Raw genomic sequence first — 59,083 nt, 5'->3', positions numbered from 1 at the left:
ATATAGTTGTTGTGTTTTTATTTGATATTATAGTTTGTTAATAATAAGTCACATTATGCATTGATTTAACTAAAATCAGCATGGAAATAAACAGATTTGGTTAAAATACCAGCAAGTTTCAACAAAAGTGTCATCATTTAACCTAAGAGAAGATGGGTCGTCTTATATGAGTACCTTGAAAAAAAAAGTTTTATGACTTATGTTATAAGGTTTACCATGGCAATGTTTTTACGTTCTATGGTCCTGACAGATGCTTGCCATAGTAAGCTGCTCATTTGGCTGGGCAACACTTTCTCTGGTATATTTCACTGGTGTAGGCAACTGGTGTAAAATGCAAACTGTACGGCAGAACGATCCAGAACTGACATGTAGGTGAGAATCGCGTGGGTTTCAAAATAAGGCGGCTTTGGTTGGCTCCATTAAAGAGTAGCGTAATCTTTGTGAAGCTTGTTAATCGCCTTAGCAAACATTTAAACTTGATATATTTTTATATTGTATTTTTACATCGTAAGTTGGATAATAGTTATGTGAGAGATAATGAAAAAATATATAAACAGATTATATTGAATCGAAAAGAGCAATATTCTGTCAATTCTTTGGCGAATTTAGCTATATGTAATTTCAGATTTCTGCATTTTTTGTTTACCTAATTTTAAGCGCTTTTCTTTAGAATTACTGTCCATAAAATTTCTTACATTTCGTTAACAAAAATTTGTAAAATTTTGACATTTTAAACAGAGCTTAAATTTTTATCTGTAATTTTTTTTTTATTCCATACCGAAAATTATTTCTTTTTGTTAGCTTTATTTTAGGTTTTTAGTGATTTTTTTATTTTTTATATTAAAATTGACTTTATTTTATAAATAAAGCTTACTTCGCCTCACATGGCGATTAAAAGGTATGATTTTAAAATATTTTGATTGGTTTAAATCCTCATTAAATCAAGCTGATTGGTTTTTAAAACAATGTAGAAGAGGAATTAACCGTGATAAATTTCATAAACAATGCCATTATTTTCAATCTTTGATTTTGCATTTTTGTACAGAAAACGGCTTAAATGCTTCCAACATTCAGAAATGTGTTTTTATTTTTTAGCTGCAACGACAAAACTTGAGTACAGTGGTATCAGAGTAACGCAATTCTGCTTTATGTAACATTTAAGTTACAAAGAAAAATTGATGGTTGTAATTGTTGTTAAACAAAAAATACAATTCACGTGACTTGTAGTAAAAATGAGAAGTTAAGCGGTTTAACTGCGACTCGATCAGGGTTTTAAGTTGTTTTGACCATTGGAGGGCGTTAAAGAGTGGTGGCCTAGTTGGGCGGGGGTCAAAACGCCCTCTAATCCGCCAGTTTTTTTTTAATTGCCCTGACAAGTCGTCAAAAAAATCCTAAATCCGCGCCTGTGAAGGAGCGACCGTCACTTTGTTAGGGTTAAGGAGGATGGTATTGGCGACAGGCATTAAATAGAGTCTGGAGGATAAAAAGGTTTTAAAAATTCGGATAATATGTTTTGATCTATATTTTCATTATAAATTCATGACAAATAAATTCAAAACAAATCAGTGTCCTCACTTCTGTAATTTTACTATCTGAAACAAATAGAAAGCCTTGAAGATCAATCCTTGTCATTACTTCACTTTATATTGCTTGAATGAGAAAAACTCTAGAAAATGCCCTTTTTGACTGAAAACAAGAGGTTATAAGAGAAGAACGTTTGCAAAAGGGTGGTTTTTTAACTTTTCGGTATTTTATTGGCGGGGGCGTTTAATGGAGACAGACGTTCAATAGACTAGGTCGCTAGGTTAGTTGACACCACACGTATTTGAGGCTCATACAAAGGTGGTCGAATATGTTCTTCAGGTGTTTTGACCCTAGATACTTATCGTTGTGTCTGTGTATTTTAAAACTGTATTTGTTTAAAGAAATAAGCTATTTTATTTCAAACTTTGTGCCCGTGAGATGAAAGAGAATTTTTTAACCTTAATAAACTCTAAAAAACAAACTCATAGAAAGTATTCAGCTAACATTAATGAAAACAAAACCAGAGTATAATTTGGGGATTGGTTTACATATTTCTAAAGAGAAAATGAAATAGAACTATCATATAACAAGATGAGCATCATTGGAGAACAAAAGGAAATATTTGATATACTTGCAGGGAACACTATTTAAAAAAAAAAAATGGAGAGCATAACTCCAGTTATAGCACGATAGTAGTAATTGTATGTTCAGACTTGTCTTGTTCGTTTTGTTCTTGTCCAGTGTTGACCTGTAATAATAAAGCCTAAAAGCCCTTAAATATTTAGAATTTCTGCCTTGCTTTGAATGTGTTTTGCACGATTTTAAAATGCGCGACTTGAGTGGACGAATGAACTACGAAACCAATTTAATTTCATAAGGATATGTTTTTTATAAGAAAGTGAGAATTAGGCTGGGATATGCTTATGCGAAAGACAAAATTATGCAGAGTATGCTTACGTCATGCTTACGGAAGAAATAAATTACAACCTTAAACGTTACGTTATCGAATAAAATGAAATGGTTCCGTTTGTACTTTTTAAAGAACAACAAGAAAAATAAAGGTGTAATTACACAAGGCAAATTCAGACAGTATAGTAGTGTTAATGAATCTTATTATGTATAACGGAGAAAAGAACAGTGTTTAATAAAGTACTTATAACGCAATATAAGGATATAAGAAGGACTTACTAAGGCTGGGTAATATGATAAGCTTTAAAAATTTCATAACTGAGTATAAATATGCTTAAAGGCGCATGCTAAAATCATGTTAGAAAAAAAAAACAGCTTTAAAAATCATGCCGAAAGTGACACGGAAATTTGTGTTTTGTGATCACTAACTCTACATATAGTATAAATTTGACTTCGAAATAGAACGAAATATTCTATTTTCAATGAGCAAAAATGCAGTATTCGAGAAAAGTTACAAAAAAATAAATAAATAATTGCTAATAATAGTTAAAAAAAATTAAAAAAAACAGTTAAAATAGTAAAAATACTGATTTTTTCTTAAAAAAAGTTGATACATATATATCAATAAAATTCCAAATCCACCAACATCTGAAATTGGACCATATGATAATGAAACACCCAATTCTGATAATCTGAAGTAATACTTTTGATGACAGTTTCGAAGCTATAAATTTCCTAAAAAATGTTAGTTCCGCATGACTAAGATTTCAATAATCACCATGTCTTAAAAAAGAACTTTCAAGTAGAAAGATATTCACACAAAATATCACTTAATTCAGTTCACAACCATAGTGATTTTTAAAAGATTAGGTCGGCATTTTTTCTTTGTATTTTTAAATTCATATTATTTACACAATATGGAGCATTTAAGATATCCTGTCGCAAATGATCAATGGAATCCATTCTCCACATTTCCGTGTCGCTCAGGATATGATAGATTAAATAACAGTGGAGAAGTACATCATACGAATTATAGCAGTTCGAAGATAGATCCTGCAAATTATAAAAGAACAGAATCGGTCAACGGGAAGAACAACTATGAATTTATCGGAAAGCATGAAAACTTTTATGGAGATGGAAACATTTATTTTAAGGACAGAGCTCATTATCCATTGAACCAGGGATGGAGAGGATATCCAAATTTTTATGACACGGTGCCTTTGGCGATTCTTGGCACAAAACAATTCACGGAGAGCTTCAATGATGAAATGGATAAGCGACAGAAAATTCACGACTACCAACCACGAAAGTTAATCAAAAGTTTGTTTAGCAAAGGAGAGTTAAACTCAGAAAGCAAAGTGGATAAATTTTGCGAAACTAATTTTTGCGATAAACATCTAGTAATGCAGTATATAGATCACTTGAAAATTTTGGAACAAAAAAGAAAGAAACGCGACGAAAAACGCAAGAAAGAGCTATTTATTGAAAATCAAAAAGAATTTCAGGACTTTGATTGGATGGATTTATTTGTACGCGGGAAAATTAAGTGCCTGAGTGTTAATACTTTGAATAAATATTTGCAACACTTTGATTTGAAAACTGTTTTCAAGTACACAAAGGATAATAAAGTAAATTTTATCCGTGCACACTTAGCTAAAAACATGTCCAAGCACAAAAGCAATCGACAAAACAAAGTTGAACGTAACATGGAAGAGGGAAAAGAAGAAAGTAACACCAAAAGTGAAGTAGTGAATCAGAAAACAGCAAATTCACCATGAGACAAAAATAAGGAAGATTAAAAAACTTTATTAGAAATATTAGAAATTTATACAATAATTAGATTAGGATATTTTTTTAGCTAGCATGTTATTATTATCTGTAAAAGTAAAAAATAAATATATATAAATATATTTAGGTTTTCTTTTTACCCTTGCCCTCTTAACGTAGGCCAATCTTAAGTTAAATTTCATGAAGGTGACAAAAATTTTATCGACAGATAATTTTAGTCTGAAGAAATATGTACTAGAATACACACTACTTAAAGGCTGCAATCCAACTGTAAAAATTATTTTTTTACAGATTGTATAAAAAAGTGGAAGAAAAAAATTTCGCAAATTAGGAAAACTTACTAAAGTCTGTTTCAACATTTTTTGTTGTTCAAAAAAGTAGGTAATAATGCTTGGCTGATTAAAGAAACCTTTTTATAGAAAAGTTCTGAACTTTAACTTTGGTTAATTTCCCTGTGTCTATTTTAGAGGTTCAGTCCTGTCATGTTTTTTGCTATAGCAGAAAACAAATTAAGTACCGAGGGTATCTGCTCAATGAAGGTATTTCGTACATTAATACATATAAATAATAACTTCATAGTCTTAATATCATATAACTCAATGATCCAATTAATAAGCTTTTCAAAAACAGCTCCAACACGAATTAATAAGAACAACTTTAAATAATAAAGACGCAACACGTAGCAATAGCGACGCTTCCCACCATTTGCAGTGGGACATCCCCCTGGACATCTTGGAAGGAGACGCTTCCATAAGGTTAAATGTTTGATTTGCCAAGGGCCAGTTTTCATTCCAATTCCAGTCGGGATATTTAAGAAGGAACTCTCCTTTCTAGAAGATAAAGTCAGTACGAATCTGACTTATCCCAATAACTGACTTTGTGTTGTTTGTAAGGCATATGGTTGCCACTCCATGGGGTGTACCTTAGCAGACATTATACAGGTATCAGGAACTGCACAAGTAATTAAAGAAAAATAAAGGATCCGTATCTTGAGGTTTATTAGTTATAAATTTAAACTGCTTACGAGTTCAAACTTTTCACAATGATAGAACAGCTCAACAAAAACATATATGTGAAAAAATAATTTGGAAAATTAAGAGATCAATACAAGTAATGAGGTCATATGCAGAATAAAAAAATGTGATCCTTACATACAAGGGCCTACGACTAGTTAGCATATATAGAACAATCACAGAAACACAACATAGTTGTTTTATCCCTATGCACTTACCAAGACAAGGTTTTTGCGTCGTATCATCAGAGGCTATAATTTGCTGAAGTAAGAATTTTTTACAAAATACACCTGTTAAGTAAAAAATTGGTGGAAAGCTCTAGAAAATATAATCAAATGCTAGCCATAATGAAGTTATGCCTAGGTTAAAATACAGCTAACACTTCTTGGTAGAAGGGCTAACGGATTTAAATAATTTTTTTTTAATTTCCAACTTCGTCAACACAAATATTGCGTCATAATGTCGTTAAATTTCAACATCTTTTCCAAAGCATCCACTACTTCTTCAACAGTCCAATCTGGTGTGCTTAATAACCCTTCTACAATATCATTACGAAAGTATATATCCTTTAGTTGTGTTGGGGTGTCTTGTTTATCCAAATTGATATACACCGTTTCTGTAGAAGAGAGCAATTCGTTTCCGTCGGAAAATCGGTACGTGTTTCTCTCTGAGCGTCGTAAGTATGTGATAACGTAGTTAGTTGGTAAATTGGGCAGGAATAGTTTAGTATTTTCGTCAGTCATGTAGACATCCTCAAAGAATTCTTTCAAGACGTGTAAGTGTTCTTTTAAAAACTCATCAGTGCTTCTGCTTCTCTTGATAGTTGTAATGTTAACTCGTGTTGTTCGGTTTGTATTTGGATTCACAATATCATATCTACACACTTTTGTTTCAGGATTGCAGAAATAACCTGGCCCACATCTTATAGTTGAAAACATATTTAAAGAAGTACCTGCTTCTTCACAAGTTACAAATTTAAGACTTCCACTTCCTGGTGTTTCTGGACTAGCTTCTTTTAAAAACATTTGATACCGAATTCTTGCACGGCGGTTTAACATTTCGATTAACATATCGTATCGAATAAGTCGATCAACAATAGGCTGACATTCGATCTTTTCAAAGGACAATGAATGTGCAGGAATAGGTTCATAGGCAACATTAGAGTTTTCTATAAGATCTCGTATGGAATAGTAACCAGGATTTGCTGCATAATGCATTTCTCCCCAGTGCATCTTAACCTCACAAATAGCATTTTGATCGCCTTCGATACTCATTTTAGCAATACAGAGAGCATTTAGAAGACTTTCTCTCAGCTTTGGAACGTATTCATAACACTTTTCTAAAGGCAAGGAGTTCTTAAAACTACATATCTCTGTATGAGAGGGTTTATCACAATTCTCTGTGACATCTAAATTAACTCTATCTTCGCTTTCCATTCCAACAAAAAACACTTCCCTCAGTTGACTTATTTTTGTGTATTCTTTCGGCCTTGAGACGTAATTTCTTAAATGACTTTTCAATTTCGATTTGTTGTCCTCCTGTCCTTTCACTAGTAATTTATTAACGGTATTATCAATTCTCAAGGAAACTTGATACTTTCGTTCCAAACTTCTAATGTTAGCACCGCCTATTCCAATAATAGATCCAAAAAAAGTTTCACCAACAAAATCGATGACTTCTTCTTCCCCGCACACTTCTGAGATATTCAATCTTCTTGGTCCATCTCCTGATACATTTGTTCTTAGAAAGGGATCAGAAGTTCTTTCAGATTCTGCACCAGCAACAAAGTCACGAAAATACTGCATGGCTGTTTCTTTAGCTTCCTTTTTACCTCTCATAACGATCTTGTTTCTCAGCTCGTCTTTTCTCATCTCAACGTTGAACTTTCTTTGCAACTCTTTAATATGTTGACCCCCTTTTCCGATTATTTTACCAAAATACTTCGAATCCAGAAACTCTACAGCTTCCCACGAATTGTCATCCTGATTAAATTTCTTTCTAACGTCAGGTTTACCCTCCTCAAATTCTTTAGTCGCAACAAAATCTTGAAACCAAATAATTGCTTCATTCTTTGATTTTTCATCCCCTTTTACTACAATTTTATTTTTTCGTTCATCTTTTCTCATTTGTAAGCCAAACTTTCCCTCTAATTTTTTAATATGAACGCCATTTTTGCCAATCAGCTCCCCAAAATATTTTGAATCTAGAAAACTAACAACATCCCAGCAACCGTCGTCATTCCGTTCTCGTAAAGTCTTGTGTCTTGCTTTTTTATGACTTCCGTTTTCTACATCGACATTGCGCTCATAAACTTTTGCAAGAATCATATCTTTGGCTTTTTCTCTTTCCTCAGTGTTTCCCTCAACATAAAATCGCTTGTTTTGAATATGAATTTTCGCACCAGTTTCATCTTTAATGAATTTCGATATTTCTGTTGAAGTAAACAAGAAGTGTAAAGAAACATCCAACCAGTCGAGCTCTTCTTTTTTATTATCACACATATTCAACTTACACACATAAAACTTTAATATTTTTAACGACCTTACTTTAAAAGTTCTATTCAACACACACTAGAAAATGTTGTTTACTAAAAACTCCAACTTAGTTTCCAGACTTCACAACTTGTACATGGCATGTTTCATTGATATTTGCTTTAACCGAGTTTGGTTATCAATCATGTATACAGAATTCTAAGAAAAATCTGTTTTTAATTTAAATGTTTTTCTAGCTTAAATCAAGAGATAACTGTCTCACTAACAAACACTCCCCCACAGTGTTTCTTGATTGGTTAAATATTTATGTTTTGTAAGAATATCATATAAATTCATATAAGTGGAGGAGTTAATTATTTAATTTTTTAGAAATTGATGTTTATACACCATTTAGACATATCATTTTGCCTTTATAAATCTTAACGCGGTTTCGGGCCTGGTCTCTAATTAGTTTGGCCAGAAAAAGTTTGTAAACGCTTCGCCTGTTTTACACGTGCATTTAATGGATGTAATTACAGCAATGATAGGATTTATAAGTAGATGACTCAATCTTGTTATGCTCACGATGAAAAAGCTAAAAAAGAGTGTGGCTAGCTACAAATGATACTGTTTCTCTCCAGCCTCGTCCCCAGGGTCTTGTGGCCCCTCAACCGTTTTTACGACGTGGTCTTTTCGCCGTTATCAACTTCATCAACAAAGCAAAATGCCCTGGGAACGAGGTTGGTTTTGTTCTAGTGTGTTAGACATTAAGAGAAACTAAAGATGCAGATCCTTGTAAACAAAGATAAATCAGACTGCATACATGTGACAGTTACCAAGTTTGCTCTAGATATTTTGTTTATGGAGAACCAACTGTTACTTACACCCAGACCCATCACTTAAAACTGGTTATGAAGTCTCATCACAAATGTCTTAAGTCTGAATATTCTAAGACGAAAGATTTGCCAAGTTAAGCATACATATTGAACATGCTATAAATCGTATAAAAAAACAGTTATTTAAAACTACAAGTATAATAAAATACATCACTAAAGATAAAATTGTGTTTTACGCTAGGCCTATATATAACAACTCCTGCCAGGATTCGAACTTGCGATCCTTACAAATATTTCAGAAGGGATATACTGACTACAAGAGTGTGAGAAGGTAAGAAGTTCCATCAAACATTCTTACTATTAAATATTTAAATATAAATAAAACTTTTAATAGTACTCCACCAATTTAAGTTTGGTCAATAAACACTTTTCACTGTCAATTCGGTGAGTTTCAGCGTGGCGTATTGTTTTGATTTTGCATCGAGAACAATGGACATGCGCACACATGCAAAAGCAAAGATATAAACAACAATTATCAACAATAGCATTTATTAAATAAAAAGAAAAGACTGAAACTAAAGAATGGAAAGTCTGCTCTCCTAAACAAAGAAGATATATAAACATTTACAACTCATCTATACTTTCAATGTGACAATGTGACAACCAGAAACCTTCTTTCCTCTTTGGTTAAAACGCTCTCTGTTAAAAGTCCTTCATTGTAGCAAGAACAACTTCTTTGTGATAGGGAAGCCAGGCATTATAAACAACAGTACTAGTACAAGCTAGATTCGTTAGCTGTAACCTTGCTGCAGCTTCAACATTACAGGTTTTCCAGGCACGCATGTACAATGGCAATAACATCTCCACTTTTTTCTAAGACTAGCCATAACTTGTGGAAAATGGAACGAGAACTTTGAGATTTTCTGCATTCAGTTTTACATAGCACACAGCATTTTTTGTTTGCATAAATTTTGTTTTATAAACATAAAATCTTAAATTCCAAGCTCAAAATATCAAATAATTAAATTTGTATGGATACAAAAACATTGCCCACAACTTAACAAATCTTCCGCATTAATTTTAAATTGATCTTAACCTAATTTGCACAAGTTATCCATGCTGTAAACTTCGTTTATCTTTGGTACCACAACACTTGTTGACCTTTGTTTTCAACAGTAGAAACACAACACTTTTTCTTCCCTGTAATTTTCAATTCTCGCAGTGTACGGGCATTATAATATAGATATAGTTAAAATTTAATTTCAGTTCCTCTTGGATCTTATGATCCTAAAAATATTTACTTTTTATTAATAGCCATTTTACCCTGCTTTCTTACCTACACAAAAGTGCGCGCATGCTCATTGTTTTCAAAATGAAATCAAAACAACTACGTCACGCGAATAGTGGTCTATCATAGTATATGGCTTCAAAGTTTCAAATTTGGAAGGATGTTAAGAATATCTAAGGTTTTGTCAATACCACGAAGTTCTGAAATGCCCCTTTAATTAAGAAAACAATTCCAGAGCATTTTGAGGCTTAAAACTATGTATATCAAAACTAAACGACTAAGATCTTTTCCTGCAGTAAAGCAGTCAAGAGTAATCATCGTGACTTGATAAAGTTGGATTTACACTTACACAGTTTTTTTATGTATTTAAGCAAACTAGTCGGTGGTTTTTGAGTCATTTAAAGTTTATTTCCTTGGAAATTATAAATCAGTTTTTTCACTACAAAAAATCATCACATTTTGAGTTAAAGTCCTTAACTAAAAGGAGAAAATAAGGAAAAGGGAGTTACGTGCCTCGTAAGATTTTTATGGTGCGATTAGAAATCCTACTTTGCAGTAATAGCAACTCGACATTTTCGTTCAATGATTATTACCATAAAAGCGCCTGTTTTTTTGAAAGACAAAGCTTTTGTCCGATATTGTTTTAAGTTTACATTCATCTAAACAATGTTGAATCAGAAAAAATAAAAATGCTCATTTTGATTAAATCGTTGTCTAATTGACTCGTTTTAAGTCATCTAAATTCTCACTTGCTTCTGCTTAATTGAGAATTAACAAGAAAGCCGGGCGACTTTACAACTGGGGAACTCTTTTGTTGAAATGTTAATATAGTTTTGTTACTGCGTGACCAGCGACTAACCAACAGAAATATTTTATCATGAAACGCAAGCGTTTTCATTGACTGCCCTAAAGGAAGAAAGTTTCGCGACTTATAGACAAATTTAATTACCATGAAATATGCCGAGGTGGTTTGCAAACTATTGCGTTCTACACATAATGCAAAAAGGGCGTATTAAATACCGTTCACCATGCTACTTATCTGTAAAGTGACGCTTTTTGATGGTTATTAACTTCAGGTTGTTAATGATGAAAAAAACAGTCAACCACTGCAAGTCTCCACATGATATTTCCAACACTGTATATAGAGGAAAAAATCGATCCTGCTTTTTTTTCCAAGTTTTTATTATGCTACTAATACTCTTCTACCGCAAATATAATACGGCTTAATACAGCATAATACAGGACAATACAGTACAATACAGCATAATACAGCACAATACAGTACAATACAGCATAATACGGCACAATACAGTACAATACAGCAGAATATAGTACAATACAGCACAATACAGCATACAGTACAATCAGCATAATACAGTACAATGCAGCACAAATACAGCACAATACAGTACAATCCGCATAATACAGTACAATACAGCAAAATACAGCACAATACAGCATAATACAGCACAATGCAGCACAATACAACATATTAAAGTATAAATTTCATACGCGTGAGATAAAAGTATGCCGCTGTATATTTTGTCTATACATTTCTCTACAATTTTTTATGATTAATCCTTTTGTTTTCACATAATCATAAACTTCGTCTATACTGACAACATATTCGTCCTGTACATTAAACAGTAACAGTATATAACACTTTGGATATTCTAAAAAGTGATTACGTTATTTGGAAGTAAAGAAAATAAATGAAACAAAAAGAAAAATAAAGCGAAGGTAATACAACTTTAGAACAACTGTCTATTTTGCTTTTTGGTATGCTCCCTTTCGGTTTATTGGACTTCCTTGATTCAGTTTGAACAGTTTTATGACTCTTATCTTTCGATGCTTTTTTATTCTGCGTTTCCAAAACGAATGAATTCAATATGACGTCATCATGGTCCAATGCTTTTTTCGTTTTCTAAAACAAAAGTAAAATTATTGCCTTGTTTGTGTCATAGTGTAGTCTTAACCCTATACTGAATCTTTTTGGTTACCTGTTTGGCGGGATAGGGAGGGGCGGTGATTAAACCACTTCAAATAAATTTCGAATGGCTTAACCTATGTTGATGAAACTTAACATGGATTGACAAAAACAAATATAGCATAAACAAAAAATGATTTGTGTATTTAAAATTTGCTGACAAATGCAAATGTGCCGTAATTTTTCTGTGCCATATCTGTGTGACCAAAGTAACTCAGTAACTTAACAGTCAATGTTTCTAGATAAGCTAGCAATTCCACCATTTAGTGTGCACTGAACCTAATGGAAATGATTTTTACCGTGGTAGCGAAAAGTATATAAATTTGGCTTACCTCACATCCAACGTTATCAATGTTAAGTACCAATACATATTCAATAATAGAGATAAGTATAAACAGTATATTCACAATCAAGAAAAGTTGCATGGGTGTCACATATTTCACTTTCACTGTTTGCTCTGTCGCACTTTGTAGAATGACAACGTTTGTAAGAACTGTAGTCACAATCAGAGTAATACGGGCTGGTACTGCAGATGGTGGAAGCCAGTAAGAGCCGAAGTTGAACATCATTAGCACAACAGTTGGCGCGTAAGCTCGAAAAAGGTAGTAGGTAAGCGTTCTCTTCACAACAAATGTATAAACCAGATTGTCATAATATTCAGTACCATCTAAAACAATGAATTTTAAGACAGGTTTATCGGCATGCATTTTTGTAGGGAGAATGTTTCGCAGTTAAAGAAACCTGTGAATGTTTTTTACTTTGCGGGGATTTAATTTCGCGGACCAGCCCTATTTTGGATTTTTAGTGGGTATTTAGTTTTGCTGCTTGGCCAAAACTTGGATATTTATTTTACCTGCCATAGGGATTGTTCTGTTATCCCTTTTGGTTTATTAACGCGGGTATTTATCCAAAATGGCTGCACTATTGCTTCTTTGTGTTAAAATTGCACGAAATAGTCATGCTCAGAATATGTGCGACGGCTAGAAATGTGTCCCGGAATATATGCAACTAACAAACTTCCGAGACAGGGTAACAACTAATCTTTGTTGTTTCTTGCGCTAAGACTACAAATATCCAAAAAAAACTATAAAAGTGCAGTGGTTGAGATTTCTGCGGCTTTTGTAGCCCGAATCAAACTTGAAGTGGCAAATGCAGAAGAAAAAAATAACTTACTTCCTATAACTTGATATTGAGGTACCGTTCTCTCAGCTTTGGTCTCGATGAGCTCATAACCAGATAACTCAACATTTTCATTGTTGTATGTAAAAGGTGATTTATGCAGGAACAGTTGCAAGCTCTCGGTATTAAATGCGACTATAATAAAATTATTTATATCAGTTAGATTGACCCTCACTGAAGTAAAAGTAATATACCTATGCAATGTTGTTATTGTTGGTTGTTTTGGTCAAAGTTGTGGTTGTTGTTATTGTGTTCGATGTGGTTGTGGTTATTGCGGTTTTTTTTATCGGTCTTGTTGTGGTTATTGCGGCTGTAGTTGTTGTGGTTGTGGTGTTTGTGGTGTTGGGTGTTGTGTTTGTGGTTATGGTAAGTGTGGCTGTGGTTGTGGTTATTGTGGTGTTGGGTGTTGTGTTTGTGGTTACTGTAAGTGTGGCTGTGGTTGTGGTTATTGTGGTGTTGGGTGTTGTGTTTGTGGTTATGGTAAGTGTGGCTGTGGTTGTGGTTATTGTGGTGTTGGGTGTTGTGTTTGTGGTTATGGTAAGTGTGGCTGTGGTTGTGGTTATTGTGGTGTTGGTTGTTGTGTTTGTGGTTATGGTAAGTGTGGCTGTGGTTGTGGTTATTGTGGTGTTGGGTGTTGTGTTTGTGGTTATTGTAAGTATGACTGTGGTTGTGGTTATTGTAGTTTTGGTTGTTAAGGTGGTCGGTGACGTAATCGAGGTGCGTGAGTTGTAGTGACTACGATAATAATGACAAACTTACAGCTTTCAATAATAAAAGGACATTTTTGTGTATCCATTGGAAACATTCTAAGATCCATAATGCAAGAACAAATGGCTTTAATCCTATAAAATGTTGAGCAAAAATGATATTCAAATGCCATGGTAAATAGAAAATACAATCAAACAGAATAAACAATCGAACAGTTTTTGAAAGCCAATTATTTGTTGTCAATATATTTTTGAAAAATGTCATGGATTTTTTTGAAGTATCAACACCTTTCAGAGTTTTTAAGTCAATCAGCTGAGCTGGGGAAACAACTAGCTTTTTTTTGTCATTTCTTATTTTTTTCCTGATATTAATTTTTAGCACTAAGTCGTTTTTAAATAAAAGTATGAATTATCTTCTCCTGGAGTGCCCTGAATAAGAAATTCAAAATCTTATTTGCATTTTTACAATGTTTTGATTTTGAGCACATTTCTTAAACTAGGCTGCAAGCGAGTTTATGCTATCCGCTGTTGTTTTAAAGTCTTAATAAAATAATTTTACTGAAAACCAAAATAAACAAGTTTAATTAAACTCCTACAATCTTGGACATAAATTAGTGGAGAAGTATTAAATTTTAACACCCCTTTTTCCCTCCAAGGTCAGTGTTGCAGCCAAAACAGTGATTGGCCTTCAAAATTCAACTTTGAAGGTGGGGAAAGGGGAAATTAAAAACTCCATACATATTTTGTCAAAGAGTGTAGTTATTCGTTGTTAATGCTGTGAATTATTAAACTTCTCCTGTTAAGTATAGTACAGTTGTTCTTTAGCCACCCGAATTTCTTGTCCTTACGAAAACGCCTCATTTCAACTATGTTAAACTTGCATATTAAAAATAGAACAAATAACAAATATAAAGCTTACGTACTTTTGAGAAACGTAGACATTTCCTTGTGGTGATATCACCGTTCGGACAGACCTTTTAAAGCGTTTGAATTGTCTCACATTGACTACGGCGGGATCTGGGATCCATATTTGTTCGTCCGGAGGAAAATTGTGCGTAATGGACGAGCCGTTAAATTTTAATCTTGGGTCTCTCCACCATTGGCGATGGTAATAACCAATTTCGTATGTCTAATAAAACAAAAAGGGCTAGAAGCAAAGGATTTATGTGTCTTTCTATCCGCTGACAGATACTAGTTAAAGTAAGTTCAAGATATCGCACGCTGCTGAGTTCAATATGGTGTAAATTTTTCTTAAATTTTGCAGATAATTATTTTACGAGCTTTTAGGATCATAAAATGTCGGTAATAGTTAAAAAACAAGAAAAAATATAACATAAGGTAGATAAATTTTTACCTGTTTCTAAGGAAAATAATTATCTTCTACGTTAATTAAATAAGGTAAATAACATAGTAGGTCTACCATGGTTGACACAGAGAGATTGAAAGTTTTGCAAAATACTCTGTATATCATGTACAAACAGTGTTAAAGAAAATAAATGTTTTTTTTCATTCTCATCGCCAGAGCTCTTTAAGATAAACTCACTTTCGAGTTTATATCAAAGAGCTCTGGCGTCGAGAATGTGTTTTTTTTATATATATCTTTACCTTTAAATTATGGGGTTTTCAGCATAATGAAAACCTTTTTTAAGCTTTTTTTGTAGCGCCAATCGAGAATTGCGCTCTGTATCGGAAATGTGATGTTTATTTCCTTTAAGCCAGTTCCTTTTTTCTGTACTAATGATAACACTTATCTTCGGTGATATCATTAAGGATAGTAAAAAATACGGAAAATGATATTAAAAATGATCATTTACAAGCACTTACAAATGTTCTTTCATCTACTGGTCCCAGAGATACTATATGTATTTGTGTTGTGATATTCACCGGACCAACTTAAAGAAAAACAAAAAACATCAATAGGAAAATTGATTATGAAAATGTTCCACAGACCTAAATGACGAAACTACACGTTCTTTTAACATTTATGTAGGATTTCCAGTCTAAAACTTTCTAAATTTTTGAGCTTGAAGTTATGAATTTTGAAAATAGACTTACTTTCATGGTTCGGTCGCACTTTTTTATCGTAATCAATCGCTGCAACGACGTCATCAATTGAAATTATCTTTGCGCACGTGGTTGCGGTGAAAAGGTGAAAAAACAACATAAAGGTGAACATCTTGTGCTTGAAAAGTATTAAAAAATTGATTTAGTAAAAACTTTAGTTTTAACCAACTTCAGCATATAATATATAAACAATTGTAAGGAAGACCTTCCGTTATGAAATTGAATTTTTTTTAAAAAAGCCAATCGCATGTGATATAATTCGATTATCATAATCGCATTGTATTGAACAATGTTACTCTGCTTTGAAGGGTTGGTAATAATTCAACAACAACCATATACCTAACATAAATTATTTATATTTGCATTGTTTAGCAAAAAAATACTATTCACAATAAAATCTAAGGTAGAATAAATAGTTGTTACATGTGTGTTCCCTGCCTTCTTCTTTTTTGTGTGAAAATAAGTAATTAACAAGAATTAGGGACTGTTCGTATGAGCCGAGCTGGCCTGGACTGGCTAGCCTTAATATGAACAGCCTCTTAGGGCCTCTTTATATGAGACCGGGAAACTCGGTCCACCAAGATATCCCGCATGACCGAGATCTCGAATATTTAGGGAAGAACGCTAAAAATTCAAATTTATATTAAAATGCCCGTATACGTCTGTCCGTCACGCAAAATGGTAGCTTAGCTGCGCGTTTAGCGAAACGCACGCAATGCGGTATAAAAAGGACAGGCGAACCCGTGGATTTTTCCACGAGCTAACGACTAGTTGTCACTAATAATGCAAATCAATGGATATATTTGTTTTTGTATTATAGCGTATTTGTAATAAAACAAAACAAATGCATGAAATATGCTGAAAACACCAGGTTTCACTGAAATTATAATTGAGAATGATCTAAAATTAACTTTTTATCCTGTTTCTAGTGTGTGGGAGAGAAATGATAGCCTCAAAATATATTTAAATGAATAATATTTAAATTGGTCTGAAATGATGGTAATTTTCAAAAAAATTGAGAAATAATTAATAGTGGTAACAAAGTTGTTTCAAGCATAAACAATATCACAATCTTCGTTTTTCTATTGATGGAAACCATATTTGTTTACATATCCACGGGTTATATATCCACAGTAAATTACAGATTTACATATAAACCCGAGTTGATAACCTACCAGGAAACTCGATGGGCGAGTTTCCCGGTTCTTACATTAGAAGTCTCTTTGATATGAGAACTGGGAAAAATAGCGGAAATATTAGAAGTGGTGGGGTGGATATGTAAACAAATATGGCTTCCATCAACAGAAAAAAGATAGTGATACTGTAAATACTTGAAATAATTAATTATTTCTCAGATTTTTAAAAATTACCAGTATTTCATCATTTCTGACCAATTTAAATAACATTCCTTAAAATAATAAAAAAGAAGATATGTTATGAATCTATCATTTATCTCCCACACACTTGAAATAGGATTAAAAGTTAGTCTTAGATCATTCTCAATTATAATTTTAGTAAAACCTGGTCTTTTCAGCATGTTTCATGGTTTTGTTGTCTTTCATTACAAATACACTATGATACAAAAACAAAGATAACCATTGATTTGCATTAATAGTGATAATTATTTGCTCCTCTCAAGCTTACATAAACTTTTCCCATACTTAACCATCGGGTTTTTCTGTTTACATAGACAAATATCCATCCTGTTTAACCGGGATCCCGGCCCACTTGCCCGGGATCTCGGTTGACCGAGTTTCCCGTTGTAACCGGAGCGAGACGAATACGCACCATATATACACAATTTCATTATTCAGCGTTCTTCCGCAAATATCCGAGATCTAGGTCATGTGGGATATCTCGGTGGACCGTGTTTCCCGGTCTCATATAAAAACGCCCTTGACAATAATTTACCATAAAATTTGAAACATAGAATTTATGGTTTGCCGTGTAGCCACAAAGACGTAAAAACGTCCACTTTGCGCATTATAGACACACAGACTAAGTGTATTATTGTATTATTATGATAGACTAGTCGATAAGCCCGTGAAAAATCCATTAATCTTTAATGAAAAAAGTATATAAGATTATTTGTTTTTAATGAACGGTTATAAAGGGATTGGAAGTTAGATGTTTTAAAACTTCTAACTTCCAATACCAATAAAGATTCTACTACAGGAAAAAAATATTTTTTAAAAAAATAAGAAATTCTTGTGTATCAACAAACCATTGCTGAAGTCATTAAGATATAAATTATGGCTTTTTACTCTGCTACTTCTGGTTGTTCCCAAACAGATTAATTTTGTGAACTTTGTGTATTTTTCCCAATTTGGTCTCAGGTGGTCCCTTAGGCGCGCAGGTGTGAATGTCTGTTTCTACCCGTTTCAAAGTTATTTAATCCAAACTTATTGTATGCAATACAATGGTTCCACTAATCATAGTGATTGCCGTATTACATCAACTAATAGGCAATTTGTCGGCAAAAACATGAGAGGGCAGAAGGACAAAGGGACAGAGAGACAGGGCACAGAGGAGCAGAAGGACAGAGGGGCAGATGTTGCGTAGTATCGCACTTATCTATCCCAGATCTGAAAAATTGGCTTAGCTTTAAGGAATTTGGAATCATCGTCTTCTGGGCGTGATTACGTAATGTTAAAATGGTTGCTTGTCGTATCGCAAGTGGGACGTAAACACAAACTGCTTTGCAAAAGGAGCTGACAGATTTTTTTACTTTTTCTTTCATAAGTTAGAATTATATATGGCTAGTCGGTGGCCCTTGGTTAAATCCACGGGTCAACCGTTCTTTATTTAACGCATTTCGTGGCTTGCTACGGCAGTTATCATTTTGCGTGACTGACAGACGTAGACAGGTATTATAATATAGATTTCAGATTAGTCTATTACGTTAGTCCTAATGTGTTCTGGGAATTAATTTAAAAAATTTAAGAACTGTGGAAGATATGCCATTATAAATTTAAGAAAAAAAATTCTAGCAGCTGATGTCGGAATCATGTTAACCCTATCCTGTCTGGTGCCGGTTTCTTTTTATAACTATTTTTTGCTATGTTGCATGGTTATGACACTTACTGACTTTCCATATTTATCTATTAAGCACCTCAGTTTTTCTTAAAAGTTGAAACTCACAACACAACTTTGTTTCTAATTACACCGGAAAGAAAAAGAAATGGCGGTCAGAAGTGCAATCAAACACTGTGGTTGAGGAAAATGCCACTCTGACTCAAGATACTTAAAACGTAGAAAAGATTTAACCTTTTTCATCAGGTAACACAAAGGAAGGGTTAAAATATTGTGAGAAAAGAAAAGAAAGAGAATTCTATCATTTTAATAATAAGATAAGCAAGCTATATGGACCTTTTAAGTATTTTACAATCTTCTCATAAAGATGAACAATCAAAATGTGAGCATATAGCTAAGCGGATTATTACAGTCTCTGTAAAAGTAAGAACCCTGTAAAAGGTACTAAGAACCCTAATTAATATGGTCAAAAACATTGATTTAGTTGAAATGTCTTGCACAATGAGGTAAATATTAACCTCTTTACGGTCATACAATGCGAATTAATACTGGTTTGTATATATGGACTCTAAGTTTTATGCGCCAAATTTTCAATTCAAAGACTGACTTCAGCATTTTACGGACCAGATTTGAGAATTACTAAAGACCTTAAGGCCTTAATTCTAAAAACTGGAATTAAAACGAGGGTGAATTTTTCTTTTAAGAATATGACGACGGCTTACGTTTAAAATGTATTTTCTGGTAATATCAAAAAATAAAGTTGATTTATAAGTAGATGATATATGATAATAAATTCATCAATATAAAAGTCAATATGAAATAGATTTTGTGATAATGTAGATCATGCTTTCTTGACACTTTCATACCAGGATTCGTATAAGATGTGTTACATGCTTTCTTCTTCTTTTTTCGCTTTGTATTTAACATAAATGCTTTGACAATTTATATCAATCCAACATTATATAGTTTATATAATTATAATCATAATTAAACACTATTAATCAAGATCACTCCTGTAAGAATTCTGGTAACACAATTAAAATTCTCTAAAACTAACTTTTTGTCAAATCATTTAGCGAAGGTAAACTTTTACTTTCGTATAAGATGGGAGCAGCTATTTACGAAAAAAAGAAGCCGGAGAAGTAAACGATAACGATAACGGTATGGACTCATGTTCGACTCGAATCTTTTTTTCTGCAAACCTTTTCTTAACCGGCCTAAATTCAACAAAACAAGACAAACGGAATGCATTGAAGGAATAATGGTGTCCGGTGTCCGATTCAAAAAAATTTTTGCCAGATCTTCAAGGACTATCTTTTCTATCTGTGTATATATAAAATTGGTTTTCCTGCTAATGACGAAGTGGAATAATGAGACCGTGTCTGGAAAAAAACACAGTAGTAAGATCACTGATACTTCGCTAAACATGCTAAAATGGAGATAAAATATATTTTATGGGTATTTCGGTATTTTTTAAAAAAATGTTTACAACGGAAATATTTCTACAAACAGTTACAAGATACTAGTCTTTTGCAAAATCGAATAGTAATAAATGAAATTTTAAAATATCTTAGATATATATATAGTTTACAATATTTTATTAATAATGAACTAAAAAGGGCAATAAACCGTCTTTTCTTTGTAAACCTTTCTATGAGAAGCAAGAAATTCGACGTCAGCCAAAGGTATTCTTATTTTTTTCATGTTTAGCTCGAAATAGCTTCATTTTTTTGTTCTTACTTTTTACAAATATTTACGATATAAAAAAGTACAAGTATCAAAAAGTCACAGCAATTGATTCTACGAAAATGTTTACCTTGAGAGAGAGATAGTTCACCATGTTTTTTTTGTTTTATGCATGCAGAAAGAGAATATCATTGAAATTTCTTCCTTGCCATTATTTTTATATCGTTCTTAGTTTTAATCCAGTCTCTCGTTGTTATTATACAAATGTGTATCCTATGATCTTAATACATGCATTCGGATCAAAATAACTTGTTAAACTTAAAAGTTAAAATATACTTCGTCAAAAAGTTTTTAAAGTCGAAACTCAGTGACTCCAACCTCGTCCCAGGGTCTTGTGTCCCCTGGTCCGTTATTACAGAATGCACAACTGTAAACTTCATCGATAAGGCAAAATGCGAGATTATCAGTGACTCCTGTATTAATTGTTTGTTAGCGAAATGCACGTAGTTCGTACCATAATGTTTATTAATTATCGTCAGTGCCTTTTCACGCAGTTTCGTGTTACCAAAGCGAGCTTTTCCACTGTAGTAACTAGTAACGCAACTACAATTGTCATTGGTGGCAGTATTAAAACAACATCACGGATCCAAGCGAAAGTTATTTCAATCAATTCAAAACCTGGAAGGTTAGAAAGATCGTACAAGTAATCCAGCGCCCATATCAATTCAAAAATATTAAAAATCATCAAAACTGATAACGAGGCTGTTTCCATTTTGTTTAACAAGCCGCTATGAAATGGACGTTTATACCAGTGATGCAGTAGGTAAACTAGAAGTGTAGGAAAAGTGGTAAGCGTTCTAGATACCGGATTGATGATGCATATACACATGGCAGACAAGATTAGACGTCGAATCAAGACAACAACTTCCCAGTTTGTGATACTATTTTCAGACGTGCTTGTTCGATATGGTTTAGTAAACAACTCCAAGATGCTGTCCTTTTCCTTGTTCTCGTCAGGAAGTTTAGTGACATCAAAGTCAAAACCAGTCTTTCCTTTCAATATGTACTGATAAGTTGCATATGGAGGAAAGGAAAAGCAGATGTAAAATTGTGTAATAGAATAAATTCTCCAAGATCTTTACCGTCATATATGTTGTGAAAGGAAATGGCACAATCCAAATGCAGAAGAACACCATAATAAGATATTGCCACCATAAATAACAAACAACATGACCTTGTATGTACAAATGATGTGTTTCGTTTATATTAACGCAATTCATCATATTCAAGCAAATTACTGAAACACCAGTGTAACCTAACAACGCTAGTTGGATCATACCTAATTTTGCCTTTACTTGAAATGTTTTTGTATTTCTTGTCGTTTCCTCCTTGTTTTTACTTCTTTTTCTCCATATTAAACGAATATTTTTGGCAGCGAGCGCTGCAATGGCTGTGGGAATAATAGCACTCTGGACGACTTCTCTATTGATATTTGTGAGACTTTTGCTTGCACATATCTTCGACAGTTTCATAGAGAACAACTGAAAATTAAACGCTGATGATACCGCTGTTCTGATGTCGCTTAAAAATGCACGATTTCCAACTTCGCGTTGTTTGATTTTTAACAAAGCTTCAATTTGATAAAAGAAAAATACAATTGTTTTTACACTATTCATATTTCTTATCATGCGGAGATTGAAAAAATACCTCGCTATTTGAGTAGATGCTATTTTTGATTCATTTGTATTGCTTAGACTGTCGCTTATCGTACTATGAAAATTGCTTGAGCCAGTGGTAACATCAAAATATTCATCGTATAGGGTTATTCTGTCTTCCATATCAATCAATGCTTCAAATATTTCATCACGGTTATTCAGTTATTCTTTGATGATTTTTACCCACTTTAAAGCAAGGCAAATATCTCCTTGTAATACAGCAACATAACCGTGTAAAGCAACACGTAAAAGATGTAAAGGAGTCAAAAGAAGTACTTCCAACAACTCATATTCGCAACACATCTGCCATCAAAATAATTCACTCTGTATCCTGCCATGCATGCACCGCATAAAATCCCGTTTCTGTTACTACTACATGTATTATAGGAGATGCATTTTGTACCATGAGCCGAACAGCAGTACAGCGGAGGACAAGAAATAAATTTGATGCCATGTTTTGCCGTCAACACATAACCCCAAAAGTTTCCCCGACTAATTATTCGGTCATCACAATTTCCGCCCAATGGACATTTTTGACATTGTGTATCAACATGTGTAGTCAATGAATCGTTTTGTTTAAGAGAGATGCTAATAATTCCAATGCGTCTTGTATAGGTTGCTCCTTTGCATCTGATACAATTAATTTTGGAGATTACTGTTCGTTCACGATATTTTGTAAAGATTGGTTCAATGTCATGATTTTCTGGACACAAATATTTAAAGTGATAACTTTCATTTGACATACCTGAAATGCAGTGTTGATCACATGAAAATCCAGTTCCTGGACAATTCGGTAAGCTTGACTCAATAGTAACATTATGCAATATTGTAGGAATTGCAGAATCTAATAAAGTACCAGATTGTTTTCGCTGTTCTGATCTCCCTGTTAGGATAACATTGCGTAATTTACCGGGTGGAAACATGCTTTGTCTACTGTCGCTATATATTCCTCCTCCTGGTCCCATCCCTGCATTTAAGATAAACTGTGTATCCCTGATAAGAAGCAATTTCAAAGGATCAACCCAATAAATTGCTTTTCCTGGTTTTACTGTATTATTTGAAAAACTGCAGTTGGTGATAATACCTGAGCTTTTCTGACCATCTAGAGCTCCACCATTAGATCCATTGTTGTTTTCAAACTTTGAATTCATTATTCTAAAAGAATCGACATTAAATACCTTAATGGCCGTGTCGGTATAGACTTCAAATTTTCAATCCTGAATGAGAACTTTAACATGGTGTGCTATCGTACAGTCAATGTGAATTGCGTTTGGACTTTTTCTCTGGCCCATAAACTGCGTATTCGATAATATTGTTATGTTTTGTGTATCCTTAAATTCTGGGTAATTAGCTAAATTTTATTTATCTGGGTAATTAGCTAAATTTTATTAGTATCTTTAAAAACACAATTTGACATTATAAAATCAAGACCTTGACCTCCATGTATGTTTAAAAAAGGTTCGCTTTTTCTTCTCCCCTGTACGCTGCTATTAAAAATATTTATCTTCAGATGAGCTTTAACGGAAATTTCTAAATTAGAACTATTAAACTTGCAGTTTAATATTTTAATATTGGATAATAATTCTATCGGCGTTAGCATATATAGATAATAGCCTTGAATGAAAAAGCTGCATTGTCAATAAGGCAGTTGATTAATTTGACAGATACACCACACATGGTTTTAATTAATGAAATTTGTTAAAATCGAATACCATCCACTTCTAAAGTGAGTATTTTTGCACAAGATTCTTTAAACAGAATCTGAGGCTTCAAAATCCCTACTGCAGCAAGAATACTTGGGCGGGCATGGCCGGTTTTTCTTATTTTGATGTTCTTGTCAAGGAGAAGCGATTTATTTACGAAGTATGTATAAGGATTTGACATATCGTTGCCTCCTTCTATTTTAACCGTAAGTTCTGATATTTCATGTTTGTTTTGAAAGGCATATTCCAGCGACTTACAGGGGGCTGCCAGTAAGATCCACAATTTCTTTGATCTGCTCCGTTACTTTTTGAAACAAAAACATCTGTTGAATCTGTATAAGAACATCACTATTTTTTATTTGGCATGACAACATAAATTAGTTATTACAGTCATAAATATTGTTTAAGTTATATGAATCCTGATGCATGTGTTGAAATCATAGGATACACATTTTTATACAAAATAAGAACAATGGAAATAAGTATGTTTTACTGATATTCTTTCTTTTACCACAAAAAACACACACACAAAAAGCACGGGGAACTAATCTTTCAAGTTGAAAATTTTCGCAGAATCAATTGAATGTCCTTTCCTCGCTTCATATTTTTTCCATAGGCTTTCTCAAAACGTAGCACGTAATAAAACTCCATCAATGGCAAACGAGAACAAAGGCTGAAACTTATTTTCAGGTGGCCATTTCTTATAACCGACACATTGGTAGCAAAAAACATAAACTAGAAATTTTTTTTTACCCGTCATTTCAATAGCCGTTAACACAAGCACCAAAATCAAAAAGTGACTAGCCATGTCATGTATTGCTTCTAAATAGTTTTATTTAACATGTTATTGAGGTAAATATCGATTTGCGATGATGACTGATCTTATATATAGCTAAACTGGTTCTAAGTTTTTGAAAAGATTTTAAAGTTAAAAAATTAAGGATAAAGACAAGTATATTAGTAAAAGATGACAGGTTTGATTTTCATTATTTTATCATGGCTTCCGTGTTTCGACATGTTTGTTAATTGATGTTTTATTTTTTTTCGTATCTATTTTACTTTCAATCTCTTCGCAACTACTTATATTGTATTCTGGTATAGCGAAAGTCCAATACAAAGATCAAATGTTTTGAATGGTAAAAAAAAGGGGAAAAATGAACACATCTTGCTTTTTGTTGTTAATAGCCATGGTTTACAATCCGAAAATAGTGGCTCAGGAACACACAAAAAAAACATGGTGGTTTCTCTTCTTATACCAGACGGAACTTGGCGCTTGAGAAGAAGTAGCAATTAAAAGAAGAATATTACTTCGAGAACTAGCTGATTCGATATTCAGTGTGCATTTTATTGACAATATAAAAATGAGCAAATGTTTTTTAAAAACACACTTCTTAGGTTCTGCCTAGCTATTTCTTAGTTTTAAACATAACTTTTGGTTTTATGGGAACTGACCCCTACTTTGCGCCCTTAAAATGATTTTATAGCAATAGCCTTTTCAATGCGTTGAATTACTTTTTCATTTTTTTTTTGGCGTACTTTTATTTGTAGAGTTTCTATATGAGATTTTCACTTTGTTAAAATATTCGAAGTTCTACCAACAAAATAATATTGTTGGAGTCAAAGGATGAACGAAAACTTTGATTTGGGATGTTCACCCTGATCTGCACATGCGCATTGAAAAAATTCCGCTCGTGAGGTGAAGAAACGTACTACAATAACAAATTATAGAATGATCTGTTTTTTATTTTGGTATTTTTTGCCTTGCGTTTATTTATGCAAAAGTATTCTAAAAAGAAAATTTAAAAAATTTATTTTTATAGCCGTGGAAAACAATGAAATAAAATAACAAAGATCGAATATGCCTTTAACCATGCTTTAACCACAATATGAAAAATTACCTGAAGAGTATTAACATAAGAAACTTTAGACAAGAATTGTTTCATCCATATTGGGCTTGTCCGCTTTAGAGATCAGTTCTAGAGGAGAATTTAAATTAAGACCTTGAAATGGCTTCCGCTATAAAGAATGTCGCTGTAAAGTGAGTTTTTATTGAAAGCATCTACTGTGCAAGGTCTTCTCTACGAAAAAAAACTACTAGCTTAGAATATAGTCAAGAAGAATTTCTTACGGAAAAGAAATTGCTTTAAAACCTTTTAAGCTTTGAATCGCTTCTAAATCGTCTTAGATTTCCGAATACACCAATAGACGAAAAAATAGTAACAAATGCGATTTTTCTCGTAACAAAATGGATAAAAAATACATCTCATTTGAGAGAGAATTTCCATGGATTGTCCACGGGGTAACGACTTGTATATTAATAAGTTGTAGATTTCATTGGCGTTTTAATGTTGTATGGCAAAGCCAGACTGGCAAAGCGAGACTGGCGTCGCTCACCTTCATAGACACCAGTGTTTTAAACATAACTATACATAGTTAGTTCTTTCTGCCTTCGACCTACAACACATAATATTAACGACTTAGTTGAAGCGGGGGGTTGGGTATTGGGTTACAGCTTATAACACGAAAATATTTTTGTGTAAACCAAAGTCGGAAATCTAAACCTTATTTCTGGAGAGCGTTGTGACTTTACCACTTTTCATTGGTTTATTTCACTTTCGTTCTTGATAAGTTCTAATTTTTTTCATATTAGGAGGATATTTGGAAAGTTACTAAAACAAAAGTCAAATTTTGTGCACTTTTTGCCAGAGTTGGTTGGGAAAGGTTTTTTGTATTATCACTTTTAATATACAAAAGATATAACTGTTCTTAACTATTTACACTTTTGGACATTTTCAAGGCCAATTGAGGAAGTGTAAATATAAAAGGTGAAAGAATCTGAAAAAGATAAAAAAAGCTGTTCATAGCTAACATAGACAAAATATTACTGCCCTATATTTACTCACAATCAACTTGAGTCCTTCTTTAGGGTCCTTAGTTCTTCTGGTAGGGTCCTGGGTCGCCCTTTTAGATCCTGGGTCCTTTTTAGGGCCCTGTGCCCCAAATGGCATTCTGGGTCTGGAAAGTTGTTATGCAATTACAATCTGGTCGGATTATCTTCAACGACCCTGTCGTAATAACGGCATAGGGGCCAAGGGACGTTGGAACGAGGATTATGCAATTGGTATACGAAAAATCTGCTCCTATAGTCTTTAAATAGGGGCGTCAATGGGTGTTTGTAGGAAAGGGTGTTAAGTGTTCGAACTAATTATAACGTATGAACCTCTAATAAAGAACTTTAATGAAAATAAACAGAGAAATATAACAAAAAATATAACAAAAAATTGAAAAATATAAAATGAACATTTTGAAATTGGGCGTGGGCACCCACTTAAATCTTTTCCAGTCTTTTTTTGTTTTTTTTATATCAAAATGGATAAAATTTAGCTACAGAAGGATAAACACGAAAAATCCTCGTGTTTCAACTTCAACTATAAAAAAATAACATTTATTATTAAATATACAAAATATTACAATTACTTAAAATTATATATAGCTTTACAAAAAGATGAGAGTACAAAGATACAAAAATTGATATCAATCAAAATTCTGAAATAATATGCACGTGTGAGCGCGTGTAAACAATATTGCGTGTGTATATAGATAGGCAACCCAACCATTGAAAAGCAGACTACCTTATCGGGTAATACGTGCGGGCGTAAGAAGTGCTTTTTTCTTGTGCGGTGCTTCCTTCATGGTGTTTCTTCATCCACTCTTATCCTTGTGTGCTATTAAGTTTCTCAACGTAAAGCTTCAACAACTGCATTGCTGGATACTCCTCCTTCTTGTCGAGGTTTAATTTATATTTTTTTGAAATTGCATCAAGATCTAAACTTTGCTGTAACGTTTCTAGTTCTGAGGAATCATAAACTTTTCGAATTTCATCGAAGGCGTATGCCTCACCACGCGGTTTCGGTAAAGCGTAAATGTCGGGAAAAACTGTGTTAGTGTCATCATCTTCCTCTTCTTCCTCTCCGGAGGAGCATTTTTCTAATTGATCATCAAGCTCCTGATACAGACCGGCAACTTTTTCTCCATCGTCGTCGTTTTTTGACATCTTTCGTAACATGGAATGCGCTCGGATATTTTGTGCCAAAGGATTGGCATCATCTTGCGTGGCTGCTCTTGGCTTCACCTCTATTTTCTCCACCACATCGGTAAGACATGACTGAGATCTGGGTTTGACAACATCGTACATCTCAGAATTATTTTCTTCAGAAGAGGGAACTTCTTCTTTACTTTTGCCCTTCTTGTCTTCCTTTGGCTTGTTTTTCTGTGCAAATACATATTCTAAAAAAAATAAATGAAATTGCAGGTTAAACTGAGAAGCAGCAACGAAAGAAGAACCTCCCTACAGTTTAAAGAAACATTACTGCCCCCTCCTGTTCCCCCACATTTAAACTATCCGTCAAAAGTAGAAAAACATTCTTGGTAAAGTGAAACCATAAAGTGAAAAAGGTTTTGATGTCTTCTAGTACGAAAAATTATGCAGAAGTCCGCCTTTTCTGTTTACTATATTATTCTGCATCAGAAAAGAGAACTAAATTTAGCGTCATAGTGTTACTTAACCAAATTGTGCTAAACATGTTTTGTTAGGTTCACGAGGCTTCACTACTTGACATTGAGGTATTTCTGCTAAAGTCTGAAATATTCGGAATTGGTTATATGTGATAGATTTTTTTTCCTATACGGTAACTAGGGGAAATGCATCTACAATTCAACCAACATAAATTCCTGGACAGAAATTTTAAGACATGGACGGTTTTTTCGTCATTATCCAAATGGGGACAAGAACGTAAAATGATCACTATTTTGCAACTGGGCTGGCCGGAACGTCGCTACTTTTACACTCTTGTAAAACCTAGGTGGATAGCGCACAATTTGGTAGTAGAACTTTTTAGCATGTCCTTATAACGAAATAATTCACGTTCGGCACGATCCAAAATTCCAGAAAAAAAGTCCACTCTAAACGTAGACTGCACTCACAAACAAAGATTGCACTCACTAACAAAGACTGCACTCACTAACAAAGATTGCACTCACTAACAAAGACTGCACTCACTAACAAAGATTGCACTCACTAACAAAGACTGCACTCACTAACAAAGATTGCACTCACTAACGAAGACTGCACTCACTAACAAAGACTGCACTCACTAACAAAGACTGCACTCACTAACAAAGATTGCACTCACTAACGAAGGCTGCACTTACTAACGAAGACTGTACTCACTAACAAAGATTGCACTCACTAACGAAGACTGCACTCACCAACGAAGACTGCACTCACTAACAAAGATTGCACTCACTAACAAAGACTGCACTTACTAACGAAGACTGCACTCACTAACAAAGATTGCACTCACTAATGAAGACTGCACTCACTAACGAAGGCTGCACTTACTAACAAAGACTGCACTCACTAACAAAGATTGCACTCACTAACAAAGATTGCACTCACTAACAAAGATTGCACTCACTAACGAAGACTGCACTCACTAACAAAGACTGCACTCACTAACGAAGGCTGCACTTACTAACAAAGACTGCACTCACTAACAAAGATTGCACTTACTAACGAAGACTGCACTCACTAACAAAGATTGCACTCACTAACAAAGATTGCACTCACTAACGAAGACTGCACTCACTAACAAAGACTGCACTCACTAACGAAGGCTGCACTTACTAACAAAGACTGCACTCACTAACAAAGATTGCACTTACTAACGAAGACTGCACTCACTAACAAAGATTGCACTCACTAACGAAGGCTGCACTTACTAACGAAGACTGCACTCACTAACGAAGACTGCATTCACTAATGAAGACTGCACTTACTAACGAAGACTGCACTCACTAACAAAGACTGCACTCACTAACGAAGACTGCACTCACAAAGACTGCACTCACTAACAAAGACTGCACTCACTAACAAAGATTGCACTCACTAACGAAGGCTGCACTTACTAACGAAGACTGTACTCACTAACAAAGATTGCACTCACTAACGAAGACTGCACTCACCAACGAAGACTGCACTCACTAACAAAGATTGCACTCACTAACAAAGACTGCACTTACTAACGAAGACTGCACTCACTAACAAAGACTGCACTCACTAACGAAGGCTGCACTCACTAACGAAGACTGCACTTACTAACGAAGACTGCACTCACTAACAAAGACTGCACTCACTAACGAAGACTGCACTCACAAAGACTGCACTCACTAACAAAGATTGCACTCACTAACAAAGATTGCACTCACTAACAAAGATTGCACTCACTAACAAAGATTGCACTCACTAACAAAGATTGCACTCACTAACAAAGATTGCACTCACTAACGAAGACTGCACTTACTAACGAAGACTGCACTCACTAACGAAGACTGAATTCACTAATGAAGACTGCACTTACTAACGAAGACTGTACTCACTAACGAAGACTGCACTCACTAACGAAGACTGCACTCACAAAGACTGCACTCACTAACAAAGATTGCACTCACTAACAAAGATTGCACTCACTAACAAAGATTGCACTCACTAACAAAGATTGCACTCACTAACAACGGTTGCACTCGCTAACAAGACTCACTAACGAAGACTGCACTCACTAACGAAGACTGCATTCACTAATGAAGATTGCACTCACTAACAAAGATTGCACTCACTAATGAAGGATGTACTCACTAATGAAGATTGCACTCACTAACGAAGACTGCACTCACTAATGAAGACTGCACTTACTAACGAAGACTGCACTCACTAACAAAGACTGCACTCACTAACGAAGACTGCACTCACAAAGACTGCACTCACTAACAAAGATTGCACTCACTAACAAAGATTGCACTCACTAACAAAGATTGCACTCACTAACAAAGATTGCACTCACTAACAAAGGTTGCACTCGCTAACAAGACTCACTAACGAAGACTGCACTCACTAACAAAGATTGCACTCACTAACAAAGATTGCACTCACTAACGAAGACTGCACTTACTAACGAAGACTGCACTCACTAACGAAGACTGCACTCACTAACGAAGACTGCACTTACTAACAAAGATTGCACTCACTAACAAACATTGCACTCACTAACAAAGGTTGCACTCGCTAACAAAGGTTGCACTCGCTAACAAGACTCACTAACGAAGACTGCACTCACTAACGAAGACTGCATTCACTAATGAAGATTGCACTCACTAACAAAGATTGCACTCACTAATGAAGGATGTACTCACTAATTAAGATTGCACTCACTAACGAAGACTGCACTCACTAATGAAGACTGCACTTACTAACGAAGACTGCACTCACTAACAAAGACTGCACTCACTAACGAAGGCTGCACTTACTAACAAAGACTGCACTCACTAACAAAGATTGCACTTACTAACGAAGACTGCACTCACTAACAAAGATTGCACTCACTAACGAAGGCTGCACTTACTAACGAAGACTGCACTCACTAACGAAGACTGCATTCACTAATGAAGACTGCACTTACTAACGAAGACTGCACTCACTAACAAAGACTGCACTCACTAACGAAGACTGCACTCACTAATGAAGACTGCACTTACTAACGAAGACTGCACTCACTAACAAAGACTGCACTCACTAACGAAGACTGCACTCACAAAGACTGCACTCACTAACAAAGATTGCACTCACTAACAAAGATTGCACTCACTAACAAAGATTGCACTCACTAACAAAGATTGCACTCACTAACAAAGGTTGCACTCGCTAACAAGACTCACTAACGAAGACTGCACTCACTAACGAAGACTGCATTCACTAATGAAGATTGCACTCACTAACAAAGATTGCACTCACTAATGAAGGATGTACTCACTAATGAAGATTGCACTCACTAACGAAGACTGCACTCACTAACGAAGACTGCATTCACTAATGAAGACTGCATTCACTAACAAAGATTGCACTCACTAACAAAGATTGCACTCACTTACGAAAGCTGGACTCACTTACGAAAGATTGTACTTACTTACAAAAGCTGCACTCACTAACGAAGACTGCACTCACTAAAAATTCCAAAATGACTGACAAAAACTGCACTTACTATCATACAAGCCTAAACTCACTTTTTTATATTTTGATGTACATTTTTTACCTTTTTTTTTCTTCTTTTTAAATAATGGCATTTCCACAATATTACGAAACTAATAGTTTTTACAAACTTTTAAAAATAAACATCCACTTCAAGAACCGAAAATATGATAGCTGAAGATTATAAAAAGTAAATATGTAACTACTTGGATTACAGACGAAACAAAACATCTGACAGCAGTGACACTCACAGTGACACTGTGTATTAACGCAAATCTTTTGTCTTAGTTTCATATATCATACTATATAAATCAAACAGAGGAGTTTAAATCTGCAAGGTTTAAACTATAAAAATCCTGCCTTAATTTGATATGCAGGGTTTAAGCTTACTCTACATAAAAATCATGCCTTAATTTCATCTGCAAGTTTTAAGCTTACTCTACATAAAAATCATGCCTTAATTTGTCTAAACCCCTTTTACTATGAGCTCGAATTTTTAAATCATCCAAGTGGTCCGAATAATTGTAACATTTTTTATATGATTTTCTATTTGACGTTATATCTCGTTTTTGAGGCGACATTTAATGGGGTGCAAAATAATTAAAACAAAGGGGGCAGAGGTAAAAAAATATTTTCTTTATTAGGTAGATTCAAATAAGTAATTTCCCCATCGGTCATTTTTCGGCGACTATAATTCTGTTAGTCAAAAATTAAGTGATTGGAGGACATCCCTTGTAATTCAAATCAATTTTGCATGCTGCAAAATACTTGAAAAGTAACAACTAAATACTTGAATGTAAAAAAAACTGACCATATTACTCCATCCCTTATTCAGAAAAACGAAATTCATTTTTGTCCGATCTGTAGGACCATATTTGTGTCCTTCTTACATAAAGATTTTTTTTTTGAAGTAAGTCCACGAACATTGCTGTCATTTTCTCATGTCATGGTGTTACATTGTAATAATTTATTTCATCTTCTGATTTTTCTTTTCATTGCGTCAACGTAATTCTTTCTGTTTCTTTTTTATTTGATAATCCTTTATAATGTTCAAAAAAATAAGGAAGACGATAAACAGCAAAGCATAATAAGAATGCAATAATGAATAAAAGATTTTAAGAAATAGGATTATAAAACTTGCCAAAGCTTCGTACGTTACCATAAGTCAACACACTACGAATAAAAAAGATGTGTGCGCAGGAAAAAATTAGTCAACTTCTGGCTAAATAAACATACAAAAAAACAAAAAAAGCTCCCGCGCCAATGTAAACTCACACAAACGACAATACCGTATTCAGAAGATTCAGGTTGAATTTTCTTTGGACTTGGTAAGGTTGTGATTTCATCATAAACTCGACTCGCATCAAGTGAAGGTTGATTATCCAAACGGCTACAAATAAATTGAAACACAAAAAAATGCACATTGGCCCATTTTTATATAAAAAAACAAAACAAAAACAATGCTAACCCTTGTAGCAGTAGCAGTAAAGTGATGTCATTCCACATAAAAAAATGATTACTAACTACGCCTTCTTTTACTAACTACGCCTTCTTTACAAAAATACACGTTATTAGCATAAGACGACGAAAATTATTAAACAAGGCATAATAAAAGTATAACATAACGCTGGGAAATATGTAGCAGGCCCTGCGGAGCAATTTTGAAAGTGGAGGGGCTATATTATTCAGTATTACAGGAGGCTCGACCATGATTGGGGCCGACGGGCTAAGAAATTTTTTTAACTTTCGGCCCCCTAGATTGGCTAAAACATACTTCAAATTCCGAAATATTGCGCTCGAAAGCCTTCACAAAATGCAGGAGATTATATATAGAAATACAGAAACGCCATATTTAATGTAAGCTATATTTTCAAAATAAGCAATAGTAACATCGAAGCAAAATGAAGATAATGCAGAGAAAGGCTATAGTATATGACAACTACCAGTCCTCCTTTGTAAATTTTCCGAATAATAATTGATTAAAACACATGACAACCTTATTAAAAAAACAATTCTTGAAAAAAAAGTGTGGGAAGGGGGGGGGGGGGAGACTGTAGCCTGTGTAGATCTTGTTTCACTTTTCTTTGTGAGTGTTATTTGTTAGGGAGACAATTGGCATACATTAGAGTAACAAACTTCTTTCTAAACTTCAAATATAATTTAATCATGACAAACAAGTTGATTTTGTATTATGTTAATACAAAATCAAAAGTGCCAAATATTTAGGCTCTATGAAGCATTTGAATGATTAAGGATATGTGTTAGTAGCAATATATAAAAATATATTGAAGCAAGGCTAATTTTACAGCATGCTTATAAGAAAGGTGTATGTCAAAGCATAGAAAGGGAGATTTAAGTGTACTTAGATTGGTGTATACCTTATTCCTGACTATTGAAAAAACGCTGATGCACATTGCTTTAGGGGAAGAGGGATTTTATACACTGTGTCTGCTTTCAAAAGAATCCACAAACCGTTTGCTGCTTGACGCTTTTCTCAGAGCAAGAATCCAGTCATCTCTCTCGAGATCTGATTTCGCGGACTATAAAAGAGTTTCAAGATTAAAAAAATTACAGTTTGAATCCAGATTATTATTATTATTCAATGCAAACCATGCAGAATGGACCACAATGGAAATCTCGCCTTGGCTTGTTTTGTGTTATCCAGCCATCAAACATATCAACACTCAGGAAAATTGCATTTAATTTTATTTTATATTTTTTATGATACATTTTAATATTATATATAGTTTATTATTTTATTTATTTGTTTTCAATTTCTTTTTCTCTGTAAATATTTTTAACGATTTTATAATGATGGCAAATATAACTTACTTACTTACTTACTTAGAAACATTGAATTCATAGCTGTATCGTTTGACATATGTTTTGCCTTAAGAACGTGTCCTGCCCACAATCCACGTATATAACTAGACAAGAAAAAAAAATCTTCGCCAATTGGCTCTATAGTGTGGTTATAAATCTAATTGATATCATAAAGGAGGCCTAATAAAATAAGTGTACCACGATATGATATCTTTTTAATATAAGTTATCTTTTTTTCCCTCTTTTATTTTTTCGATGAAACTAGTCGTGTATAGAAATAACCAGGAAACTTTTGAAAGCCTAATAATAACCCAGGCAGTCTTCAATTTTGTAAGATAAATAACCAGTTTATTTATAAAGTGCGACAATACACCGATAGTTTGTTCGTGTAGTCCATCAACCAAAAACCATTTTTTACTGTACATACCACACTATACGTTCTGCTCCTTGTGATAATATCAAAACCATGTTTTTGGTTTTTGGATGGCACGATTGATTGAACCTACGAATACAAAAGTATACAATGAGTTAAAGTTACATTTTGTATAAACATATAGTAAACACGTGAAACTATGTGTTGACAGATGCAATATAGATGGTGGTTTAAGCTCTGATGGGGGTTTTTCATCTGATATTTTTCATTAATAAACAGCATATTTGACAAAATTTGGTGCAGTTTACAAAAAAAAAACATGTTAAATATGAACGTGGTAAGAAAAATTGACTTTTGTTTTAAACATTGACTTTGTTTAAAAAAATGTTTTAAACAGAAATTGGTACAGGCAAAAAGAATGCTTCAAGACTTGAACGTAAATATCAAATTTTCTTTCTTCAACACATTGGCAACTATATTGGTTCACAATTTCTTAAATAAAACTTTACTCTTGAAAACATCTTGTACAGTGCATAATTTTTTAAATCCAAATTTTGAATAGACAGGGTATTCATCCATCCATCGATATGTGTTAGGCTAACCATGTAAAATATGTACATCTCTAAGACGTTTTGGGTGAAATTAATAGTAGGTGCAAAGACGTTGTTTCAAGAAAGAAAAATATACATTCTCCTATAACCCTAAATTTTACACTTTTTAATTTTTTACTCTTATCTGTGGGGCAATTTAAATTTTTGTGAAAATTGATACGCATCAAAATTAATAGGGATAAGCTATTTTTTCCTTAAAACACCGAAATTTTTTATTGAAAGAAAAGTCTGTAAATATATATTGTTGTGCGCTTGGAAGACTTAGACTATGACTAAGTATAGTGTGTAAAACGCAGGGACAAATTTTAGTATACTCCATTACTAGCATTGTTTTAGTCCAGAAAAGCACATGATAAGCATGTAACACTGGAGCAAATATCTCACATATTCTGATTATGCATAATAAAACTGGTGCATAATACTGATGCATAATAAAAACCTCATTTAAATGTTTTGACTAATTTTTTTGTTTATATCAGTCTGTTCTATTTAACAGTTTTTCAATAAAAAGTAAAAAAACTCCTATATACTTTCTTAAAATGCTTTTATAGAAATAGGTTGTTAGGCCAACTACTCTATTCAACAATTAAAAAATGTCAATAAAATAAATCTTATAATCAAATACTCATACCTCAACCATTTGTAATACACCAAGCAAGTTTGTTTCCTAAACAAAAATTAAAACCAATTAAATTTAAAGTTTTAATAACAAAAATCTTGATGTGTATAAAAGTCCCTGGTAACAGTATGGTATGATTTTTGAACAAGTGCTTATAACCTTAGGATTATAAACTTTTGGAAGTCACAACAACTAGTATTATTGGAGATACTGTAATGCTGCATAAAAACCAAAGGGGGTCTGAGTGACGCAAATACTGCTATTTTGGCATTTTAAAACAGTGTAGCCAACCTCCTGAAAGTCCAATATTTTCACTTTAAATTTGTAAAAAAAATGTTGCTAGAAAACTTATATCTCCTTTTCTCTGAGTAGTAGATAAGAAAAATCAATTTAAAAAATCTAGACAATTTGTATTTATTAGCAGGCTAAAGTTTGGTGTGAAAATCGCCAAACATTACTTTGCTGAGCCACAAACCAATGCAAAAAGAAAAAAATGTGATATAAAATTTTTACAACTCTGCAAAGAAATCTCTTTTGTAGGCATGAATTTACAAATGACTAAAAATTATTTATATAACGTAGCACAGAAGGCAGGATCGACTAGAAAAATGCAATAACTGTTGTGATAAACGTACCAAAATAAATTAAAATAAATTAAAAACCAAACACAGTACAATAACAGACCTACATTGTAGTCAGATGCAGGATTGTAATATTTTAAACTGTCACCATTAAGGACAAACCATCGTTTACGCCATGCCTGAAACAATTGACATCAAAACTAAAGTCACACTTGTTGAAATCCAGTCCAATGGGACTGTTTATTATTATTGTATACATTGTAGATAAAAACATCCAGCTATTCATTGCAGTACAGTCATTTGCAAAGCCTTGTAATTTTGACCACAGAAAATAATAAAACCTAAATCCCACGATATTCCATGACATTTTCACCTTTTTTTAAGAGCAAAATGGTTTAAAATAAAAAGGCTAACAATGCTAAATATCTAGGAATTCCTGAACATAAGAAAAACATTATAAGGTTTATAAATACCTGAGTGGCTTAATATAAATACTTTTCAGGACAATCCAGAAATTTCAAGAGAAACAAACAAGAGAATATTTTTAGGATTGTTCAGGACTATGCTTACTATAATGTACAAATTGCTACCAGGTTTTTAGCTTGTTACTGAATATGAAGCAAAAATGAAGGCAAACACCTTGCCATATGTTACCATTTTTTTTCAAATAAAAAAGTAACTGTAGTTCTTCACTTTTTTTTTCTTTTTCATTTTTTAACAAATTCTCTACACAAATATTTATTTCGTAAGAAATAGATGTGTAAAACCCATCATCTCACAAATGTGCAATTTTTAAAAATATTCATGGTAATTTCATAAATGGTTTTAAATTAAAATACGACAATCATATTTAGAACAAAAAAAAGGTATTAAAATGAATTCTCCCGATTTGACCTACCCTACTATGCCACTTAGCATGAAACTCATATTCTGCAAGTAAATATTGCAGATAGTTTGGGCTGCTCATTCTTACAATGCTGAGGCAAAGTTGCATATTAGGGACAAAAATATTTTTTCTTAATTAGCACACTAATGTGAGTTCATTTAAATATTTTTTTTTGTTATGGCTGGGAGGTAAGCTTAATGGCATCATTTGGACGTTAGATAATCAATTCGGCTCAAACTACATGAAAATCCATTGGAATACATTTTTAATAAGTCATCACGTGAAGAGTGTGCCTATCTAAACCTAAAAACATTGCAAAAATCTCACCAGAAAACCTTTCCGAGCAGGATATTCCACGGAAAAGTAATTGTTTACTAAGGATAGCTTCTATCTATAAGGCTATCTTCCTGTGTTTTGAAAAATAAAGACAGACATTGTGAAGGCACCATAAAAAATAAGGACAGATATATATATATTGTGAAGGCACCATGAGTAAATACTGGATTTTGCATCTTATTAGCAGTTTAGGTTGACATTGGATGAAAAAATATTTAATATATTTAAACATACTTGGAAAGAACGTTTTCCAGCCTTCTGTAAGAAACCTTCCTTGCAACAAAAATCCATCTCTTACCTAAAAACACAATAACATTAAATTTAGAATAAAATAATATGTATAGCTAGCTAGCTATAAATATAGATAACTTGCCAATGTTTACAAAAGTTTACGTGGATTTTAAACATGTGCACACATAGGCAAAAAATCAGGACCAAATTGAGTTAAATTATTATTGAAGTTTACGCAACCTTTTTTAAAGATTTAAATACATGTACAACAACAACAAAAAAAACATTAATTGTTTTAGGTATGGCGACTTATAATTGCAAGAACTTTAGGCCACAATTTAACATTTTTGATGATTACACAACTGGAGGGAGTGTGTGTGCATATTGATTGTTTTCCTTAGCTTGGCAAGGAAAGCTGCCTATAACTGACCTAGTATTATGTTTATGAGTTGGTTTTACATATAAAATACTTGCATTCACAGTCAAGCATTCACAGTCAATTGGCAAAATTCTCATTAGCTGACAAATTTGGCCAGTCCAACCAAGACAAGGTCCTTTGCTTATCAACCAAAGCTCCGTTCAAATATCAATCTCATACCAAAGCAAAAAGCTAAACAAGATACTTTAACAATACATGTATTAATTAGAGCATTTAAATAAAAGATAACGAAAGCAAAAGGATTTTGAGTCGATTACAAGACAACTCATCCAAAGATCAAAAATTGTTTTGATTCTTGACTCGATAAGTTCAGTTATCGTCAACTCGATTGTTGCAAATTCTACCTCTAGGACGAAAACTTCTCGGCCAGGGGGGAGGCGGGGGATAACTCGGCAAATGGAAGAGACTTTTTCTTTTTCTTTAAAATGCATCAGGAAGCATTTATGGTTTTAATTTTGAGCAAAAACAATTTCCTGCTTCTATTAAATTTATTGGACAAATCTGTGTGCTACCAAATAATGCACCGTAGCCTGTTATAACTCACACACAGGGGCGGCGGGAGACCCGAGGTTTGATTCCTTTTTTTGCCACTAATAAATATGGACGAGTAAATGTTACCATAGTGCCGGCTAACCCAGACTATGTGAGAGAAATCGGGGAGATGGCACACTGGCCGTTGAATGTTGCAAAAAGTTGTCTGGTGGAGCGCGGACCTAAGTGTGATCTGCGTAGCTGAAAATGAGCATTAGGCTCCTAACTCTATCTAAGCCATGGCTCTTCCTGAGAATAATAGACATCCTTCGATATTTAAGAGGCTAGCCATGTAAGGTATGCATCTAAGTTTTAGTAGCAGGACAACCAGGCCATGTGAATTAACTTGTCACGGCACTATATTCATCTTCTAGATTGAAGATGTTTTGCTTTTACGCGCTCATTTTAATCTCGTGTTTATTTTGTCAATATTGGCTTTCCTGGAATTTTAGTTTCGCGGTTTCAAGTTAAAAAAGGGAAAATTAGAGAAAGTTTTTTTGCTTGTAGGTTCCAAGTTTAGAAATGTTCTGTTTAAGGAGATTAACAACATCAGTATGTAAATTAAGAGAACATCGTTCAAGAAAACTCTTTCCCTTGCAAAAATCAAATTATTCATCTGTGAAGTCAACAAAAATGCTCAAGGTTCACTCGGGCTCGCAAATATTATCATCTGTTGTCAATTCCTCACAGGGACCATACCAAAGGAGTTGACATCTTCTGGCATTTTAATTTCGCGGTTGATCCCAAAACCTCGTGCAATATTTCTTTCACGCTTTTGACAATCCGACACCGCGAAACCGGGAAGCAATAAAGTTAGATGATTTTGTGATGTCACAACAGCTTACAAAGGAATGAATGGAAGGGGACTTAAAACGGCGAATTAGAATTGTTTTTTGTAAAAACGTGGCAAAAATATGTTACTTTCTTGCAATCTTGGGTTCAGTTTTACGGCACCTGCTTATATATCGATAAATACCTCAATGAATTTATGTCTTTTGAGAGAGAATGACGGATATTCGAAGAATTCAGCAAGATTACAAAAAAATCAATAAAAGCAACAGAAAAATCCTGGCTCAGGACTTATGCCTAACTGGGTACACTTTCAAAAAAAAAAGATGATTTTAGTATGACTTGGAATGTATAAATAATAATTTACATTATTTACAATATAAAAATGGAATTTAATAAAAAACTCTAAAACGAATTTGTAAGTCAACTTCTCGAAAAATCTTGTTTTGAAATTTTCGTATACTCTTCTAATTCTTCTTGTAGTACGTCTGCACGCGATTGTAGAATAACAATCTGTTGCCTCATTGATTCAATAGTATCTTCCAGCTCCTACAAAATACATTGATTAAATAAACAAGTCACGAAAGAGCGAAGCCTAGATTATGTACGACAGGCGAAAGTCTGAGGACAGGCATATGTTTTACGGGCGAACTTATGGTTTTATCAACGCGCTAACGACTTGTTTAAGACAAAAAAGATAAAAATACTCAAAGCAGTGTATTAAATGAAGATTTTGTTTTTACCTTTTTAACAGTTACAGGGAGCATTCCATTAATTTTCTCTTCACATTCTAACATACATCCAGATATCTAAAATAGTAATCCTCTTTTTAAAACAAAGGGCAGGAACACTTGAGTGACTTTTCAGGGCGTTGCCGAGTGGTTATGGGGTTTGCTTCGAAATCACGAGGTCTCTGGTTCGGTCGCCGGCATGTTTTAAAGTCTCTTTACCATAACTCTGTTCAACCCGTGCAATGAGGGAAATTGTGTAGGTAATGCCGATATATACATACCGTATATATTCAAAACACCCAGTATTGATAAGACTAAAGTGGCTTTCCTGTATGAATATCCAAAAATAAAATCTAATTTCTTTCTGCCACGCCTTCCGTCCCCACTGAATATTTTTTTCGGAGCATACACTTCATCTATTCAAAGTTTTACACGTCATAACAACACGGCGTCATTACCTTTTCTTTGTACTGGACTTCCATATTTCTATATTTTCGTTCCAATTGCTTATATTTAATCTTTTGTGTTTCCAATTCATTATTTAAGTCCTAGAGTAAAAATATCAGGTTTGCAAGAAGCCTAAACAATGTCAGGTTAGCATCAAAATACCATGATTTGCTCCAAATAATTCCAGATACAGTTTTGCTGTACATGCGCACATGTTAACAGAATAGATATAAAACCCAAAACAATACAGAACACAATTTGCCAAATTTTTATTGACAGCAAAACTTTTTAAGAAATAGACATTAGTCCCCAACCACACTAGCAATTCAAATTCCTAACGTTAATTACCCTACCATTAAACCACTGAGGGAGGAGACTCGAAATTTATATTAGCTAATTAGATCGAGATCGAGATAAAAATGATTGGCTCAGTTGCTATGACTACAGTTAAATATGTAGAAAATTTTGAATTTGCGAGTTGTGCTAGTCAATAGGACTACTCGTTTGACAGACTCGATGCTAAATAATATCACGTGATCACCGGCGTTACTGGTTGTGCAGTGCCATCTGATATCGAGTTATGATGGGATTTCAAAGAGCCTTGGTTAAATATGGACCAGGACTATTCCTGATAAAGTAGAGGATATAATTGACTGCAACTGTTTGAGTTATCGAGACCACTACGCTGTAAATACAAACAGGGCACAACTGGAAACATCAAGTTATACTTTTTGGCTCTCTATAGAGAGTTACACTAAGCAATATGTCCATTGTATACCACTAACACATTACCAAAATTCCTATACTTGTCAAGTGAATTTGATAGCTACTGAGATTTTTATTATATTTTTATGAAATAGATTTATGTAAATACTACGGAGGGTTGTTTGGTAAAGACCCTACAGAGTATTGACTATTTGACCCTTTTTACCGTGTTAAAAAAATGACTAAAACTTCCTTTGTTTTATTACTTTTGTCAACGATCCGCACTAGAAAATGACAAATTGTATTTTCTAGGAATTGGATGACACATTATGAATTCTCAGATGGCCAACTTAGCACTTAGTTTTACCTTACGAATTTTGTTTAAGTTCTCCTTTGTAGCTTTTTTCTCCACTTCATTCTTCTTCTTCACTTCGTTCATATTTGTTTCAAATGAATTTGTTTTCCTAAAAATATTAAGAAAACAATCAATGTTTGACGTAAAAGACAATTAAACATGGAGCAACAAGAGGTTGTTTCTAATAATACAAGTTCAAAATGGTTGCACACAGCTTTTTTGCAGACCAGAATAATCCAAGTACTTCATGACGAACAAGGAAGTAAGAAATAACAAATGCGTGAAATTTGCGCAACCGGTGAATTCCTAAGTTAAACAATTAACAAAATGGTGCATAGCATTGAATTTGCGCCTTTAAAAATATTTCATTGAAAATACGCTGCGTTGTCTCTTTTAACATCGCCTAAAAGGAACAAGATCAATTAAAGTGTTAAAGCTTTAGAACCAACTCACTTTAACATGTCCGCGTTGACAGTGGCCAGCTGCAGCTGTAATGAGTTTATCATCTAAGATAAAACACAAACGGGTAAGAACGGATGAAGCTTATCGACGAATGAGAACGGACAAATTAAACAGGACATGGACGGATGAGAACAGAAGAGTCAAATCGGAAAAACATACCAATTTATCATTTTTTTCTTTTTTTGAATATTCTGCTGCAATATCTTTTAACTTGCCATCCATCTACAAAAGAGACAAAAGAGACTTTACTTAACACACGTTAAAAAGCTTAATAAAACATATCTTAAGGGAACTAAGTTTTGAAAGAGCTAATTTTTGCGACAACTTTTTAAAAATAAAACTTAATTTTTAAGAGAACTAAATTCGTGAAATTGGCAAGTACTGATACTTTACGAATTTTGCTGAACGTGAAATTCCCATAGTAACTTAGAAGAAAAAACTTAGTGTAAATCGATTTTTAAAAAAGAAAAATCTAAATTTCAGGGCGAATTTATCGTCGCAAATTTGGCGAATAGCGAGTTTTTTCCGGAAACCGATGTTGGCTAAATGGACAAAAAAAGTTCTAACAAAAAGTCATAATAGTGGACCCGCAGGTGGGCGGTAAACATTGAATACTCTTTCAGACCACCAGACCACGAAAATATAAAAAATGGGCAACTTGTATTTAAATAAAAACAAAACCTTTGTTGACCCTAAGTGTTAAAATTTAATGTGACAAAAATTGAGACGGACGAAAAATGAGGACCAAAGAATAATAAAGGATCGAATGAAAATTTGTATGACAATATAAGATTTACACTTATGTTACGTCTTAGCGATGTTTAAACTGTATAAAAACACCCGAGTAAGAGGCAGCTACTTTACTGTAGTTTAACAACATTTAGAATAGTATGAACACAAAAATACCTTTTCAGTGAAAGCCTCCATCTGCGTGCTGTGTTCTTTCTGAAGCTGTAAGCGTTCGTGCTCCAGCTGGGATTTATATTTTGATTTCTAAACAGCAACAGAACAAATAAATAAATAAATATTTGACTGAATAAACGAATAAGGGAATGGATGGATGAACGAATAAATAAATGGAAAAAACAATGAATGAATGAGTGAATGAACAAATGAAGAATGAACGAATGAATGAATGAATGAATGAATGAATGAATAAATAAATAAACTACTGAACAAAGAAAGAATAAATGAATGAATGAATGAAAAGATGAAAAAATGAATGAATGAATGAATGAATGAATGAATAAATGACTGACTGACTGACTGACTGAATGAATGAATGAATGAATGAATGAATGAATGAATGAATGAATGAATGAATGAATGAATGAATGAATGAATGAATGAATGAATGAATAAGTAACTGACTGAATAAAAGAACAAATAAACGAATAAACGAATGAACGAACGAAAGAATAAAAGAAATAATTTTTGAATAAAACTTTTTATCTACAAACAACTTCTTACTAGACTTTCTTCGGATTTTTTCGCAGCTTGCTTTTCCTCATCTCTTAATGAACTGACTTCTTGAAGTTGGTCCTTGCGAAGAGCATTAGCCTGGATGACCTTTGTAAACAAAAATAACTAAATTTGGTGAATAGCGGTACAACAGTCTAAATTTGGTGAATAGCGGTACAACAGTGAATTAACAAGTATTGAATTAAGCAGCTCGTAATTTCGCAAATTTGCAATTATTCTTATTCGCGAATGTGAAACGAAGACGAATTTACTTACTTCTGTTAAAATTAAATTTAAAATGTGTTAAACATTGCAACTTAACAAGTGCTTAATTTGCAAATTCTATAAAAAAAGCTATGAGCATTTTGTAACCATTACTGAGATGACATATTTGTCTGGTATTTTCAACATATTCCAGAGGAACTGAATAATCCTGGGAACGAGGTTGACAGATTTGTAACAACAACAAACATAATTATTAGAAACACAAGCGACATGTAAATCACCAACCTCTTCACGCAGGTCACGAACCTTTGCTTCCAATTCAGATATTTGCTAAAAAAATGGATTGGAACATGTCCATTAATACTAGGTTTTCTCTAGTGTTGTTCAATATTTCCCATTATTTTATCTGTACCTTAACTTGATTTATTTTTCCGAAACTTGTTATCGCGATGCGCAAAAATATGCATTTCGCGAAAATTAATTTTCGCGAATCAGTAAGGTCGACATATTTTGCGGATTTTTTTTTCGCGATTTGAACAAATTTTTGCGAATATAAATCAAACTCGCGAAAATTAATCACTTTAAGCATACATCAAAAAGGGACACCCCCAGCTGTCATCAAGGTAAATAAAAAAAACTGTGACAAATGATATGTAAAAAAGTATTGTTACATATTTAAAGGTATCAGTAAATAAATAGAAAGACAACGAGCTACCGCGAAACAATGTATTATAGGTAGACTGTTTGTAAGCAAATATTGAAACTCTTCAAGCTCAGCTAGTCTCATTTTAAAATTTTCAATGTCCTTAAGGTCCGGCGGACACTCTGTGTAGTACACACTATATATACAACCTGCGGTAAATATAATATGTAGGAGCTGAAAAGAAGTTTACTTTCACATGATGTGCAATCTTTTGTCGATATTTTTCACCACTTTCATTTTGTTTTTCTTTTTCTTTCTTTAAATAATCATCCTAAGAAAAATTAAACACCTCGTTTGATCTAGCGTAATCATCTTTGTTTTGAATTAAAACACAAGTACGTACTTTTGCATTTTTATAACTCTCATGCAGAATATCCTTCTCCTGCGTATGTTTTTTAATTAACTCCATCTTTTCTCTCTCACTTACGCCTTTGTAATGTTCTAACTAAAAACAAAAATAAAAGTTTTCATAGCGGCAAAATATTTGTCGCTAGAAAGCACGATGTATGTCGAAGACGCAAGTCCTCTTTTAGCCACTACTTGTATTCAGACTCACCCACCTTTTAATATACCCTAGCCCGCTTTCATGGCTTTACACTAATAGTTTTCTCCCTTTATTTACTGCATGAATTTCTCTGTCTGACCTATGATTTTTTTAAGAAAGAAATCTTGCCACTACAAGGTTTCACACAAAATGTTACATGTTACCCAAAGTTACGTAAAATATCTTATAATTCTATTCTGACCTGATCCTCATATTTCTTTTTCTGTTCTTCAAGTTGTCTCGCAAATTCGACTTTTTGTTGCTCGATTTTCTCCTTGGCGGACAACAAAGACTGCTGCAATTGTTGCAACTGGAGAAAAAAATAAAGATCAATAAAGATCAATAAAGATCAATAAAAACATTGGGGTATAAATAAATAACAAATATAATAACCACAAAATTTGTTCTGAAGGCCGTATTTTGCAAAAAAACAGTAACAAGGCTGTACTTTTGTGATAACGAAAAGTTACGCATATCTTGCACTCAGAATGTTCCTTTCAAATCAGTGAAAACCAATCCGCCAATAAAAAGGGGTGGCACTAAATAAGACTTACTTATTAATATGAATCAGGTAGCAGTACTTACTTGGGCGTTTAAGTCCTGATACGCCCTGTTCGCGTTGATATCGGCTTCTTTTTTGAACTTTTCAATCACTGTTTCAGTTTCCTTTGCATGTTCTGTTAACCTGTACTCGAGTTTGCGACTCTCTGCTTCTTTCTCCCTGAAAAACACCAAAAGAGCTTATCAAAAACATTTATCATAAACGTGCATAAGGGCCGAGATCCATTCAAGCGTAAATGGGCAAAGCGTAAATGGAGCATTATCCGAGCTTTCATTGGTTACTAAAAAAGTTGTTTGTTTGCAAACGCTTAAAAGTTAATATGTCCTGCCAAAAAACATTTCTAATGCGCATGTCCAGACACTAAACGCAGGAAGCTAAGGCCAAACACGAACTAAAAAACAACAAGGGGCTACAAAACACGTTATTGATTGTTGACTTTATTGACTTACACGAAAGTCGAGCTATGGCGGTGAAAAAAATAATGAGCAGTAAGGACAAAACAACATCTAAAATCATCATAAATATCACAAATGACATCCAAATACACTTAATAATTTTTTGAGCTAGCTAGCTAACTATATTCTTCAAAATTTCGCATAGAAACATACAAAATTATTACACATCAAGCCAGTCTAAGCAACAACAATGATGTTTTATGAGGTATTGTAATACCTCAAAGCGAGGAACATACCATTTTTACGAAAAATAGCGCTTTGTGTTGTTCATTCAAAATGTGTCAGGATGGAGGCGTTTAGTAACCCCTTTAAACGAGATCTTTTATTATGAAGTAGACAGAACCTCTCGTACGAAAAACATATAAATACGAATTTCTATGAAAGAAGGTATCTTGCTTGTGAGAGTCTCAATCGAATTCTAGTAGATAATTTCTGAATAGCACTTATTTAAAAAACTTTTTATAGATTTACGATTTTTTCATATTTTTCATATTAGTATGGCGAAAGTAGCATGCTTGTAAATTATTATTACAATTATTATTACTCTTATTATTGCGTTATTATAGAAATTGTTTATCCAGAAAAGCCTTTTTAGTTCCTATTGGCACTGCTATCAATGAAGGTCCTGCAAAGGAGGTGCTAGTGTATTTAAAGCTTTCATTTGAGCTACGAAAGTCGTGCAAGCGCATCAATCGTTTCAACTAGACAACCGCTAAGATATCAATCCTATTCTCATGCTGAACGCTAAGCAGAAAGGATAGACTCACACTTTTATAGTCTCTGGGACTACCCCAGGGCTTGAACCCAAGACCTTCCGCACTGGAAGTGAATGCTCTACCACGTCTACCTCATTGTACCTTTGATAAGGATTTTTGCTTTATATTCATTCTCTGTACCAATTTCACAAAAAAATTTACGGCATATCAAAAAAATGTATTCGGGAAATGTCCGTCAAGTATACACGTATTTTTTTATAAGAAACCCGTTTATAAGAAACTAGATGCTGAAGCTTCAAAACAATTAGAGACTTTTAGTGCTGAACTTTTTCGCTTTAAAAAATTAAAAACTTATCTATCATTACTTATGTTATTACAAACTTTTTAAAAACTTTTGCTGTCCTTTTAACGCGATCACTGTCATTTCAACCGAAATCAATTGGAATTAATTTAAAAGCAAATCGAACAGTAAAATTCGTTTAAGAATTCGTTTAAAATCAAAATACAAAAGAAAAAACAAAAACACAGACTAGAAACGAAGCTTACTCTTACTTATGTGTTTAAAAACCATGTGTCTTAACAATAAAATAGCGGAACCTTTTTTATGTAGATCGGAAAGTCAATAAAAAAATTTAGTAAGAAAAAAACACAAAAACACATCGAGTACTAGGGCCTTTCACTGGTTTCTTATAAAAGAAATACGATGGAGACCAAACACATGAAGCAAAATACAAATGCATAGCTATCTAAAACTTACTTTAATAACAGTTCATATTCTCGAATTTTCCTGTCGTATTCTGACTCTTTCTTTTCGAATTCTTTTCGAAGCGCGCTCATCTAAAATCAGCGTGAAAAGAAATTAAACAGATGCTTACAGCCATTTAATTGCCTCGATTTTAGATTTGTTAAAGTGATAAAAATCAATAATTAGACACCAACCTTCTTCTCTTCTTCTATTTCGAGTTGTATTTTTGCTTGTTGGTGTGCAACTTCTTGTTCCTAAATATTTTTTTTTTTAAGTTATATTGTCACCTTAATTTTCCTATCAAATCATATTTTTTTATCATATGGTTTGCTTTATATTAACTTTGTCATTTCCCATTTAACCAATTCTTGTTTCAAATGTATTGGGGAACGAAAATACAATTAACAAAACTGCATAATTCAACAAATAATTTAGACAAAAAGTTTTATCTTGTACACGTTGTCATAATACGCCATTGAAGCTGTAAATATAATGATACCTTCAATTCCCGTTTTTTTGTTAATTCCATGTCTTGAATAGTTTGTCGGTATTGATTTAATTTGCTTTCGAGTTCGGTTATGTTAGCTGCAGTCTAAAAATCGAATATAAACTTAACCGTTTCGGTCAAGAAACTATGATTCGAATTATCTTTAGCATGCATAAAAACTTTATCGTTCAGTGTTTCGGCTGCGTTGGTATAAGGAAAGAACAAATTACTGGTGGTGCCAAAAGACGTCAAGGCATGGCTTCCTGAAAAATGCGTGGTAAAAAATTTTTGCCACTTTTTCATATTTTTAATTATATAATGACGTGTAAGATTTAAGAGAAACCAACAAGCCCTATCAGAAATATTTAATAAAATGTTTTCTCATTATAAACACACACTACCTTTGCCGCAGAGTTCGTTCTTTCCTTCTTCATTTCACTGAACGCTTCGTCTGATTTCTTTCTTAGATCTCTCACAACGGTTTCATATTCATCCATCAACCGTTTGTTCTCTGTTTCTAGTGCTTGAACTCTACAAGTAAATACACTAGCATCTTTTCAAACAGAACAAAAAAAAGTTAAACAAATTTCTAATGCGACACACTGGCTTACTCTTCCACAATAGTAGTAAATATTCTCTCCTACTAAAAAATAGAGATCTCACTAACTTGTATATTAATAAACAGCATTGTATACATAACGGAAAGTACGACACGAAGTACGACAATTTTTCAAACACAGTAAGTAACGGGAAGTTTAACGTCTTTGAGGATTCCATCCTAACAGCTGGCGTTTTCTTCCCTCCGACTGTAACTATGTTACATTATTACCAGAAATACGTATAACAATGCTTAAACTTGCTTGCTGGCCAAAGAGGCCGGTTAGCGGTCAGTAGAAGGCTCCAAATGAGCTGAGAACACTACATTTTAAGTGCGCCTAGTGGGGACTTGAACCTGAAACATTTTTACACTTATTACAAGCCGAATGCGCTACCACTACACCATCTCCGCTTCACATGGTAAGATTATTTGCTTTTCGTTTACAATTTACAAAATTAGATCCTTGCTGACAAAATAGATGTATAAAACTTGGGATGTGGATTTACACTTGCTTCTGGTGTTAATATTTAGACCTGTTGCGAGAGATAATAACAGGTCCCTTTGATATTATTCAGAGTGGAATACAGTGCTGAAAAGCAACAAAAGGCAACAAAAAACGTAACAAGGTAGCGTTTATTTGCACCGGGCGAATATTTTCACATTAAACACCGCATGGTTTATTTATGGTATTCTTCACATACTTCATGTTGGTTTCTTCAACTGTTGAATTCATCTTTGTCATTTTTTCTTTCATCTTCTCCTGACAAAAGATTAAATAAAAAATTTTTTTATTTACGATGATCACAGAAAATTAAAACATAAATTTAGTTTATTTCACAACTTTCCAGCACATTTTTCCTATTATTCCAGAACAATATAGCGCCAGAACTAAACGGCTAACCAGACCAAATTTCTATTAACTTAAAATATTTTGTTTTTGTTTCTTTAAGTACGTTTCGAAGCAATTCTTTCTAAAAGCTTTGTAAAAAAATAAAATATCTCGGTTCTTTTGAAGGACAATTCTTAGGATTTTCCAGGAAACATTTATTTGTCAAAGATTTCCAGTATCGTGTCATCATATTACTCAGCTATAGATATTTTTTTCGAATTGATTGTGCGACAAACTGCCATTTTTATTTACTTTTTATTTCGCGGCCTGGTACTCTTTTTTTGCGTGCTTAAAAACTAAATTCCACAAAAATTTAGTTTCGTTAAACGCGAAATTAAATTTTCATAATATGCATTATTCAATCCAGTGAATCGTTACCTTGTACAAGGAATGCACGAAGTACAGTTAACCCGGGCACATTCGACAGGCAATAAGAAAAGTAAAATGGGAATATGTACGCAGGCCAACAATTAGTATTTCTTTTAAAACACTTGAAATTTCCAAATGCGATGGAAATCCACATTTTACACACTGTGTAGTAACTATAAACACACCTTCTCTTTTAACAGTGCATCTTTCTCCATGCAAAGAACTTCTTGAGACTTCTTCGTTAAATCATGCTGTTCCACCAAGTCCTTATAATTTGCTTCCTAGAAAATAAATCAAAAAATTACACAGAACTCGTTCTCTTTAATTCTTGTGAGCAGGTGTAATTTTTCTCTCTATGATGCCCTGTATGATACACAAATTTGTCTGATTTATATAATCAACGATAAAGCAAAATAATGCTTTATAGAGAAGTTCTCCAGCTTGATAGTTCTTGGCGCATTGTATTCCATTGTAATTCTTCTTTTTATCATTTTCCAGTGTAGAAAACGTTGACGAAACGGACTTGGTAAGATACGTCTGATTCAAGTCAAAAAATGCTCTTCTGTAACTTGGCCTGAATTCAATGGAGCTAACGTCAGCTTTCACTTGTTTGGATTTTATTGCACTTCTCTTAAAGGTCCACCAATTCTTGGGTAGTAAGGGGAGGTAGACCGACAAAGAATTGGTAGGTAGCAATAAGAAAAGTCTTGCAGTAAAGGAGCTAATATCACCCGCCCAAACCATGCAACCATGGAAAAAAGTTAAACAAAAACATTCAAAATATAAGGACTCGCCATTTCTTTCCTTTCTTTGGAGAATCCATCTGTCATAATTTTCATCTTTCCATCAGCTTCGGCTACAAGTTCGTTAATATTTTGTCGGTGGACTTTTTGCAGGTTGAAAATCTCATTTTCAAAATCACTTAATTTGTCATACATCTAAGAGTAAAATAAAAACAAACGTACGTATAACATAAAGCGATTCGAGATTTCATAAACATATCAATGACATAACAGAGTACTTATAAAGAGATATTCCATTCTACTTACTACTTTCTCATATTCAGTAGCAGTATTAGCTGCACTTCTTCGGATAGCATCTTTCAATTCGTCGACTTCCAGAGCATGCTTTTCCCTTATTATCATCATATCATCATTTAACTGTTTTTCTACAGAACAGGGAATCTTTTTGAAAATTTGTTGCATGTTTTACAGTAAATAGGTCAAATTATGAGGAACTGTGGAATCAAGGAACTTATATGATGGATAAATGATTGACCAAATGAACGACTAACGAATAAATGAATAGAGGGATAAGTAAATTAACGACTGAAGAAAAAAGAAGTTAGAAAAAGATTCAATGACTAAATGACAGTATGAGTGAACAAATGAATGACTGAATGACTGCATAAATAAATGAATAAATGAGTATTAAATATAAGTACAAATATCATGACGTACCTGTCTTTCCATGCTGTTGCAAAGAATTTTCAAGTTCAGCGATTTTCTTTTGATAGTAACTCTTCACATCAGTAATTTCGTTATTCTTTCGATCTAATATCTAAGCAATAAAAATATTTTTCTACCCTATACACATGACCTACAAATTTTATTAAAGTAAAAAGTAGAATAAAGTAGAATTTTGTAAATTTTTATACACGTCCGCATGTTCTAATAAATAACAAAGCAATGCCATTTGGGGTTAAATGGCTATTATTGAAATTTATCCAAATTCGTTAAAAAAGATTCAAAATGGAGCTGACAAATTATTTAACTATATTCTTCTTTTCGTAAGAAACAACCTATATAAAAGCCTCCCAAGTACCAAAATATTCACAACTAATTAGCATTTAGTAAATAGCATTCGTTTCACAAACAATATGTTTAACCTTAGTAAAGTTGTGTTTTTCCCTACTTCACTCAATTTCCCTTGGCATATCGAAATCTGTTTCGTTCAAAAATAAATATTTCGATTTTAATCCGATTTGGACGTCATTACATTGCTCAGGGGTGCTACTCGTATGAATGGGCCGAGCTATAGGGTTTTTTACAGCCGCTGTGTCACCGTTTGTTTCCAGCAACTTAATTACTGATAGAGCAACATCGATAATCGAAATTTTATTAACGTTGTTGATGTTATACAAAAACACTCCTCTGAGTCCCCTATAAAAACTTCGATCATTTCGCCGATGAGCAATGTTTGCTGCTCTACGCGGGAGCTCTTCAAGATGGCGATCAGATTTGGTTGAAGTACCTTCTACCCTTCTTTATTTAATCTTAGTATCCTCCTATAAGTCAGCTAAAAAAGATATATATTGTTTATGAGTGTTTACAGAAGAAGTTGTTTTGAAGCAGGAGGTAAGATTTAAGGGAATTTTTTGTCTTTTAAATGCTTTATTCGGCTTCTGTAGTCTATTAGTTACATTTTCTACCAACAGGAATGAGTGCGCATGTGGTCTTTTAACAATATCCCTGCATAAAAATGGTAACCAGGTCGCTAGTTTGTGTTAGAACTACACGAAATGGAGATACCCGTAATATGTATGAGGGGTGAACTAGTAGATATTTTCACAGACTAACGGCTGGTAGATGAATTATTGACCTACTTTTAACCTCTCAATGTCGTTGACCCTGTACTTGTTTAAAGAGGCTCACTTAAAGCATGTATTCGCATAACTATAGTCTCTTTCATCGTATAAAACGCATCAGGTTATGAAGAAAGTATTTCCTGAAGTATCAGGTTATGAAGAAAGTATTTCCTGAAGTATAAGTGGATAATATTTAACATTGACGGCAATGTATGTTCCCACGTTTGTACTAATTAAAGTGCTTTAGTCAAGATTTCTATAAAATTCATGCGAAATATTAATTATTTCATATTTTTCCTTCGGTTTATCACCACACCACATCGGTTTCATGAAATAATAAGGTATGAGGGATGAGGTATGAGACCCCTTAGCAGAATTTAGAAAGCCAATCAGAAGCAGGTACCTTTTTAATCATTTGATCATGTTGTTGTTGAATCTTCAATGTTTCTTCTTGAATTTTTCCTTCAGTCAATCTCAACTTCAGTTCCAACTAAATTGAAAACTTCATAGTTAGATAAATTTAACAAAACATAATCCAAAACATCCTTGTATAATGTGTTCACGCAGGGACTAAAATTCTTACAGTGAAAGAGGTAGAAATAAATGGGGGGATGCAAAACACAAAGGATAGACAGAAAAATGTTTTATTGCAATATTTATACCATATTTTGCATGATCCTGAACGCAACCTTTTCTTTCCAAAATTTCTTTCCTGAAGATATCTGTCAACTTTTTTATCAGAGAGGTATAAGAAGGTATAAGAAGTATAAACCGGTTGAAGATAGTTATCAGATACACGTTTTACAGCTGGTTCATAACGTCATAATTTCGCATATAATTAGTGCAACTTTCAAGACAAACATCTCAAGAACCAATAAAGATTTTTCAAAAAAAAAAAAGATTCCCAGAAGATTTTCCTTTTAAGCCCAACTTGGTAAACTTTAAATGCATTAAAATCCCTTCATTGATAACTCTAGCAATACTGAACAACTGGGCCAATAATTGTAATATTAATAATAATTAAAATGATAAAAAAGAGTTTGCCCAATCATTAAACTTCAAAATTAATTGACTTTTACAATAAGATAAAGGGAGAAGTAAATTCACTTAGCAATTTAAGAGCCACCCCTCAATAAACGCACAACAACTACTTACTTCTTTCTCGCGATTCGACTGAGTTTTCGTAGTGGTTGGTCGCCTCAATCTATCATCAAGCTACAAAGATAACGAAAGTTAAGGCTACGAAATGTGCATAAGTAAGATTTTAAATTGAGGTAAAAAGAACACAACGCATGCTCAAAATTTATTTGGATAAATTCTTGAATGTTCTGCAATATAATTGGTTTTTAATCTCAACTGAAAATAACATTACCAGTTCAGAGAAACCATGCTATTTAGAAGCAGCAAACCTGTTTTGGAGACTTCTCTTGATAAATTTTTCCAACATCATCATTTGATTTTAAACGTTTCGTGCTACTAAAGTTCTCTTTATTTTCCTGCAAATATTTTTCCAGTTCGTTTAGATCAGACAGTTCCAAGTAATCCATGCTATGTTTTTCCTTTTTAAACTTTGCCTCGGTTGTTGGACCCAGTGTTGGTGGAGACAGCATGAATCTACAAAACATTCATCAAAATGTTAGTTAATTGGGATGGTGAAGCAATAGATGAGCCATCACAAAGAAAAAATAAGTTGGAAAATAATTTCCACAATTTTTCTTCTCTTTCTGTAAGTAAAAAAATTGTTCAATGTTTCCTATATTATTCATTAATAAGCATTTTATAGGACTACATACCTATAACTATGCTCCTAATTTTGTTCTACGACATGGTAGTTATTGTTATTTAAACTTTTTTAAACAAAAACAATTCAAAAAATTCTGCTCTACGCATAATGCCCAGCAGATGGCCTTTAAATTCAATATTACATATCATTATAAAGTTATTATCTGCATTAGGATTAGAGACAAATGGTGCTATGCTGGCGTTAGCAGTATTTCATGCAGATTTTACATCAAATCAAATAACCAAAGATTTAAAGTGCTAATTCCATCTGATCACCTTAACAAGTGCAAAGTTAGCAATAGGTAGTGGGTGTAATTTGACCCTTTTTAATTAACATTTGATTCTACCTTCATTAGCTACTTGTTGTAATTTATTTACTTACACTGAAACTTGCCTGACTATTCAAAAAATGCAAACAATATTTCGGTTTTCCCTGAATTTTATTAAAAAAACAATAATATTCTAGGTTAATTTTCCCACTCTGATTGGTATACTAGTCAAAACTATTAAAAAAAATAATCCTGAAATTTTATCTCAAATATATCTTAAAAAGATTTTGTTGAATGGCATTTGCGTTAGACACAAATGTTAAAAATTAGCGACAAGCCAACGAAAATCCCACAAGAGTTTACCCGTCAGAAAACCACGATAATCCACGTCTCACTATCTACAGCTACCATATTTAGCTCGGACAGACAAAAGGCATTAGGACCTACTTTTCGCGTTTCTTCGGTGACAAAACATCTTTATATTTATTATAACTTTGGTGCGACATGGTTTGAGAAAGTATAGAGTCTAAAAATAAAAACGTACAAGAATTCCTAAAACCATGTAAGCTAGAATTTGTTACATGTGATACAAAACAAAAAAGATTGGAAGCAGTTAAGACAAAACAAAGCAAGGCCAAATTCATACCTTCGAACTCTTCTCCTTGTAACCACTCAGGTCCTGTAAACGACCTCTTAAATGAAAAAAACACAAATGAATAAGAGAGTCCTTACAATTCCCAATTCAAAACTTTTCCAGACTTTTCAAGGTTAATAATATTTTCAAGCGCATAAAAGAGTGAAAAATTAGCTAGAGGTGTTGTGAAAATAAAAACAGAAAAAATTACACCAGATGTTAATGCTCATGCTACACAATGTAAGAAGAATCAACGTTGATAAATACTAGTCAGCATGCTGGAAATAACTATAGTGGTTCTAAGTTATATGTCTTATTTTATGCCATCATTTAAAGCAACAAACAAAAAAATTGTCTTTACCTGTTGCTTACTCTGGTTTGTACTGTCCAAATAGTTTGACTATAAAATTGTTTAAAGTAACACTAAACAACTAAAACATATTATACAAAAGTTACAAATAAAAACAAAGAATAAGCTTTTTATTCACCATGTAAGCAGGAATTGTGGGTAGCTTTCCATGACTTGGTTTCATAAGAAAAGGTTCACGTATTTCATCTTTTAATAACATGTGCAGTAAAATTTGAGCATACAAGTTTCTGTTTTTCCTAAAAACAAAAGCATAAGTTTTATTGAAATATTAATGGCAAATTTTTTAGTTAAGACAGATAAAAATATCTAAAATCATTCTTAGTGGCCTCTAGAGAATTCATATTATGCCACTTTAAAATAGTCAAATAATTTATTTTCCGGTTGATCCATAATTAAGTTATTGTGTATTTTCACACCAAATACAAAAACGTAAGACTAGTGAAATGAGTAATAATGTGACAAGAATTTCTACAGTTGCAAACAAGCTGATAAATTTAGAAAATACGCAAGCAAATCAGATACCTTTCCACCACTGTTGTAATGGATGGATGACATAATTTCTTAATCCAAGCAGAAATAGTCTGTTTTTCTAGATATAATATATAACACATTACATTCTTTACCTATACTGAATTAGTGATGGTTACAAAATTATATTATAAACAGCCCTGGGAGTTCAAAACTTGTGACTGCAATTTTAATTAAATTTTTGCCGCTGTCAGGACATAAGACAAGAACACTACAACGGTAAAAATTTATTGTTGCTGGAATGAAGTATGATTAAATTTTTAACAGATTAGGCTGTAAGAAGCTTATAAATTGTTGCATTTTGTTCCAAATTGACGAAAAAGCAGTTGTGCGAAGCTTAGACATTTTTTGTTTTTTGTGATGAACTTAGGAAAATGGGTCTGCAAAAAATTTAAAAGTTGATATTTAAAATGATGATAGAGGTCAACATTTTCTGTTCTAAAAAAACATTTATGTACTGCATTTTAAAAATGGTCAGAATGGGATATTTTAAATTTGAAATATTACTGCATCAAAAAGATTTTGTTATACAATTAACTTCGTTTTTATTTGTCTCTCAATGTGTTGATGAGGAGACTATTCAATTCTCAGCAATTCACTTAAATCATGAGGCAAAAGTACGTACAACAAAAGCAGTTAATTGGTTTGTAAACAAGTCATAAAGTCATGACTTTATTTTTTTTGCATTCATCAGGGCAAGGTACGAGAGCACTCCAGCGGCATTGCTGAATGCTGTTTAGATTCCCATAGCTGTTAAAAATATTTCTAATAATGGCATCTTATTTACCATTTTTTTGTCTTACCGTCTTTTGTTTTCAAGTTTAAGACGTATGGCTTCATATCCTCTACAAATTCTTTCAACATAGTATCTAACCGCTCTACTTGATTTTCCTCGCTAGTCACCCTCCTTGACATTTTTTGCTACTTTTTCTAAATCGGAAACATTAGTATGCAACTAATTGAACACTAAAAATCAACAAAGCAAAGCTTTTAGGGAAGCTGAAAATTAAAATCTTGAATACTTATAATTGTAACAATGTGTATAGAACAAATAATAGTCAAATACGATATAATAATTTCTGCTGTTTCCTGAAGACAAAAATAATTTTTTTAGAATATTTCAAGTTTTGGAGGATGTAGCGTTCTCTTGATAGGATTTGACAAAAAAATGAAATTTATGTAATATGTAAAAGTAAACTTGATTTTGTAATGCATGATACATTGTGCATCTTAACATGCACTTAGAGAGCCTTTACATGGGCCTGAAATAAGATTTACCTGAAATGAGATTTACCTGAAATGAAATTTCAAATCGCACTGAAATGAAATTTCATATCACACTGAAATTTCATTGTGTTTACATGGAGACTTCGGGTTGGGTAAACCACATATGCGGCATAACTTTATACATATTGAAATAGTTCCGTTTCAGGTAAATCGTATTCACAGGAACATTTTGAGGGCCAAAAGAAATTAACACCAAATAATTTTCATTTTTTTCTAAATCATGTAAACATGACTAGACAAGTTATGTACACAATACACACTTCTATATGGGTTAAGCTTTAGAAAAAAAAAATCTTTTTCCCCTAAAAAACACCTACAATAAAGAAGGTCACATCTTGTTGGAGAGATTCAATGGTTTCAACTTAAAAGGAACAATTTCAAGAAATATGTATTTTTCTTTCAAAGATTGTTAAAAGCTAATATAGCCTGCTAAAATAGGTGTAAGAAATTTTAAATTGATGACGGGATATAAATTACTTATACATTATTTTATATATCCTGCAAAATCTTTTAATACCGTGTTTACCGAAAATACGGTAGTTAAAATAAAAATCATTATATAATTAAAAGAAAATATTGCAAGCGAACATCCTTCATAAAACTACATTCAGTTTATATTATGTTTATAATACGTTTAAACTGTGAGCAAAAAACTGAACAGAACTTACATCTAACACCAAAAAGACCACGAGGAAGAATCACATCTCACTGAGAAACAATTATTCCTCATACAAAGGTTTTGGGTATTATCCACCTTTTCTTTTAAAGTGCAACTCAGCTTAGTAATTATAAGAGGTCTGTACACAGTTCCTATTCTGAGCAGAAGTTTTATTACCTTGAATTAGTCAATCCTACAAAGAAATTTTTTTATGAGGATATTTTAATAAGATTGTCAAAATGTCGATAAGCTTATTTTTGCCAATTACACTAAAAGTTTACGGCATTGGGGGTAGGGTTTTCAAAATGTTAA

The 59,083-nt window shown here is 33.3% G+C and overlaps 4 protein-coding genes across 6 annotated transcripts; all 4 read right to left on the bottom strand.

Annotated features, from left to right (window-relative positions):
- Positions 1 to 7,994: 7,994 nt before the first annotated feature.
- Positions 7,995 to 16,005, bottom strand: LOC130649010 (gamma-aminobutyric acid receptor subunit rho-3-like). Its single transcript, XM_057455193.1, has 7 exons — positions 15,758 to 16,005; positions 15,527 to 15,594; positions 14,626 to 14,831; positions 13,755 to 13,837; positions 12,990 to 13,130; positions 12,149 to 12,483; positions 7,995 to 11,753 (listed from the first exon to the last, which is right to left on the bottom strand). Exons 1-7 carry the CDS (start codon positions 15,876 to 15,878, stop codon positions 11,514 to 11,516), a joined length of 1,194 nt encoding a protein of 397 aa, XP_057311176.1. The 5' UTR covers positions 15,879 to 16,005; the 3' UTR covers positions 7,995 to 11,513.
- An 11,321-nt stretch (positions 16,006 to 27,326) lies between these two features.
- On the bottom strand, positions 27,327 to 39,174 carry LOC130649009 (uncharacterized). 2 transcript variants are annotated; one of them, XM_057455192.1, is made up of 8 exons: positions 38,874 to 39,174; positions 38,447 to 38,510; positions 37,098 to 37,169; positions 36,422 to 36,457; positions 35,234 to 35,308; positions 34,456 to 34,523; positions 33,273 to 33,373; positions 27,327 to 28,190 (listed from the first exon to the last, which is right to left on the bottom strand). In XM_057455192.1, the coding sequence occupies exons 2-8, from the start codon at positions 38,501 to 38,503 to the stop codon at positions 27,616 to 27,618; spliced, it is 984 nt and encodes a 327-aa protein (XP_057311175.1). In that variant the 5' UTR covers positions 38,504 to 38,510; positions 38,874 to 39,174; the 3' UTR covers positions 27,327 to 27,615. The 2 variants fall into 2 exon arrangements, with proteins under 2 accessions (XP_057311175.1, XP_057311174.1); XM_057455191.1 differs by having other exon boundaries at positions 38,918 to 39,174.
- A 1,358-nt stretch (positions 39,175 to 40,532) lies between these two features.
- Positions 40,533 to 50,988, bottom strand: LOC130649007 (centrosomal protein of 112 kDa-like). Of its 2 annotated transcripts, none has more exons than XM_057455187.1 (19): positions 50,842 to 50,988; positions 50,100 to 50,158; positions 49,202 to 49,331; positions 48,813 to 48,905; positions 48,508 to 48,567; positions 48,326 to 48,405; positions 46,421 to 46,556; positions 46,038 to 46,145; positions 45,635 to 45,736; positions 45,482 to 45,562; positions 44,874 to 44,918; positions 44,373 to 44,471; positions 43,809 to 43,895; positions 43,062 to 43,124; positions 42,894 to 42,946; positions 42,453 to 42,549; positions 41,392 to 41,481; positions 40,946 to 41,011; positions 40,533 to 40,751 (listed from the first exon to the last, which is right to left on the bottom strand). In XM_057455187.1, the coding sequence occupies exons 1-19, from the start codon at positions 50,869 to 50,871 to the stop codon at positions 40,626 to 40,628; spliced, it is 1,605 nt and encodes a 534-aa protein (XP_057311170.1). In that variant the 5' UTR covers positions 50,872 to 50,988; the 3' UTR covers positions 40,533 to 40,625. The 2 variants fall into 2 exon arrangements, with proteins under 2 accessions (XP_057311170.1, XP_057311172.1); XM_057455189.1 differs by having other exon boundaries at positions 45,482 to 45,547.
- On the bottom strand, positions 50,841 to 57,783 carry LOC130649008 (centrosomal protein of 112 kDa-like). Its single transcript, XM_057455190.1, has 12 exons — positions 57,630 to 57,783; positions 56,821 to 56,887; positions 56,417 to 56,534; positions 56,290 to 56,328; positions 55,941 to 55,986; positions 55,742 to 55,820; positions 54,653 to 54,857; positions 54,399 to 54,458; positions 53,647 to 53,733; positions 52,117 to 52,216; positions 51,706 to 51,824; positions 50,841 to 51,594 (listed from the first exon to the last, which is right to left on the bottom strand). Exons 1-12 carry the CDS (start codon positions 57,739 to 57,741, stop codon positions 51,418 to 51,420), a joined length of 1,209 nt encoding a protein of 402 aa, XP_057311173.1. The 5' UTR covers positions 57,742 to 57,783; the 3' UTR covers positions 50,841 to 51,417.
- Positions 57,784 to 59,083: the final 1,300 nt, after the last annotated feature.

This window comes from Hydractinia symbiolongicarpus, chromosome 7 (genome assembly GCF_029227915.1).
Source record: "Hydractinia symbiolongicarpus strain clone_291-10 chromosome 7, HSymV2.1, whole genome shotgun sequence".
Classification (NCBI taxonomy): Eukaryota; Metazoa; Cnidaria; class Hydrozoa; order Anthoathecata; family Hydractiniidae; genus Hydractinia; species Hydractinia symbiolongicarpus.
Note: the sequence above shows the minus strand (reverse complement) of the source record. Positions and strands in the feature narration are given on the sequence as shown.

Coding starts and splice junctions, on each gene's coding strand:
- LOC130649009 (XM_057455192.1), bottom strand. CDS start 38,503: ATGGATTTTTGTTGCAAGGAAGGTTTCTTACAGAAGGCTGGAAAACGT. Junction 35,309..36,421: donor GTGTATTACAAATGGTTGAG/GTATGAGTATTT, acceptor TTGTATTCGTAG/GTTCAATCAATCGTGCCATC. Junction 34,524..35,233: donor GGAGCAGAACGTATAGTGTG/GTATGTACAGTA, acceptor ACTCTTTTATAG/TCCGCGAAATCAGATCTCGA.
- LOC130649008 (XM_057455190.1), bottom strand. CDS start 57,741: ATGTCAAGGAGGGTGACTAGCGAGGAAAATCAAGTAGAGCGGTTAGAT. Junction 56,888..57,629: donor AAACTTGAAAACAAAAGACG/GTAAGACAAAAA, acceptor TATTATATCTAG/AAAAACAGACTATTTCTGCT. Junction 54,459..54,652: donor AAGAGAAGTCTCCAAAACAG/GTTTGCTGCTTC, acceptor TTATCTTTGTAG/CTTGATGATAGATTGAGGCG.
- LOC130649010 (XM_057455193.1), bottom strand. CDS start 15,878: ATGTTCACCTTTATGTTGTTTTTTCACCTTTTCACCGCAACCACGTGC. Junction 14,832..15,526: donor CAGTAGATGAAAGAACATTT/GTAAGTGCTTGT, acceptor TTGTTTTATTAG/ACATACGAAATTGGTTATTA. Junction 11,754..12,148: donor TTGATAACGTTGGATGTGAG/GTAAGCCAAATT, acceptor CTTTTGTTTTAG/AAAACGAAAAAAGCATTGGA.
- LOC130649007 (XM_057455187.1), bottom strand. CDS start 50,871: ATGGAGAAAGATGCACTGTTAAAAGAGAAG. Junction 42,947..43,061: donor AAGAAAAAAATGATAAATTG/GTATGTTTTTCC, acceptor GTTTTATCTTAG/ATGATAAACTCATTACAGCT. Junction 40,752..40,945: donor TCCCTGTAACTGTTAAAAAG/GTAAAAACAAAA, acceptor TGTATTTTGTAG/GAGCTGGAAGATACTATTGA.